This window comes from Staurois parvus, unplaced genomic scaffold (assembly GCF_062004578.1).
Source record: "Staurois parvus isolate SC_StPar_1 unplaced genomic scaffold, SC_StPar_1.0 ptg001349l, whole genome shotgun sequence".
Classification (NCBI taxonomy): domain Eukaryota; kingdom Metazoa; phylum Chordata; class Amphibia; order Anura; family Ranidae; genus Staurois; species Staurois parvus.
The window spans coordinates 4,267,614-4,339,702 of record NW_028319145.1 but is presented as its reverse complement, the minus strand read 5'-3'; the positions used below and the strand labels follow the sequence as shown (position 1 = coordinate 4,339,702).

Genomic DNA, 72,089 nt, shown 5'->3' with positions numbered 1-72,089 from the left:
TCCCCCAGTACTGTGCCCTCCCGACTCCCCCTGTACTGTGCCCTCCCGACTCCTCCAGTACTGTGCCCTCCCGACTCCCCCAGTACTGTGCCCTCCCGACTCCCCCAGTACTGTGCCCTCCCGACTCCTCCAGTACTGTGCCCTCCCGACTCCTCCAGTACTGTGCCCTCCCGACTTCCCCTGTACTGTGCCCTCCCGACTCCCCCTTTACTGTGCCCTCCCGACTCCCCCTTTACTGTGCCCTCCCGACTCCCCCTTTACTGTGCCCTCCCGACTCCCCCAGTACTGTGCCCTCCCGACTCCCCCAGTACTGTGCCCTCCCGACTCCCCCAGTACTGTGCCCTCCCGACTCCCCCCGTTCTGTGCCCTCCCGACTCCCCCCCGTTGTGTGCCCTCCCGACTTCCCCAGTACTGTGCCCTCCCGACTCCCCCTGTACTGTGCCCTCCCGACTCCCCCTGTACTGTGCCCTCCCGACTCCCCCTGTACTGTGCCCTCCCGACTCCCCCAGTACTGGGCGCTCCTAACTCCCCCAGTACTGTGCCCTCCTGACTCCCCCAGTACTGTGCCCTCCTGACTCCCCCAGTACTGTGCCCTCCTGACTCCCCCAGTACTGTGCCCTCCTGACTCCCCCAGTACTGTGCCCTCCTGACTCCCCCAGTACTGTGCCCTCCTGAATCCCCCAGTACTGTGCCCTCCCGACTCCCCCAGTACTGGGCCCTCCCAACTCCCCCAGTACTGTGCCCTCCTAAATCCCCCAGTACTGTGCCCTCCTAAATCCCCCAGTACTGTGCCCTCCTGACTCCCCCAGTACTGGGCCCTCCCAACTCCCCCAGTACTGTGCCCTCCTAAATCCCCCAGTACTGTGCCCTCCTGACTCCCCCAGTACTGTGCCCTCCTGAATCCCCCTGTACTGTGCCCTCCTGACTCCCCCTGTACTGTGCCCTCCTGACTCCCCCTGTAAATTTTTTTACTGACAATGACTGCCACTTATGCATTTTTTTGTTTACTGACTATGACCTCTACAAATTTTTTTTTTTGTACTGATGACCTCTGCTTTTTTTTCTTTAAGGAATGATGATCTTCTCTTATGCATTTTTTTTTACTGACAATGTCCTTCGCTTATTTTGTTTTTTTTTTTTACTATTGATAACCTCTGCTTATGTATTCTTTTTTTTTTTTTTACCGATGAAGACTTCCACTTAAGCATTTTTAAACGTTTTAATTTCATCGACGATGGTGATTTTTTTTTCATCCTACGCTCCATTGTCTGGGTTTGTGACAGGCGCATTTAAGGGAAGAGTACAGGAACGCCAAAGCTTCCAAGTGCCAGGTATTTTGTTCTAAATCTTCTCAAAACGCTCCCTGTGTACGTGTCTGGAGTCACCCTTTAAGTCCCTACCAACTTTCCTTTTTTTTATCGACAATGGTGATTTTTTTTCATCCTACGCTCCATTGTCTGGGTTTGTGACAGGCGCATTTAAGGGAAGCGTACAGGAACGCCAACGCTTCCAAGCGCCAGGTATTTTGTTTCAAATCTTCTCAAAACTCTCCCTTTGTAACCGTCTGGAGTCACCCTTTAAGCCCCTACCAACCTTCCTTTTTTTTTTTTATCGACGATGGTGATTTTTTTTCATCCTACGCTCCATTGTCTGGGTTTGTGACAGGCGCATTTAAGGGAAGCCTACAGGAACGCCAAAGCTTCCAAGCGCCAGGTATTTTGTTTCAAATCTTCTCAAAACTCTCCCTGTGTACACGTCTGGAGTCACCCTTTAAGTCCCTACCAACCTCCATTGTCTGGGTTTGTGACAGGCGCATTTAAGGGAAGCCTACAGGAACGCCAAAGCTTCCAAGCGCCAGGTATTTTGTTTCAAATCTTCTCAAAACTCTCCCTGTGTACGCATCTGGAGTCACCCTTTAAGTCCCTACCAAGTGAGCGAAAGCTTTAACCCTTCCGCTGCCAGGCCACTCTGCTTTCTCCCCCACTCCTCCACCCCCCTCTTCCCTCCCGGCTTTGAATTTTTTATTTTTTTTTCTTTTCTGGCGTCCGCTGTATTTTCCTTTAACTTCAGATGGCGGGTGGCAAGGAAAGTAATTTTTTATTTAAAACAAATTTGGGTCTCTGGCTCTCCGAGGAGATGCTGTGTACGCATCTGGAGTCACCCTTTAAGTCCCTACCAACCTTCCTTTTTTTTTATTGATGATGGTGATTTTTTTTCATCCTACGCTCCATTGTCTGGGTTTGTGACAGGCGCATTTAAGGGAAGAGTACAGGAACGCCAACGCTTCCAAGCGCCAGGTATTTTGTTTCAAATCTTCTCAAAACTCTCCCTTTGTAACCGTCTGGAGTCACCCTTTAAGCCCCTACCAACCTTCCTTTTTTTTTTATCGATGAGAGTGATTTTTTTTCATCCTACGCTCCATTGTCTGGGTTTGTGACAGGCGCATTTAAGGGAAGCCTACAGGAACGCCAAAGCTTCCAAGCGCCAGGTATTTTGTTTCAGATCTTCTCAAAACTCTCCCTGTGTACACGTCTGGAGTCACCCTTTAAGTCCCTACCAACCTCCATTGTCTGGGTTTGTGAGAGGCGCATTTAAGGGAAGCCTACAGGAACGCCAAAGCTTCCAAGCGCCAGGTATTTTGTTTCAAATCTTCTCAAAACTCTCCCTGTGTACGCATCTGGAGTCACCCTTTAAGTCCCTACCAAGTGAGCGAAAGCTTTAACCCTTCCGCTGCCAGGCCACTCTGCTCTCTCCCCCACTCCTCCACCCCCCTCTTCCCTCCCGGCTTTGAATTTTTTCTTTTTTTTTCTTTTCTGGCGTCCGCTGTATTTTCCTTTAACTTCAGATGGCGGGTGGCAAGGAAAGTAATTTTTTATTTAAAACAAATTTGGGTCTCTGGCTCTCCGAGGAGATGCTGTGTACGCATCTGGAGTCACCCTTTAAGTCCCTACCAACCTTCCTTTTTTTTTTATCGATGATGGTGATTTTTTTTCATCCTACGCTCCATTGTCTGGGTTTGTGACAGGCGCATTTAAGGGAAGAGTACAGGAACGCCAAAGCTTCCAAACGCCAGGTATTTTGTTTCAAATCTTCTCAAAACACTCCCTGTGTAACCGTCTGGAGTCACCCTTTAATAAGCCCCTACCAAGTGAGCGAAAGCTTTAACCCTTCCGCTGCCAGGCCACTCTGCTCTCTCCCCCACTCCTCCACCCCCCTCTTCCCTCCCGGCTTTGAATTTTTTTTTTTTTTTTTCTTTTCTGGCGTCCGCTGTATTTTCCTTTAACTTCAGATGGCGGGTGGCAAGGAAAGTAATTTTTTATTTAAAACAAATTTGGGTCTCTGGCTCTCCGAGGAGCTTCTAATCAGCGCAAAGTGCCCGAGGCACGCCGGTGATTGACAGGGCAACTTTGCTGCTTGTGAAAAGCAAATTGGCTATTGACAGAACGGAGCACAAAAGGAAAAAATGCTAAGCGCGTATTATTTAGAAGCTATTAGTGAAACGCTGTGAGCATCTGTTATACACATGTGCCAGAACACCTGTCATTTCGCTCCACATCACACAGCGTCGGCTCCCCCTCGGCCCGGCTCCCCTCCCCCTCCCTGTTCTTTCAAGCCCGGGCTTTGTTAAAAAGTTATTAAAAATTGAATGTCATCTTAAAACAAACTTTGCAGATCACTGCGGCCCCCCCGCCTCCCAAACCGCGTTTCATCTCCCTCTTCAAATGTTTTTTTTTTTTGTGTGCTCTCTCTTTTTTAATTTTTTTTATTTTTGTGGCAAGTGAAGGGTTAAGTCAGCCCTATCCTGACAGCTTTTTCAGCACGGCCGCCAGCATCTTAAACAACATCGCGTCGCCGGCGTCTTTTTAAATTTGCGCTCGTCATTCTCAATGCCGCCGAGGCGCTCTTACGGTTTCAAATGATTTTAAAGCGGTTAAAGGAACAGTTCACTTTATGCAAAAAAAAAAAATCAATGCGCCCCGTTATTAAAATAAAATACGGGCATTTATTAAATGTATGCGTTTAGGCCTGCAGAGCGTCGCAACCGCAATCAGCGTGCCGCAAATCCTGTGTGGTTTAAGGTCTCCAGGTCTGTACGGAGGCCGGGACAAGGGGTGGGCAGGGGCACTGTGGGATCATGTGAGGTGAGGGAGCACGGCAAGGAGATTGGGGGAGGGGATTTGTGTTGGGAGGGGGAATATGGAAAGCGGCAGGGAGTAAGAACTGTTCTAGGAGGAGAAGTTTAGGGGGGGTGCTAGGAGTGGTGATTTGGGGGGGATTTGTGTTGGAAGGGGGGATAAGGGAAGAGGATTTGTGCTAGGAGAGGGGATTTGTGTTGGGAGGGGGGATGGGAGGAAGAGGATTTGTGCTAGGAGGGGGAATTTGGGGGGGGGGATTGTGTTGGGAGCAGGGGCGGACTGACCATTTGAGCACTCGGGCACCGCCCGAGGGCCCGGGGTCAGTAGGGGGCCCCATGAGTTGCCCCTGGTACCTTTTTATAGTTTTTTTTTGGGTGTGGGCAAGGACACAGGGGCCCCATGATCCCCTATTGCCCGGGGGGCCCCATGAGTTGTCAGTCCACCCCTAGTTGGGAGGGGGGATGGGGGAAGAGGATTTGTGCTAGGAGGGAGGATTTGTGTTGGGAGGGGGGATGGGGGAAGAGGATTTTTGCTAGGAGGGGGGATTTGTGTTTGGAGGGGGGATGGGGGAAAGAGGATTTGTACTAGGAGGGGGGATTTGGGGGGAGGATTTATGTTGGGAGGGGGGATGGGGGAAGAGGATTTGTGCTAGGAGGGGGGATTTGGGGGGATTTGTGTTGGGAGGGGGGATGGGGGAAGAGCAATTGTGCTAGGAGGGGGGATTTGGGGGAGGGGATTTGTGTTGAGAGGGGGCGTGGGGGAAGAGGATTTGTGCTAGTAGTGGTGGGGGATTGTGCTAGTAGAGGTGATATGGTGGGGGGGGGGAGTTATGTTAGGAGAGGAAAGTTTTGTTTTCGGGGAGGGATTTATGTAGGGAAGATTGGGGGGGTTTGTGCTGGGAGGGGGAATTTGGAGTGGAGGAGAGGATGTACACTCAGAGGATTTGAGCTAGGAGGGGTGATTTTTTTTTTGGGGGGGGGGGGGGGAGTCATTAGTGCTGGGGGGGTTTAGGAAGAAGATTTGTGTTGGGAGGGGGGAGTTTGGGGGGGGGGAGTATGCTAGAAGAGGTGATATGGTGGGGGGGGGGAATTATGTTAGGAGAGGAAATTTTTGTTTGGTGGAGGGATATATCTATAGAAAATTGGGAGGGGGGATTTGGAGTGGATGTGCACTCAGAGGATTTGTGCTAGGAGGGGTGATTTTTTTTTTTGGAGGGGGGTCATTTGTGCTGGGGGGGGGATTTAGGGGAAAAGATTTGTGTTGGGGAGGGGAGATTTCAGCAGGGGGGTGAATGTGAACTAGGAGGAGGGGGAATTTATACTTAGGGGGTAAGCATGCAGATTAGTGCTCAATTTTTTTTGGAGGGGGGCAGGGGCAGACTCATGGGGCCCCCTACTGATCCCGTGCCTGAGTTTCCAAATGGTCAGTCTGCCCCAGGAGGGGGGGGATTTTCGCTGGCACATAGTGATCATATATCTTGGTGGGGAGGGGGTGCAGTTTGGCATGTTCTCCATGGGCTTTAGATGACCTTGCATAGACCTACCGCTATGGGTGTAGTTATGTCACCATCCTGCTGCCGAAGCGATCGGTAAATCACTCTGCCGCAGTGGCTGATGGGACTTGTAGTTTTCTTATTCCTGTGGAAGGATGATGAAGTTGGGTGGGCGGAGCCATGCACAACCAAGCAAAAAATAAAAATGATAATTGGTGCAAGAAAAAAAAAGGAGAATTGACACGATAAAAAAAAACAAACGTATTGATGCAAGAAATAAAAACAAAGAATAACTGGCACAAGAAAACAACAAGGATTGATGCAAGAAAAAAAAATATTTGAGACAACAAAAAAATGATTGACGCAAGAAATTTAAAAAAATGATTGACGCAAAAAACAAAAATGATAATTGGTGCAAGAGAAAAAAAAGAATAATTGAAGCAAGAAAAAAAAAATTGATGCAAGAAAAAAAAAAATTGACACAAGAAAGAAATTACCGATGCAAGATTTTTTTAAAATAAAAACAAAGAATAATTGACACAAAAAAAAACCCCAAAAACAATTGATGCAAAAAAAAAAAAAAAAGAATGACGCAAGAAAAAAAAAAAGATTGGCACAAGAAAAAAATGATTGATACAAGAAATTTTAAAAAATTATTAACGCAAGAAAAAAATGATAATTGGTGCAAGTAAAAAAAAAAATTTGACCCAAGAAATTAAAAAAAAATTTTGATACAAAATAAAAAAAGATACTCGGAGCAAGAAAAAAAAAATTTGATGCAAGAAATAAAAATAAATGATGACTGATGGAAGAAAAAAAAAGATTTGCGCAAGAGAAAAAAAAAAAAGATGATTGACATAAGACCACGTAAAAAAAGAATACTTTTGTCACCCATGGCTATAATTATTATTTTAAGGATTTTGAGTGTCTCATGTTAATCTCCAAGATTGGCGCAGTAATACGGACCTCCAGACCGCGCTTGCTGTTCATGCAGCTTCGTCTGGTATATAAATCAGCCCAAAAACTCCCCACCAATGGAGAGCCCCCCATTAGCTCCATTTTTTTTTTACAAACGACCCCTGTGTTTGGTGCCGCGTCTGTAAAATACATAAACATCGATCGTCTCCTGTGATCACCGAACTAATAACCCATTTCTAGATCAAGTCACCGGCATGTTTAACCACGTAGCCGCTAATTAGGCCGGGGGAGGGGCAGCTTGTTAGTCCCCGAAACGAGTCGTAGTCGTTGGCTGCTCACTTGGGTCATTAGAGCCGATCATTAACGCGTTCGGAATGCAAACTAGCAGTTAGCGAAACAACCGGCGAGGGGACGATTTAAAGGCAACGCCGTTCTGCGACGGTAGGAGAGTCACGCCGCGTGGACTCGGATTTCTGGCGCAGATAATTTGGTGCCGTGTCAAAGCGATGGCTTTTTCGCTATTAGCGATAAATTGGATAAATACGAAGGCGGTCGTCGCTGACATCTCCTTTAAAAATGCTGGTTTCCTGGCTGCCAGGGCTCATTCACACGAGCAGCACCCTCTGAAGAGTGATCCGCAGTGCATTGATTTTTAGAAGGTATTTGGCAGTTGGCTATATGTCGCCTCCTCACCACCTGATTCAACCTATAAAGAGGGTTGGAGGATTTGTGCTAGGAGGAGGAAATTGGTTTTTTTTTTTGGGGGGGGGGTTTGTGCTGGGGGAGGCAAAGATTTGTGTTGGGAGGGGGGATGTCAGCAGGGGGGCAGATTTGTACTGGGAGGGGGATGTCAGCAGGGGGGCAGATTTGTACTGGGAGGGGGGATGTCAGCAGGGGGCAGATTTCTGCTGGGAGGGGGGATGTCAGCAGGGGGCAGATTTGTACTGGGAGGGGGGATGTCAGCAGGGGGCAGATTTCTGCTGGGAGGGGGGATGTCAGCAGGGAGGCAGATTTGTACTGGGAGGGGGGATATCAGCAGGGGGCCAGATTTCTGCTGGGAGGGGGGATCTGAGCAGGGGGGCAGATTTCTGCTGGGAGGGGGGATGTCAGCAGGGGGGAAGAATTGTGCTGGGAGGGGGGATGTCAGCAGGGGTGCAGATTTGTGCTGGGAGGGGGGGATGTCAGCAGGGGGCAGATTTGTACTGGGAGGGGGATGTCAGCAGGGGGGCAGATTTGTACTGGGAGGGGGGATATCAGCAGGGGACAGATTTGTACTGGGAGGGGGGATGTCAGCAGGGGGGCAGATTTCTGCTAGGAGGGGGATATCAGCAGAGAGGCAGATTTGTACTGGGAGGGGGATATCAGCAGGGGGGCACATTTCTGCTGGGAGGGGGGATGTCAGCAGGGGGGGCAAATTTCTGCTGGGAGGGGGGATGTCAGTAGGGGGGCAGATTTCTGCTGGGAGGGGGGATGTCAGCAGGGGGGAAGATTTGTACTGGGAGGGGGGATATCAGCAGGGGGGCAATTTCTGCTGGGAGGGGGGATGTCAGCAGGGGGGCAGATTTGTACTGGGAGGGGGGATATCAGCAGAAGGGCAGATTTCTGCTGGGAGGGGGGATGTCAACAGGGGGGCAGATTTCTGCTGGGAGGGGGGATGTCAGCATGGTGGCAGATTTGTACTGGGAGGGGGGATGTCAGCAGGGGGGGCAGATTTGTAAGGGGGGGGGAATTTATGCATCCAACGAAGTGCTTGTTTTTTGGGGGGGGATTTTTGCTGACACATAATGCTCATACATTTTGGGGGGGGGCATGTTTGCCCTTGGATCTAGACGACCTTGTCCCGGCATTGGACGGAGTTTCCGCCTATGATTGGCTGACGGCTTTGACAACTTTCCCGCAGGATAGCCCATCCCTAACGAGGACCACCTAAAACAACCGACTCAGTTTGTATCCAATCAGGCAGACCCTGCCATTGCAGAGATTGTACAATCAGATTGTATAGTGTGAGGTCAGATAGAGAACGATTGCACAGGAGATCCATCAACATGCACATTCGCCTCCACCGAGCGTACATGTCTATGCTAGGAAGAGAGGGGGTGGAGTACTAGGCACCCCCCAGCCCATCACTGAAGAAAGAGCGGTGGCTGTTCTATAAGGAGTAGTCACCATTTCAGCAGAGATCGATCGGCCAACCATGTGTGGCTGCTAGGGTCACCAAATCAGAAAGCAGATGGAGCAACCAATCACCAATTCATGTGTATGGAGACCACCCCACCAGTACAGACCAGATCCTGACCCTCCTCTGGTACTCACCGTTCAATGTTGGTGATCCTCATCCATCTCATCTGTAAACATATCCACCAAATTCCACCATCCTGCACCTGACACAGCCCGGGTCACCTGACCTCTGCCAACAGCTCACCTGTCTGGCTGCTGACAAAACCTGGACTGGAAGAATGGTGGCGGATCCGACCCAATTCCTCCATCCAACATGAATTATATCATGGATCATAGGTGAACATGAGCAGAAAAAAGTAAAAATGAATAAAAAATACAAATGAATAAAATGAAATTAAAGAAATAATAATAGTAACAGTAACATTTATAGTAATAATATTAATAATAGTAACAATAATAGTAATAGTTATAAAATAATAGTAATAGTATTTATAGTAATAATAATAATAGTAACAAAAGACAATAATAGTAATGGTCAAATTTATAGTAATAATATGAAAAATAATAATAATAGTAATGGATAAATGTATAGTAATAATAGTAATTGTCACATTTTTAGTAATAATAATAGTAACAATAACAGTCATGGTAATATTTATAATATTAATAGTAACATTTATAGTAATAATAATAATAGTAACAATAATAGTAATGGTCAAATTTATAGTAAGATTTTGAAAAATAATAATAGCAATGGATACATTTATAGTAATAATAGTAACAATAACAGTAATGGTAATATTTATAATATTAATAGTAACATTTATAGTAACAATAATAATAATAATAGTAACAATAATAGTAATGGTCAAACTTATAGTAAAAATACGAAAAATAATAATGGTCAAATGTATAGTAATAATAATGGTAATATTAGTAATAATGACAGTAATGGTCAAATTTGTAGTAATAATAATTGTAATAATAATAGTAATGGTCAAGTTTACAGTAATAATAATAACAATAATAATGGTAATATTAGTAATAATAATAATAATGATCAAATATATAATAATAATAATAGTAATGTCCAAACTTATATTAATAATATGAAAAATAATAATAATAGTAATGGATAAATTTATAGTAATAATAATGGTAATAATTAGAGATGAGCGAATTATTCAAAAATTCGATTCGGCTGATTCGGCGAATTCGTGGAATAAATTCGATTTGAGTCGAATATATTCGCTGCGAATTTAACTTATAAAAAGGGTGTTTCTAGGCTTCAGAGAGCCTTTATATTAGTGCAGAACACTGTACCTTTAATTTAAATGCCCTTGGAGTCTGCTGGGGAAGAGAAATAATACTGTCAGTCAGTATGACATGCAGATGAGTGCCGTCGATCTTAGAATCACCGCACACTTCACTCATTTGGGCAGTCACGGGGCCAAAACCAGAGTGTGGAGCCACAGTGTGGCGGTGGAGGCAGCAGCAATGGGAGGCCATACAGCACCCTATGACAAAATGGAACCCACCAGCAGTGTGAGGAGACCTGAAAGTGGCACATGGCAGAGTGTGGCGATGGAGACAGCAGCAATGGGAGGCCGTACAGGGACCCATGACACACTCTGGACCTGGCAGCAGCATGAGGAGGCGGTACAGGGGCCCATGACAGATTACGGGCCTGGCAGCAGCATGAGGAGTCGGTACGGGGGCCCATGGCAGATTACGGGCCTGGCAGCAGCAATGGGAGGCCCGTAATCTGCCAGCACCCTATGACAAAATGGAACCCACCAGCAGTGTGAGGAGACCTGAAAGTGGCACATGGCAGAGTGTGGCGATGGAGACAGCAGCAATGGGAGGCCGTACAGGGACCCATGACACACTCTGGACCTGGCAGCAGCATGAGGAGGCAGTACAGGGGCCCATGACAGATTACGGGCCTGGCAGCAGCATGAGGAGTCGGTACGGGGGCCCATGGCAGATTACGGGCCTGGCAGATGACGACGAGGCTGCCAAGTGCAATCAGCCTCATCATCATCAATTAGGGTCTCCGTCTCACTACTAGCCCCCTCGGCTGCGTGTGGGTCAGGAGACAGACCTGTCTCTAGACCGGCTACCGAGCCACTCTCCTCGCCACTACTTCTTCGCCTGGCTGCTGAAGAGGCGGATGTCTCCCCCCGTTCCTGACCGCCCTCTGTTAGCTCTTCCTCACTGTACAGTGGGGCTGAGCCCACAGCATGCGATACTTCGCTTGGTGAGGGAACACCAAAGGGCAGGGGCAGGTAGAGGACACGTGATTTCAGTGGGCTTGCTCCCGGGCCATGCCAACTAACGGTTGTGTCTGACGTACCCACCGACCGTTGGCTGTAGGTGTCAGAGGTGACCTGGGAAGAGGAAGACGACCGAGCCAACCAATCGATGACGGCAGGGTTGTCGGTGGAGACACGACCGCTGGATGACACCGGGAGCACTGGCCTCTGGCTGCGACTAGTGCTGCCTTGACCCCTTCCTCTGCTGCCACGTCTGCTCGCTCCTGAAACATTGCCTCCTCTGCCACTCCTCTGCGTGTTGTCTGACATACTCTTTAATTCAACGATTCTGTGTCCCTGAGTAACGATTCTGTGTCCCTGAGTAACGATTCTGTGTCCCTGAGTAACGATTCTGTGTCCCTCAGTAACAATTCTGTGTCCCTGAGTAACAATTCTGTGTCCCTGAGTAACAATTCTGTGTCCATGAGTAACAATTCTGTGTCCCTGAGTAACGATTCTGTGTCCCTCAGTAACGATTCTGTGTCCCTGAGTAACAATTCTGTGTCCCTGAGTAACAATTCTGTGTCTGTCCCTGAGTAACAATTCTGTGTCCCTGAGTAACAATTCTGTGTCCCTCAGTAACGATTCTGTGTCCCTCAGTAACGATTCTGTGTCCCTGAGTAACAATTCTGTGTCCCTGAGTAACAATTCTATGTCCCTGAGTAACAATTCTGTGTCCCTCAGTAACGATTCTGTGTCCCTCAGTAACGATTCTGTGTCCCTCAGTAACAATTCTGTGTCCCTGAGTAACAATTCTGTGTCCCTGAGTAACAATTCTGTGTCTGTTCCTGAGTAACAATTCTGTGTCCCTGAGTAACGATTCTGTGTCCCTGAGTAACGATTCTGTGTCCCTCAGTAACGATTCTGTGTCCCTCAGTAACAATTCTGTGTCCCTGAGTAACAATTCTGTGTCTGTCCCTGAGTAAAAATTCTGTGTCCCTGAGTAACAATTCTGTGTCCCTGAGTAACAGTTCTGTGTCCCTGAGTAACAATTCTGTGTCCCTGAGTAACAATTCTGTGTCCCTCAGTAACGATTCTGTGTCCCTCAGTGACGATTCTGTGTCCCTGAGTAACAATTCTGTGTCCCTGAGTAACGATTCTGTGTCCCTGAGTAACGATTCTGTGTCTCTGAGTAACGATTCTGTGTCCCTCAGTAACAATTCTGTGTCCCTCAGTAACAATTCTGTGTCCCTGAGTAACAATTCTGTGTCCCTGAGTAACAATTCTGTGTCCCTGAGTAACGATTCTGTGTCCCTCAGTAACAATTCTGTGTCCCTGAGTAACGATTCTGTGTCCCTGAGTAACGATTCTGTGTCCCTGAGTAACGATTCTGTGTCCCTAAGTAACGATTCTGTGTCCCTAAGTAACAATTCTGTGGCCCTAAAGTCTCTGTGGCCCTAACTCTGTCCCTAATACAGACAGGTCTGTCTCTCTTGAATGACCGGAGGCTAATGGAGAATTCTAAGATGGCCGCAATTTATAGCTCTACCATTACACAGTGCTGGCTGGCTGGCTGCTGATTGGCTAATGCGATCACATGTCATGAATGAATGCATTATGGGTCAGCGCGCCTTGTCTGCGCGCCTTCCCAGAGATCCCCGCTCCGTCGCCACACATGTCGCCGCCATTTTTGGGAAAATTCGATTCGTGCATCCGAAGTTTGCTAATTTTCGGATTCGGCGCGAATTGAATTTTTCCTGATCTTCGAAACGAATTCGACTTCGCCATGTTCGATTCGCTCATCTCTAGTAATAATAGTAATTGTCAAATTTTTAGTAATAATAATAGTAACAATAACAGTAATGGTAATATTTATAATAATAATAGTAACATTTGTAGTAATAATAATAATAATAATAGTAACAATAATAGTAATGGTCAAACTTATAGTAAAAATACGAAAAATAATAATAATAATGGTCAAATTTATAGTAATAATAATGGTAATATTAGTAATAATGACAGTAATGGTCAAATTTGTAGTAATAATAATAATAATTGTAATAATAATAGTAATGGTCAAATTTACAATAATAATAATAACAATAATAATGGTAATATTAGTAATAATAATAATGATCAAATATAATAATGATAATAGTAATGTCCAAACTTATATTAATAATATGAAAAATAATAATAATAGTAATGGATAAATTTATAGTAATAATAATGGTAATAATAGTAATTGTCAAATTTTTAGTAATAATAATAGTAACAATAACAGTAATGGTAATATTTATAATAATAATAGTAACATTTGTAGTAATAATAATAATAATAATAGTAACAATAATAGTAATGGTCAAACTTATAGTAAAAATACGAAAAATAATAATAATAATGGTCAAATTTATAGTAATAATAATGGTAATATTAGTAATAATGACAGTAATGGTCAAATTTGTAGTAATAATAATAATAATTGTAATAATAATAGTAATGGTCAAACTTATAGTAAAAATTTGAAAAATAATAATAATGGTCAAATTTATAGTAATTATAATGGTAATATTAGTAATAATGACAGTAATGGTCAAATTTGTAGTAATAATAATAATTGTAATAATAATAGTAATGGTCAAATTTACAATAATAATAATAACAATAATAATTGTAATATTAGTAATAATAATAATAATGATCAAATATATAATAATAATAGTAATGGTCAAATTTACAGTAATAATAATAATAATAATAATGGTAATTCTTTCTTAGGGCAGTGTGTTGGGCAGACTTCCTGATCATGTGTCTTCTATGATTGGCTGTCACAGTAGACACATGATCAGAAGCCCAATCCTAACTAGAGACCAGGAGCTATCGGAGTCAGCTCGGTTGCTTTTCTGGGAACACCTGTTCAGACCAGAGGTCCAGGGAAGCAACACTTAGAGAGCAGGAGCCAGCGGCATTTAAAATGGTTGGGGCAAGAATTTTAACAGTTTACTGTTCACTGCTTATTTTATTGTGCTCATTGTGTTACACTGAAAGACATCGAGGGTTCAATGTGCAGCAAGTAAATGAATAAACCTCCCAGTAATGCTATTACTAGGCTGCCGCTAGAGGGAGCTCTAATGATTTGTAGTGTGACTTCAGGAGACTAACAACCAACCAGCTCACATTAAAGTTGTTATGAGCAAGTGAGCACACGTGTTTTCTGTTCTCCTCTTGATACAGATACTGTGGGCTGCATCCTTGTCATACCTTGCACTCAGATCACTGATAATACTGTAACAAATATTGCTTTATAGCAGAACATGTCCTTGTTGCTGATTTCCTACCTTCACTGGATATGTCCTCCATCTTCTCGATTACTCAGTAGTTGCCTCCTATTCCCCCAGCCACTGGTCTTGGCACATCCCTTCTGTAGTTCTTTCTCCAGGAAGCAGTGATATCATTCAGCCCCACTTGCAGGGGTGGGCAGACTGAGACATTCAGACACATTCAACATGTACAGGCCTAGTGTACCCGCCCACATTCACTACAATTCCCTGTGGCTGATGGGAACTGTAGTTTTTTTTTGCCTATCCCGGAGTTCTCCTGTAAATAGTAGAATCTGTCCCAGTACAGGAGTACATGTTATGGTTCCGTGTTTGGGAATCTGTTTATGTTGGATCAGCTGCTGAGTGGAATCAGCAGAAACATCCTTTCATCATTCGATCCCATGCTGGGTCTGGTGGGAGGTGTCTAGTTCTATGTAAGTGTCGACTTTTCAAAAGTCAGTAATTGTATGGGAAACCTTTTGGGCTGCAATGGTGGTCAATTATGATCAGAGACCTCAGGGTGACTTCCTTAAAGCATGTCTATAGCCAGAGATGTCTGGATTTCGAGTGTAGGGTTTTTATTAGGGCTTCTGTTGTGGAGATTTCCCTTCACTTGCTGTCCTGGAGACACCACAGGAAATGAGGGGAAATCACCTTTCAGACATTTGTCACCAACACAGATTTCCCCTCACCCAATAATTTGGGATTTTCCATCACTCTCAGACAATGGGTCGATCTCCAGAGCTGGCTCAAACCCTTCCCCACTCTGTCCAATAAAGGATACTTTTTGTGTAGGGATACATTGTATTTCTTTTGTTCCCAATAAAGGATACTTTTTTGTGGGGATACATTGTATTTCTTTTGTTCCCAATAAAGGATACTTTTTTGTGGGGATACATTGTATTTCTTTTGTTCCCAATAAAGGATACTTTTTTGTGGGGATACATTGTATTTCTTTTGTTCCCAATAAAGGATACTTTTTGTGTGGGGATACATTGTATTTCTTTTGTTCCCAATAAAGGATACTTTTTGTGTAGGGATACATTGTATTTCTTTTGTTCCCAATAAAGGATACTTTTTGTAGGGATACGTTGTATTTCTTTTGTTCCCAATACATTTCTTTTGTTCCCAATAAAGGATACTTTTTATGTAGGGATACATTGTATTTATTTTGTTCCCATTAAATGATACTTTTTGTGTGGGGATACATTGTATTTCTTTTGTTCCCAATAAATGATTTATTTTGTAGGGATACATTGTATTTCTTTTGTTCCCAGTAAAGGATACTTTTTGTGTAGAGATACATTGTATTTATTTTGTTCCCAATACACTTCTTTTGTTCCCAATAAAGGATACTTATTGTGTGGGGATAAATTGTATTTATTTTTTTCCCCAATAAAGGATACTTTTTGTGTAGGGATACATTGTATTTCTTTTGTTCCCAATAAAGGATACTTTTTGTGTGGGAATACATTGTATTTATTTTTTCCCCAATAAAGGATACTTTTTGTGTAGGGATACAATGTATTTCTTTTGTTCCCAATAAAGGATACTTTTTGTGTAGAGATACAATGTATTTCTTTTGTTCCCAATAAAGGATACTTTTTGTGTAGGGATACAATGTATTTCTTTTGTTCCCAAGAAAGGATACTTTTTTTATGTAGGGATACATTGTATTTATTTCGTTCCCTTATGAAGGATACTTTTTTTTGTAGGGATACATTGTATTTATTTATTTTTTCCAATAAAGGATACATTTTGTGTAGGGATACACTGTATTTCTTTTGTTCCCATTAAATTATATTTTTTTGTAGGGATACATTGTATTTCTTTTGTTCCCAGTAAAGGATACTTTTTGTCTAGAGATACATTGTATTTCTTTTATTCCCAATAATGGGTACTTTTTGTGTGGGGATACATTGTATTTCTTTTGTTCCCAATAAAGGATACTTTTTGTGTAGAGATACATTGTATTTCTTTCGTTCCCAATACAAGTTTACTTTAAGGGGCAGCACCTCTCCTCCAGGTGGGCTTTGTCATGGAGTACCCATGCCAAACACCAGACCCTGAACCCTGAGATGATGTACTGTGGACCTTGCTATTACTTTTATTAGGCATAAAACTTTTTTTTTCCGTGTGCCTTTCAGAATCTAGTTTCACTTGATTACCAATGGTTCAAACTTCACCAATTACCAAATTTTGTAACCACAATGGCCACTGGATGAGAGGTTGGCAGGTGGACAGAGCTTAGTCCTGAAGTCCAGTAAGTTCAGAAAAGAGAGTGAAACTGGTTCCAGAGAGGTGCACAGAGCAGGGTTTCCTGGCTAAGTCTAGGTTCACACCTATGCAGGTTCATTTGAGGCATTTCTGCATTGCGTTTTGAATTGCATTTTTAATTTTTGCATTTGTGTTTTGATGCGTTTTTGCATTTTTTTTACTTTTTTAATTATTCTTGTTGCTAGGCAGATTTAAAATGCAAAACGCATCAAAAATTTGGCACAAATGCAGCAAAAATGCACTACATGCTTTTCTGCAGTGTTCCCATTGAAGTTTATAGAACCAAAAATGCAACGTTTTGCGTTCAAAAAAGTCCCTGACCCTTTCCAAAAAAAAACACTGAGTGAAAACATGGAGCATGCCCATGTGAAAAGCTTAAAACGGAAGCTGGCATAACCCGTTCTCTTCCTGTTGGTCCTGGAGGTGCTCAGTGAAGTGAAAGAGTTTTAGAGATCATCCTGAAATGAGAGCGTGGTCAACGTTTCAGAGAATGTCCTCTTCAACCACAGGCTTCTCACACAGGTGTTTTATTGCATAGCTGGTCCCTTTAAGGTGCCATGTTTTGTTCACTCTCCGTCCTTGGATGGTAAGGAATGGAAGTCACGTGACCAAAGATCTTAACGGCGATCTCTCCCCCCGCCAATGTCCCAGGCCCCTTGGGGCCCCTCCAACACAACCCCAATCATACGAGTTCCCCTGTAGGGAGAAAAACAGTCACATCCCTTTCAAATGCTAATGTGTTTGGATCAAAATAAAATACAAAAATACTAACCTGATTTTATTCGTGCCATGTTCTTTTTATCTCGCAATTTAAATAATTCAAAGACGCTTCTGTTTTTTCCCTCAACCCAGGGCGCGCATCGCTGGGGAGTCCACAGGAATGGGGTTAAGGAGTTCACACGGGGAGGGGGCACCGGAGACAGCGATGAGATGATCTGCTGGTTTGTGTTAGGCACAGAAGTTGGTTGTTGGAGGAGTGTAGTTACTGCTCACTCACCCCGGCTCTGTACACCTAATAAACTACCAGCTGAGTCCAGTGATCGAATGACTGGTGATCGAATGACTGGTGATCGAATGACTGGTGATCGTATGACTGGTGATCGAATGACTGATGGCTCTATGACCAGTTATCATATGAACATTGATTGTATGACCAGTGATTGTATGACCGGTGACTCTATGACCAGTGATTGTATGGCCGGCGAATATATGACCGGTGACTGTATGACTAGTTATCGTATGAACAGTGATTATATGACCAGTGATTGTTTAACCAGTTATTTTATAACTAGTGATTGTATGGCCAGTGATTGTATGACTGGTGGTTATACATAGGACTGGTGATTGTATGACCAGGGATCGTATGACCAATGATTGTATGGCCAGTGATTGTATAACCAGTGATCGTATGCCTGATGATTGTATAACCAGTGACTGTATGAACAGTGATTGTATGATCGGGGATCATATGATCAGCGATCATATGACCAGTGATCATATGGTCAGTGATCATATGGGCAGTAACTGTATAACCAGTGAACATATGGCCAGTGATTTTATGACAAGTGATCATATGGCCAGTGATTGTATGGCCAGTCCAGTGACTGTATGACCAATGATTGTATGGCCAGTGATTGTATAGCCAGTGACGGTATGACTAGTGATTGTATAGCCAGTGATCCTATGGCCAGTGACTGTATGACCAGTGATCATATGACCAATGATGGTATGGCTAGTGGCTGTATGACCAGTGATCATATGACCTGTGATTGTATAGCCAGTGATTGCATGGCCAGCCGACGTCGCGCTCCTCTTCCTTAAATAGACTGCGGACGCAGCATGAGCTGATGTGGATAAAAACAACTGGTGCCATTTTCCCATAGCTACATAGACAAAGGACTACAGATAATTCTTCATGCGCCATTTTACCGTGAGCCAAAAAGGAAAAGCATCTTTGTATGTCCAGCTGCAAAAGTTTTACAGTACATTTTGTACTCTAATATAGGCTACTACACTATATACTCTATTATGGGCTACTACACTATGTATTCAATTATGGGCTACTACACTGTGTACTCTATTATGGGCTACCACACTGTGTACTCTATTATGGGCTACTACACTGTGTACTTTATTATGGGCTACTACACTGTGTACTCTATTATGGGCTACCACACTATGCACTGTATTATAGGCTACTACACTGTGTACTCTATTATGGGCTACTACACTGTGTACTCTATTATGGGCTACCACACTATGCACTGTATTATAGGCTACTACACTGTGTACTCTATTTTGGGCTACTACACTGTGTACTCTATTATGGGCTACCCCACTGTGTACTCTATTATGGGCTACTACACTGTGTACTTTATTATGGGCTACTACACTGTGTACTTTATTATGGGCTACTACACTGTGTACTCTATTATGGGCTACCACACTGTGTACTCTATTATGGGCTACCACACTATGCACTGTATTATAGGCTACTACACTGTGTACTCTATTTTGGGCTACTACACTGTGTACTCTCTTATGGGCTACCAGACTGTGTACTCTATTATAGGCTACTACACTGTGTACTCTATTATGGGCTACCACACTGTGTACTCTATTATGGGCTACCACACTGTGTACTCTATTATGGGCTACTACACTGTGTACTCTATTATGGGCTACTACACTATGCACTGTATTATAGGCTACTACACTGTGTACTCTATTATGTCCTACCAGACTGTGTACTCTATTATGGGCTACCACACTATGCACTGTATTATAGGCTACTACACTGTGTACTCTATTTTGGGCTACTACACTGTGTACTCTCTTATGGGCTACCAGACTGTGTACTCTATTATAGGCTACTACACTGTGTACTCTATTATGGGCTACCACACTGTGTACTCTATTATGGGCTACCACACTGTGTACTCTATTATGGGCTACCACACTGTGCACTCTATTATGGGCTACTACACTGTGTACTCTATTATGGGCTACCAGACTGTGCACTCTATTATGGGCTACTACGCTATGCACACTATTATGGGCTCCTTGTGTTGAGCTATTTCCTCATAGGGCTTACTTCAAGCCAACGCTCCTATCCACTTGTGACGCGATCTGTGGAGGTCCTGGTTGGCAGGAGGTTTTTGTTGAGCTGCATATTCTCCATTTGTAGAGGAGTGCATGACGGTGGAGGATTTACTGAAGATTGCCATGTGTTTTGGATGCACGATAATTGTGAAACACTTATAGTGAAGAACATCTGATTTATTACCTTTGTATTTGGACTTTCTATAAACTATTATATTATTGCACTGGCACTTTTTTCACCACAGTGGTGTATTCATTTTTATTTATTGATTGATTACTGTATCTGGCGGATGATAATTTATTTGTTGCTTTGTAGGATGCAGTATTAGTGCTCTACATCATTTGTTTTAGCACTTTTTCAGTTATGTGAATTTTGTACACTGTTTGCATTTATTAATTTTGGTTGGTTTACCTTTTGGTTGGTTTGCCTTTATTTTAACCCCGGAATACTTATATCTCTCCAAGCATTCTTCTATTTATACTGTCATAAATATATATTAGTCTATCTATGTCATTTCAGTTAGCGAACTGAGAGCTGGTATCAGGGTACTTTTTGACTTAAAGTAGAATTCTTATGGGCAGGGGCGGACTGACAACTCATGGGGCCCCTGTGTCTTTGCCCAAACTCAAAAAAGCCTAAGAAAAAGGTACCAGGGGCATCTCATGGGGCCCCCTACTGACCCCGGGCCCTCGGGCAGCGCCCGAGTTTCCAAATAGTCAGTCCACTCCTGCCTACAACTATGCAGTACTTGGATCTACCTGAACCCCCAAATTATGGAGTTGCTAAAAAGACCCCGATTACTCTGGTCTGATCATTCAGTTCAACAAAAATTTTCCTCTAAGATTACATGTATATTAAATGTGTTCCATCCATGTTTTTTACCTGTACCAAATGGTCAGTCCACCCTTGCATATGGGCCTCTTGCAGACATGGCCCACGTGCCCCAAATGGCAACACTCATGTTACATCTCTGAAATGAAAGTCTTCTTTCCGGAATCAGGTGGACCAATTGTCCATTTCATCATCCCCTCATCAGAACAGCAGAGCTTTGCGCCAAACTTCAGCGGCTCCTTGGAAAGGCCACGGGCCAAAGTTGGCTTTTAATTAAAATGCATATTCTTTAATTAAAGGCAGCGTAACACATGAAGGGCACTCACTGAAATACGATATGTGACATAGTCATTACCCCGCTGTTAATTACTAATTAATGAAGCTATTTCAATTAATGGCCTTCCTGCTGTCATTGTGGGTCTGACAGGCCTCCTAGCTGTGAGTCAGAAAAGAATTTGCGGGATGTCAGGGCATCGCTGGAATGCCTCAGAATGGGCCCGCATTGAATATTCATGCTCCGAGTCTGCAGTTCTTTTCAATTAAACATAATAGAGACAACCCTTTTGTCAAACGTACAAATCAAACGCATGTCAGGAAGGGGTCCTTTGTAACGACAAGAAGAATGTAGCCCCAGGCTTTCTCTTCCAAAACTGTGAAATAGGGAGAAATGAGAGGGAGAGGTGGCGCTGACTGCAAGCTCTTTGGTCAAGACAACTTTAATCTCCCGGGGTGGTGCTGGGAAATATTAAAGCGCAACTCTAGACTACAGACTAGTCAAGGTGCTGCTCACGCCATCCAGGACCCCCTGAAGCTGCTAAACTGATCTATAAAGTATTTTTCGGTATACTTGGCATCATGCCTCGCGGTATAAAGTTTTATTAATGCTTAAGTTTAGGTATGGCAATTTTACAACTTGGACCAATGGAAGTATGGATGTGCCACACCTGATCAGCAGTCCAATGACCCATGGAGGAGGAGCACATAGCAGGCTGACAACGCTGGTAGAGATTGGAAGTTGTGGTGTAGTGTCATCATCCTGCAACAGGAAGTGCTGTTACTGGTTGGATCTCCAGCTTGGACCAAGGTAAGTACTGTATGTATGTGCCACACTTGATAAGCAGTCCAATGACCCATGGAAGAAGGGCAAATGGCAGGATGACTATGCTAGTATACATTGGAAGTTGTGATATAGTGTCTTCATCCTGCAACAGGAAGTGCTGTTACTGGTTGGATCACCAGCTTGGACCAAGGTAAGTACTGTATGTATGTGCCACACTTGATAAGAAGTCCAATGACCAATGGAAAAAGGGCATATGGCAGGCTGACAATGCTAGTACAGATTGGAAGTTGTGGCGTACCGTCGTCATCCTGCAACAAGAAGTGCTGTTACTGGCTGGATCCCCAGCTTGGACCAAAGGTAAGTACTGTATGTATGTGCCACACTTGATAAGCAGTCCAATGACCCATGGAAGAAGGGCACATGGCCGGATGACTACGCTAGTAAACATTGGAAGTTGTGGCGCAGCATTGTCATCTTGCAACAGGAAGTGCTGTTACTGGTTGGATCTCCAGCTTAGACCAAGTGTAAGTACTGTATGTATGTGCCACACTTAATACGCAGTCCAATGACCAATGGAAGAAGGGCACATAGCAGGCTGACAACGCTAGTAGAGATTGGAAGTTGTGGTGTAGCGTCATCATTCTGCAACAGGAAGTGTTGTTACTGGTTGGATCGCCAGCTTGGTCCAAGGCAAGTACTGTATGTATGTGCCACACTTGATAAGCAGTCCAATGACCAATGGAAGAAGGGCATAGGGCAGGCTGACAACGCTAGTAGAGATTGGGAGTTGTGGTGTAGCGTCATCATCCTGCAACAGGAAGTGCTATTACTGGTTGGATCACCAGCTTGGCCCAAGGTAAGTACTGTATGTATGTGCCACACTTTATACGCAGTCCAGTGACCCATGGAAGAAGGGCACATATCAGGCTGACAACACTGCTACAGCTTGGAAGCAGTGGCTTAGAGTTGTCATCCTGCAACAGGAAGTGCATTACTGGTAGGATCTCCAGCTTGGACCAATGTAGGTACAGTTGCAAGAAAAAGTATGTGAACCCCTTGGGATTACGTGGAGTTTTGCATGAATTGGGCATAAAATGTGCTCTGAACGTCATCTAAGTCACAACAATAGAAGAACACAGTCTGCTGAACATAATACTACACAAACATTAGATGTTGCCATGGCTTAATTGCACATAACATGTAAACATTCACAGTGCAGGGAGGAAAAAGTATGTGAAGCCCTTGGGATTACGTGGAGTTTTGCATGAATTGGGCATAAAATGTGCTCTGAACGTCATCTAAGTCACAACAATAGAAGAACACAGTCTGCTGAACATAATACTACACAAACATTAGATGTTGCCATGGCTTAATTGCACATAACATGTAAACATTCACAGTGCAGGGAGGAAAAAGTACGTGAGGCCCTAGCTTAATGACTTCTCCCAGAGCTAATTGGAGCCAGGAGTGAGCCAACCTTGACTCCAATCAGTGTGATGATATTGGATGTGTTGCTGACAGCTGTCCTGACCTTAAAAAACACACACCTGTTTTGGGTTTACTGGTTTCAAGAAGCACTGTCTGATGTGAACCATGCCTCGCAGAAAAGAGCTCTCAGAAGACCTACGATCAAGAATTGTTGACTTGCATGAAGCTGGAAAGGGTTACAAAAGTATCTCCAAAATCCTTGATGTTCATGTGTCCACGGTAAGACAGACTGTCTACAAATGGAGAAAGTTTAGCACTGTTGCTACTCTCCCTAGGCGAGGTCGTCCTGTAAAAATGACTGCAAGAGCACAGTGCAGAATGCTGCATGAGGTAAAGAAGAATCCCAGAGTGTCAGCTAAAGACCTACAGAAATCTCTGGCACATGCTAACATTTTTGTTGACACATCTACATTAAGGAAAACATTAAACAAGAATGGAGTACATGGGAGGACACCACGGAGGAAGCCATTGCAGTCCAAAAAGAATATTGCAGCACGTTTGAAGTTTGCAAAAGAGCACCTGGATGTTCCACAGCACTACTGGCAAAATATACTGTGGACAGATGAAACCAAGACTGAGTTGTTTGGGAAGAACACACAACACTATGTGTGGAGAAAAAAAGGCACAGCACACCAACATCAAAACCTCATCCCCACTGTAAAACATGGCGGAGGGAGCATCATGGTTTGGGGCTGCTTTGCTGCCTCAGGGCCTGGACGGATTGTTGTCATTGATGGGAAAATGAATTCCAGAGTTTATCAAGACATTTTGCAGGAAAACGTATGACCATCTGTCTGCCAACTGAAGCTCCGCAGAGGATGGGTGATGCAACAGGACAATGACCCAAAGCATACAAGTCATTCAACAAAACAATGGCTGCAACAGCACAGAATACGCCTTCTGGAGTGGCCCAGTCAGAGTCCTGACCTCAACCCGATTGAAATGCTGTGGCATGACCTTAAGAGAGCGATTCACACCAGACATCCCAAGAATATTGCTACACTGAAACAGTTTTGTGAAGAGGAGTGGTCCAAAATGACTCCAGATTGTTGTGCAGGTCTGATCTGCAACTACAGGAAACGTTTGGTTGAGGTTATTGCTGCCAAAGGAGGGTCAACAAGTTATTAAGTCCAAAGGTTCACATACTTTTTCCTCCCTGCACTGTGAATGTTTACATGTTATGTACAATTAAACCATGGCAACATCTAATGTTTGTGTAGTATTATGTTCAGCAGACTGTGTTCTTCTATTGTTGTGATTTAGATGACGTTCAGAGCACATTTTATGCCCAATTCATGCAAAACTCCACGTAATCCCAAGGGGTTCACATACTTTTTCTGCAACTGTATGTATGTGCCATACCTATGGGATCCCTGTGAAAGCTGGAAATCACTGTGGTAGGCACTGTTACGCCAGTGATCTCCAGTAGCTTCTGGGTCCCATACCAAGTGGCTGCTCTGCTGCTTTGTGAACACAGGAGGTTGGCCACTCGGCACAGGCACCATGCAGGGAACACTTTGCATGTTCTCAATAAATGCAAAGTGGGGAGGTGGGACATTGGCATCAAAATCCCCACTTTGTCCAATTAGAAAAACACATTTTGATTATTGATAAAATGCAAAGTGTTCTCTGAAGCAGGCAACCTCCTTTGTTTGCAATGCACTAGGGCAGCCGCTCGGCCCAGGACCCGGAAGCCAGCAGCAAGTACTGTAGTAGCGATGCCTACTACAGTGATTTCAAGCTTTCATGGGGATCCCACAGATATGGCATGGTATACATACATTGGTCAAACTGATCCTGCCAGTAACAGCACTTCCTGTTGCAACCTGACAACGCTAAGCCATTGCCTCCCAATTTGTATCAGCGTTGTCAGCCTGCCACATGCACACCTTCTATTGGTCGTTGGACTGCTTATCAGACTCCTTGGTAGACTTTCATATCAGGGAACACACGCTTTGTAAAAATGCCAGGTATCTGGCTGTCATGCTGATCCTCTGGCTAGCTATTAAAGACTAGCGTCAGGCAAATGTAGTTTTGGATTGAGTGGGTAAGATTTTTATTTTTATGATTTTAATAATTAATTTAGATAATGAATTCACTCTTGTGATCTTGCCACCGCTGAAGAGATATAAGCATGGGGGGGGGCACTATCACAACTTTACAGCCTTGTGACACTGCCCCGCCTCCTTTAAGTTTATTTGGACTTCCTGTCCAAATGCAAGCAGCGTAAGTACCTGAATGTGACCTGGTTTTAGCATCTTGTAGCGCTGGAGGGTGAAGAAAACATTTCAGCACAAGAAGTAAAATGATAGGAGGAAAGAGCAGAGTGACGGAGAGATGATCTTTTCACTGTGATCCTTGTCATTTCAGTGTGCAATCCCAATCCCTGGGGGCTTGTCCAGGATTACCTGGTTTAAGGGGAAGTGGGCAAAATGATGCAGGCCATCAGACTGAGGACATCTAGTGGCAGAAAAAAGTACTACAGGAGAAATCTCTGAACTGAAGGTGAATATTGCAGCAAAAAGTTTACTTTTATTTCATTTTATAATAGACAACTCATTTTACCTTGTTATTTTTACCTGGGGTTCTGCTTTAAAGATGGAGTGGCACTTAAGATGCTCCTGTTCTATTTACCATAGAAGTATTTGCATTTCAAAGTTGTGTTTCCTATATAGGATTTTTTTTTTTACAAGAAGGTACCATAATTTAGAAATATTGCCTCCCTTTCACAGCTTTTAATTGCTACCTGTGTCCCTGTTACAGATTTTCCTTTACTTGCTGTCTGGTGTCACCAGGGCAGAAAGGGAGAAAAATCCCTCTCATGGGGTTCTGGTGGAGAAACATTTTAAATATAATTTAGGTGTAAAACATCTTATATATGTTATGTGCATGCATGTGATGGTTTGGGTAAATTTTCCCTCTGACTCATACATTGCCTCACTAATCGAAAATAAATTGCAGATCCGGAGAGCGCGTAGACGCCCGAAGCTGAAAAAGACGGGAGCAGATGATGGCGGCTTCAAGGTCATGCAGCAGAATTTTCCCTGCAGAAGTAGAAGGAGTCAGGCTGAGCCCACGAATTGCACCACGTTGCAGGTGGAGGGTAAACAGCGGCCGTGATCCCCTGTAGAAACACAAGGCTTTCAGAGCCAGGCGGCTGCCGCTCAACATCTGTTCGGCGCGGCATTCCTCCTCGTTTACTCCGCAAACCACCGTCCATATTTATTGCCTTACCACCAGCCGGTCTTCTCCTCCCGGTCAGTGCCAAGCCATAGATGGGACGCAGGAGAGGACCCTACAGACGGTTCAGGGTCCAAGTGACAGGACAAGAGGGAGAGTGAAATACTTAACACCATCTGTCCATTTGGCACAGAGCACAGGCCTTTGGGAGGGAGCCATAGGCTTACATTAGCTCATCCTCAGAGCCACTGTCTCTTCAATACGGCAGGCAAGAGCACAGCCATATGGAGTCAGATCTTAGTGGTGACTGGGGGGCAGAGATGCACCTCCGTCTGTAACATGCAAGTGTCGGGGTATAGAGGAGCACAAAACATAAATCTGTGTCACATCATAGACCTCCCAGTGGGCCTGGAGGAGACAATACAGGACCAGGATGACATCAGTCCATACAGACTTAAGAGCCTAGATACCTCAGTCCATAGGGTCTCACTAAGAGAAGGTGTACCTCAGTCCATAGGGTCTTACCAAGAGCCTATATACCTCTTAGTATGGACTGAGGTATACAGGCTCTTAGTAAGATTCTATGACCTGAGGCCTAAGGTTCCTAACTATAGATTTCTGGTAAGACTGTATGGACTATATACCTCAGTCCACAGGGTCTCACTAAAAGCCCCTTTACCTTAATCCACAGGGTCTCACTAAAAGCCCCTTTACCTTAATCCACAGGGTCTCACTAAGAGCCCCTTTACCTTAATCCACAGGGTCTCACTAAGAGCCCCTTTACCTTAATCCACAGGGTCTCACTAAGAGCCCCTTTACCTTAATCCACAGGGTCTCACTAAGAGCCCCTTTACCTTAATCCACAGGGTCTCACTAAGAGCCCATATACCTCAATCCATAGGGTCTTACTAGGAGTACGTATATCTCAATCCACAGGGTGTCACTAAGAGCTCATATACCTCAGTCCATAAGGTCTAAGAGCCTGTATACCTCTTAGTATGAACTGAGGTATACAGGCTCTTAGGAACCTTAGGCCTCAGGTCATAGAATCTTACTAAGAGCCTGTATACCTCAGTCCATACGAAGAGGTATACAGGCTCTTAGTAAGACCTTATGGACTGAGGTATATGTGCTCATAGTGACACCCTGTGGATTGAGATATACGGACTCCTAGTGAGACCCTATGGATTGAGGTATATGGACTCTTAGTGAGACCTTGTGGATTGAGGTAAAGGGGCTTTTAGTGAGACCCTGGAGACTGAGGTATATAGTCCATACAGTCTTACCAGGAACCTATAGTTAGGAACCTTAGGCCTCAGGTCATAGAATCTTACTAACTATAGGTTCCTAGTAAGACTGTATGGACTATATACCTCAGTCTCCAGGGTTTCATTAAAAGCCCCTTTACCTCAATCCACAAGGTCTCACTAAGAGTTCATATACCTCAATCCATAGGGTCTCACTAGGAGTACGTATATCTCAATCCACAGGGTGTCACTAGAAGCCCGTATACCTCAGTCCATAGGGTCTCACTAAGAGTCCATATACCTCAATCCACAGGGTGTCACTAAGAGCTCATATACCTCAGTCCATACAGTCTTACTAAAAGCCTGTACTCCTCAGTCCATAGAGCTGTACTCCTCAGTCCATAGAGCTGTACTCCTCAGTCCATAGAGCTGTACTCCTCAGTCCATAGAGCTGTACTCCTCAGTCCATAGAGCTGTACTCCTCAGTCCATAGAGCTGTACTCCTCAGTCCATAGAGCTGTACTCCTCAGTCCATACAGTTGTACTAGAAGCTATTATACCATAGAATTGTACTAGAAGCTATTATACCTCAGTCCATAGAGTTTTATTACCTCAGTCCATAAAAGTCCAACAAAAAGCCTGTATTCCTCAGTCCATAACAATCTTACAAATAGTCCCTTTCTTTTTACACCTGAATAGATATCATATTATGTATTAGAGCAAGGTAACTGTGCCTTTATTTTGTCCCTGGTTTAAAGCCCCAGTCACAATGGCCCGAGCATTCATTTGTGATAGAGCTGGAAGTGTTAAAATCTCTGTCAGGTCGCGCCCCCCGGTTGTATCTCCTTTATGAGATTCGCCCTCACTTCCTGTCCAGGGGACACAACAGGAAATCTGTACAAAGTTAGGAGAACTCCCAGAGGTCACCAGAATATATTTATCATTACCTCTCTTGCTACAGACAGCGATAAAGTTTTGGTTTCCCATCACACTATTTCCTGGTGATAGTGGTCACCAAGACAAACAGAGAAGATGGAAATCTCCACATCAGTCACACAAGCAGCAAGAAAAAAAATTAAATTCAGGTGCCAACCCTTTGAAAAGCCTAAAAGGTTTTAGATATACACCAGGTTCTGCAACAGATCATATCCACAGACAGTGTATGCATAGTCAGAATAGGGGTTTTATAAAATGACCACACAATGATAGATCATTTATATTAATTTACTCACTTTCAATTTTCATGTATTATATAAAAATATTTAAAATGTATAAAAGTCAATTTTTCCCTTTTAAAAACTTTATTAAAGTTTTAATACATTTTCAATAAACTGTCAGTTGCACACGTCTGTGCTTATATCTGGCACCAAAAAAAAGACCTAATGTTAAATAAATTATAATATTTTAAAAAATGGCTCATATTTAGCTTTAGCCTTCAACAATATATTCTGGACATTTGAAAAGTCTTCCGGTTTGCACATGGAATCTTTACGACAGGTATGGGCATTGCACCATGCCTTACAAAGCTGTCGTTCTGGAATCTTCAACAGATTGGATCTTGGAGAATATATAGTATAATACTATAGAATGCTAACAGTTTCCAGCTGTAACTTAGCCCCTGGGGAAGCAATAAACCAATGGGGAGGCATCTCCAAAGGCTTCAAAACTCTAGAATGGTTGTGTCATTTGGTTGCGTTATTTTAGGCCTTCTCCGAGGTATAATTCATCTTCAGATCACAACTATAGAATTCCCTTTAAGGCAGCCTTTCTCAGCCTTTCTAACCTAAAGTAGGGGTCTCCAAACTTTCTATGCAAAGGGCCACTTTACTGTCCTTCAGGCTTGGGGGGGACGGACTGGTACCAGTGGGAAAAGAAAATGCCCTGGCATCAGTGGGCATAAACAGCGCCCCATCATTGCTTTTATTGGGAGGAAGAAGGCCCCATTGTTGGCATCAATTGGAAGATTAGTGCCCTCAATGGTTTCAGTGGAAGGAATGGTGTCCCATCATTTGTGTCCGGTGGTGGAATAGTGCCCTAACGGTCAGATAAAGGCAAGCAAAGAGCCATGTCTGGCCCCTGGGCTGCACTTTGGAGACCACTGCCCTAGAGGGACCCTTAAAATATTTTTCAGGTCTCAGGAAAACCCTGCTAAGATTGGTGGGGGTGAGTGGGAAGAATTCCACACTTACAGTGGTGGCCAGTATGTCACTCTTGTTGGCTCTGCCAAGTGGTGTTTGACCTGGAACTATGAAGGCACCATCAGATAGGAGGTCAGCTGGCCAAAGCTCAAGGAACCCCTAGTCACTGCTGGAGGAGCCAGAGGATCCACTGAACCCTGGTTGAGAAGGGTACTCTAAAGGTATCACCTGTTGTAAGGTCCAAACTTGAAACCTTCTCCGAGATTCCAAATTTTGGTCTGAGGTCTTTTTTGAAGCATTGACCATCTTCATGTCCTGATCTGAGATCCCGCATGATGCATATACAATTACTGGGTCCAGCTCAGGTCTTCTCCAAGCTGTAGTCCCTCTTTGAATCTCAATCCAAAGCATCAATCATCTTTAGGTTGCATCAGGAGACCTCTAAAGGTCCCATTCTGAAATTTCCTCAAGTGTACTGGCCACCCTTGGGTTACAGGGTTGGTTCCTCTACTTCTAGATCCTGATGGCAGGAGTAACGTTCTCGATGTCCATCCTCTCAGTTTTAGCAAACTCCAAATAAATGAGCAGACCCAACACATTTACAGCAACCAGTAGGTGAAACATGGAATCCCAAGATCCGGTGATGTCAAGGAGGTAGCCAGAGAGGTAGACCCAAAGGATTCCTAGGCCGAAGATACAACATTAGTGAAGAGTCAAAAAAAAAAAAAAAAAAGAGAAAAAAAAAAAAAAAAAAGCAGATCCAAGGAAATATATTGTGCTTGATACCCATGGCAATTAATCAGAAGTTACCTAAACTGTAAAATACAAGCTGCACTCTGATTGCCACGAGCAATACAGAAGTGTTGTTTTAGGCATTATCCCGTTCTTATTTCAGTTAGAACTTTGGTATTGCTCCCTTTTGGTCTGATTAATATAATGAAAGAGGTGTGTAAAATCTGTTGGATAAATGCAAAAAATACCTGTCGATCCTGCCAAAAAACAACGCGTTGTCAACTTCGAGTGTAGACTACAGAACACCATGTAAATGGTGATATTGAGAGGGAGAGGTGTTCTGTTAACTGCAAACACCCAGTCCTATGGTGACAACACTGCTAGTCCTTATAGACAGTTGGATGAGTGAACGTTGTCACCTTAGGACAGGAAGTGAATGCCTTGAAGGATCATGAGATCAAAATAAAAGGGAAAAAAAAAGCCTGAAAAACGAAAAAAAAAATGAATGCAGCCACCACATCCAAGTAATGGTAAACTGCGATATATCACATTGTTCTCGGGTTTAGATCTATTTAACGGAAAACGATCACTTGTCATGTCACAGTGGCCTCTTGTGGTAGACATTGATTATACAAGCAAATATATTACTGGCAAAAACTATAAAAAAACGCACTTTATAACTTACCAAATACAGAGCCGCCGGTGTTAGCCACGCCTAAAAAAAATAAATAAAAAAAGTGGAGGGGTTTATTTCTTTGAGTCATTTATAAAGTACAATCATATTACACAGACGCATGTCCATTGGTCCTGACATGGAGAAGCCAACAGTGTCCCAACCGTATGTATTTTGGGGGGGGGGGGGGAGGGGGGAAGCCCATGCCAGCACAGGAGGAACCAGGGGCGAACTGACCATTTGGAAACTTGGGCACTGCCCGAGGGCCCGGGGTCAGTAGGGGGCACCATGAGATGCCCCTGGTACCTTTTTCATAGGCTTTTTTGAGGTTGGGCAAGGACACAGGGGCCCCATGATCCCCTATTCCCCCCGGGGGCCCCATGAGTTGTCAGTCCGCCCCTGGGAGGAACATAAATAGTTCACAAAGGACTGAATGGATCCCAGAATTGCAACTCAATGAGCAAAAACGCTAAGAATTGGTCACTAAGACCCCAATGGTGTCCCAATACTGGCAGAGTATTCATATTATTTCTAGTTCTCCGATTTTCTACCTGCTGGTCCATGCAATGGTTCCAATGTTGTGCCTGCCTTCTGGTTGGTCAACTAAATTTTTGGGTGTCCTAAGAATCTGCTAGAGATCTGATTGGGTACAAGCCGATTCAGTATTATGCAGGTCATTGGCTGGTGGAATCTAAATTCACGTACTCACCGAACAGGAATCCGGAACAGGATGGAGCAAGGTCCTGAATGTTGATGGTTATACCACTAAAAAAAAAAAAAAAAAAAGGGCGGGAACTTTAGTCATTTATTGTCAATCTGATTATCCCAAAATTGCAGAATACAAAATAGAAAGAAAAATAATTGGGGTCTCCAATGGGTATGGTATCGGGGTGAAATAAATATGAGCAATGACTGTAATTATTATTTTTTATATTATAAAATTGAAGTGTTTTAGTTGATATTGGACCCGTGGCTACATGGCTATTGGTGGTTGTTATGCAGAGGTGATTTGCCCATTACTTTATATGCGTATTTAAAGATGCACATCTGGTGAGTGCGTATTTTTACTATATTACCTTGGCACGCCACTGAAGTTTGAAGTCACCATCAACTCCTGTATCAAGCACTTTACTACAAACTATCACAATATTTTATTCACTTTATTTTATTAACGAGAGTCGCTCCTAAACATCAGAGGCCCCTATACACGAGTCCCCCCATCAAATCAGAGCATCTCCATCACAGTACCCCTCAGTCACAGAGCTCCCTCTTCACATCAAAGCCCTACCTCTTGAATCTAGTAATGTAGCAGAGGGCAGAAAGTGGCAGTTGGTGTGGAAGAGGTGGACTTCCATCTTCTACTGCCATTTTTTTTTTTTTTTTAATTGTGGAATGGGGGTTTCTCTCAAAATCCATACTAGACCTGAAGGGCTTAGTATGGATGGGAGGGGGAACCCCATTGACAGCTGAAACATGAATGAATGTATCACTACTAAAATACCGCATGACTTCATATCACTCGTGTGGTATTTTAGTAACTCGAATGCGGTAAGATACCGCTCAGTAAACCGTTCGTGTTCGAAGTTCGCGGTCGAACATTCTGTAGGTTCGAATGTTCGACTGCAAACCAAATAGGGGTGTTCGGCCCATCACTACTGCAGAGATATACTGATTACACACAGACTGTGTAGCTGCTGGGGCCAGTAGAAGGCGGGCCTGTTGGTTCGTCATGCATGGGGAAAGCATGCCTTCCTTTTACCATTTTTACTTTCTTAGGTCACATTGTAAAAAAATACAGGGAATCATGTGACCTTTCACCGTCCAATGGCAGCAGTTTTCCTTACCTGTGATTGAAGGTTTGCAGGGCCACTGCCACCGAGATAAAGACCATGGCTTGGCAGAAGCTTTCAGACTGTCCTACAAGGAAGATGAAGATGCTGGAGATCCCCATTCCTATGACCTGCAGAGACAAGGGGCGCCATTAGAGGAGGAGAGAGAATACGGAGGCTTTGGTCATTTTACAGGAACACGTTATATTGGTACCTCCATGAGCTTCCGCACGAAGATGGGTTTATATCCTGGAAGAGAGAAGAGAGGGGAGTCACTGAGACATCTCTGAAGAACAATGCCATCTTCAGACATTGCAGCTTAAGCCAGCCATACATGAATCGAAATTTGACTGATTCAGCAGGGACCGGCTAACCTTCGATCCAGGAAGGGGCAGGTTGGTTGTTCTACTGATCGATTTCTGTAAAACCAGCCTGTTGGGTTTCAAAGGTCTTGAGAGAGCGCTTTTACCCATCACGAGATGTTTCTTGTGTGACACCTTGGAAATGACACCTTTTTATAGGCCATCAGTTGAGATTGAAACAAGTTGATATTAATTTGCACTGACAAGGGGCAGGATTGCTTTCTAATTTCTGATAGATTTCAGCCGTGTCTTGACTTTCCATGCCTTTTTGCGCCTCCCTTTCTTAATGTGCTCAATACTTTTTCCCGGTGTCATTCCATTTTATGACACATAACAATTTCTGAACTTATTTGTTTTGGTTTCTCTGTCTGTGTGGATTGCATGGGTTGTTACCGACGTGTAGCGACAATTTCATGTCAATAGCACCTTTAAATATATATCAGTGACGTCTTCAATACTTATTTTACCTGCTGTACAGGGGTGGACTGACAACTCATGGGGCCCCCGGGCAATAAGGGATCATGGGTCCCCTGTGTCCTTGCCCAAACTCAAAAAAGGTATGAAAAAAAAAAAAAGGTACCAGGGGCATCTCATGGGGCCCCCTACTGACCCCGGGCCCTCGGGCAGTGCCCGAGTTTCCAAATGGTCAGTCCGCCCCTGCTGCTGTATGTCCACTGATCCTTTGACTCTGTTCAGGTCTTTGCACTGTAATAATGCATGCAATTTGTTACGTGTTCATGTGCGTCTTCCTGCATCGCCATCATGAGAACATGCGTGTCAGCACGCAGCATTAAACATATAGGCATTGCCCTATGCCTACCGCACTGAGGAAGGGATTTTAAATCATTGGGTCTAATAGGTCTTCACCAGATGCCACATCGCAGCCATGCATCGGTCACCTAGCACATTGACGGCTGAGGGGTCCTCTTTAAAGCAGCGGGGGGGTCTTACCTGTTTTAATGAGGTGGTCCGTCAGGCGGCCGCTCATCAAAGCGGCTGGAATGGCGGTGAGCCAAGGCACCACGTTGAATACCAAGCCCTTGAAGAGAAAAGACAGGTTAGAAGGAGGGTCATCCCGGGTCGCAGGGCATCATCTTCGCTGGTCAGACGGAAAGAGTTCACCGATTTACTAATGGATGCATTCCAGAGGCTTTTTTCCTTTTTTATTTTTGTACACTGGGGCATTTTGATGCTTTCTGGTGCATTTTACTGCCTTCCAGCACAGTTCTGTGCAAGAAAAAAGCAACATGTTGTATTTTTTTTTTCTGGAACTGAAACTGCACAGCATTGGTGTGACCTATGTCATTGGAACCCATATAACCTACTTTCCATGCTTTTTTGATGCTGAAAAAAAACAAAAAACAAAAAAAACACCGCATTGCATGCGGGCAGCACAGTGGCTAATTGGTTAGCACTTCCCCCTGGCAGTACTAAGGTCATTGGTCCCAATCCCAACCATGGCACCACCTGCCTGGAGTTTGCATGGTCTCCCTGTGCCTGCATGGGTTTCCTCCGGGGACTCCGGTTTCCTTCTACACTCCAAAGACATGCTGCTAGGTTAATTAGCTCCTGTCTAAATTGTCCCTAGTATGTGTATGTATGAATGCGAGTTCGGGACCTTAGATTGTACCCCCCTTGAGGGTTAGGGACCTTAGATTGTATGCCCCTTGAGGGTTAGGGACCTTAGATTGTACTCCCCTTGAGGGTTAGGGGCCTTAGATTGTACGCCCCTTGAGGGTTAGGGGCCTTAGATTGTACGCCCCTTGAGGGTTAGGGGCCTTAGATGGTACCCCCCTTGAGGGTTAGGGGCCTTAGATTGTACGCCCCTTGAGGGTTAGGGGCCTTAGATTGTACGCCCCTTGAGGGTTGGGGACCTTAGATTGTACTCCCCTTGAGGGTTGGGGACCTTAGATTGTACACCCCTTGAGGGTTAGGGACCTTAGATTGTACACCCCTTGAGGGTAAGGGACCTTAGATTGTACTCCCCTTGAGGGTAAGGGACCTCAGATTGTACGCCCCTTGAGGGTTAGGGACCTTAGATTGTACACCCCTTGAGGGTTAGGGACCTTAGATTGTACACCCCTTGAGGGTTAGGGACCTTAGATTGTACACCCCTTGAGGGTAAGGGACCTTAGATTGTACTCCCCTTGAGGGTAAGGGACCTCAGATTGTACGCCCCTTGAGGGTTAGGGACCTTAGATTGTACACCCCTTGAGGGTTAGGGACCTTAGATTGTACTCCCCTTGAGGGTAAGGGACCTTAGATTGTACGCCCCTTGAGGGTTAGGGACCTTAGATTGTACCCCCCTTGAGGGTAAGGGACCTTAGATTGTACCCCCCTTGAGGGTAAGGGACTTTAGATTGTACGCCCCTTGAGGGTTAGGGACCTTAGATTGTACACACCTTGAGGGTCAGGGACTGATGTGAATGTACAATATATATGTAAAGTGCTGCAAAATGGGACGGCGATATATAAGTACCTGAAATAAATAAATGTGGTGTACTAGCCAGTATTAGGGTCATTGGCTCGAATCCCAACCACGGCACCACCTGCCTGGAGTTTGCATGTTCTCCCTGTGCCTGCGTGGGTTTCCTCCGGGTACTCCGGTTTCCTCCCACACTCCAAAAGACATGCTGGTAGGTTAACTGGCTCCTGTCTGAATTGTCCCTAGTATGTATATGTATGAATGTGAGTTAGGGACCTTAGATTGTACACCCCTTGAGGGTTAGGGACCTTAGATTGTACACCCCTTGAGGGTTAGGGACCTTAGATTGTACGCCCCTTGAGGGTTAGGGACCTTAGATTGTACACCCCTTGAGGGTTAGGGACCTTAGATTGTACGCCCCTTGAGGGTTAGAGACCTTAGATTGTACTCCCCTTGAGGGTTAGGGACCTTAGATTGTACTCCCCTTGAGGGTTAGGGACCTTAGATTGTACGCCCCTTGAGGGTTAGGGACCTTAGATTGTACGCCCCTTGAGGGTTAGGGACCTTAGATTGTACCCCCCTTGAGGGTCAGGGACCTTAGATTGTACCCCCCTTGAGGGTCAGGGACCTTAGATTGTACGCCCCTTGAGGGTTAGGGACCTTAGATTGTACGTTTCTCGGGGTTAGGGACCTTAGATTATACGCCCCTTGAGGGTTAGGGACTGATGTGAATGTACAAAATATATGTAAAGCGCTGTGTAAATTGATGGCGCTATAGAAGTACCAGAAATAAATGTGTTGTGAATGGGCCCCAAGAGATGTCAACCTGTATGAAAAGGTCACTCCATTCTGCATTACTTGCACCCTGTTGGTATAATCAAACCCTTAGTTCACGCGTAATGCATTGGTGGGGGAGGACACGGACACAGCACCCCTCCCCCACTGACAACCAATCATCCTAAAGGGCGGCACAGACAACCATCTATTCTGTGTTCCCGATTTTGGAGACCAAAAATGCAGATGGACAGCTCTAGAAAGAGCAAAACGGCTTGAGGTTATAGGTTATATGGCTAGAGGTTATAGAGCCAAGCAGCATTTCAACTATAAACTGAAATGCTTTGTCTAGGGGGGGTCCCCCTTTAAATAGTGGTGCAGTTCTAGCAACATGCCAGTAGGTGGCGCATGAGGATCACAGAATTGAACTTTTAAAGGGATATTCCATTAGTTGCGCATGGCTGGAGCTGCTCACCTTGGACTCGGGGAAGCGATTCTTGAAGAAGATTGGCACCCAGGAGAAGAGGGTGAAGGCGCTGCTGGCTACGCTGACCTGGCCGATGATCACAGCCCTGAAGGAATAACAGAGAAGAGTTTAAATACAATCAGCGATTGGTTGGGATTACACCATGAGCGTTCCATTAACTGTTAAATCTGAACTCCGGCCTTCCCTTCAATCTTGTACACTTCTACAGGCTGCTCTCCTGGGCTGAAATGGCCTTTTCTGACTTGACTGCACACTGTGAGCTTCTCGCAGTGTACATTAAAAGCTGCAGCCTGTCCTATAGAGCTCCACCTCATTTCCTGGCTGGAGAGCACCTAGCATTATCCAGCCCTTTCCTCCCCCAGCCTGACAGCCCCAGGCCCACCCCTTTCATTCATTGGATTTCAGCTCTTTTCAACGGGAGGCCTTCCTAGGATATCCACCCATCAGGGCATTTTGATCAATTTGCATACCTCCTCCCAAAAGCCAGCTAGCAGCAGGACGGAGGGCTCTTGATAGGGGTGCTGTGATGGAAGCAATGTACAGCACCCTGCCGGCCCCTTCCACCCACCCTGATCTGCCTGCATTACATAGAGAAGCACAGGGGCCCAGTCATTACATCACTGGGCCTAAAAAATTTTTTTTTTTTTTTTATTTTAGTCCAATGCACCACATAGGTGTGAACACCAGCAATTGCAGCCAATGATATAACATTCTGGTTGCATTGGGCAACACCGCTGTACGCACCCTGGCATGAGCAGGCCCTTACCTGGACCACCATGAACTATACTCTCCCATAGGAATAAAAGCATATGGAGAGGGGACCCGGTGGGCAGGTGTGCCCTGTGGAAGTGGTTTGGAGGGTACGTATTTCACCAGGCAGGATGCCCTCAGAGGGGTAGGGACAGGGGCGGACTGACCATTTGGGAACTCGGGCACTGCCCGAGGGCCCGGGGTCAGTAGGGGGCCCCATGAGATGCCCCTGGTACCTTTCATAGGCTTTTTTGGGTGTGGTTTGAGTGTAGGCGAGGACACAGGGGCCCCATGATCTCCTATTGCCCGGGGGCCCCATGAGTTGTCAGTCTGCCCCTGGGTAGGGATATTGCTTAGCAGACAAATGTACAAAAAGGTGAAGTTATCCTTTAATGTAAAGCTAAGCCACTCTACCATGCAAACCTCCACAAGCTCCAATGCATGCTTTCTATTGGTCGGCAAGGCTGCCCTTCATGATGCGTACCCTCCAAACCACTTTCATAGGGCAGACCTGCACACCGGGTCCTCTTCTCCACAGGGGCGGACTGCCCATTCGAACACTCAGGCACTGCCCAGGAGCCTGGGGTCAGTAGGGGGCCCCATGAAATGCCCCCGATACCTTTTTTATAGGCTTTTTTGAGTTTGAGCAAGGACACAGGGGCCCCATGATCCCCTATTGTCCGGGGGCCCCATGAGTTGTCAGTCCGCACCTGCTTCTCCATATGCATTTATTCCTATGGGAGAGTCTCATGGCAGTCCAGGTAAGGGCCGGCTCACACCAGGGCTGTTGTGATGCGTGCAGCGGTGTTGCCCAATGCAACCAGAATGGAACCTCATTGGTGGTGATCACACCTCTGCATTGCCTTGCATTGGACTAAAATGATGCATGCATTTTTAGGCCCAGTGATGTAATAACTGGGTCCCTGTGCTTCTCTATGCAATGCAGGCAGATCAGGGTGGGTGGAAGGGGCCAGCAGGGTGCTCTACATCGCTTCCATCACAGCACCCCTATCAAGAGGCTTTTGGGGGACGTACTCGACTTCTACAAGGAAAAGGCTCTCATTGAGTCTATACAACACATACCAGACGGGAGCCTTCTTTAAGAGGTGCCTCCAGGGCATACTGGTCTTGACCGATGTAGTGAAGCCTCTTCCCAGGTCAGAAAACAAGAACTGTTCTGTGGAAGAAAAAAAACGATTCAATTATGTGGAGCAGCAGGCTCATAAACGCACCTTTTCACCTTCATCTTCCCTTACATTGTCAAGCTCTTCATCCTGCGAAACGGTATGTTCATTAGTTTTCTGCGAACCGGGACAAAGTCGCTGCGGTAGTTCCAGCTCAGAGGCTCTCCTTTCATAAGAATAGTGCGAATCAGGAAAATACTGCATCATGGCCACTAGATGGCACGTATGAACACATGAAATGAAGTACCTGCAAGGACTGAGTGCTCCATCTAGTGGCCACAATGTGGTATTTTCCCGATTCATGCTATTCTTATGAATTAAGAACATTAAGAACGTTGGAGAGAAAATAGTCAAACAGCGTCTGGTTTTGCCAGCATTCACATCGATTTTGCAGGACGATTAGCTCTGCTCCTTTGTGTTTCATACATCTAAGTTCCAGTGGTGCCAACGTCTAAATCCTTTCTATCTAGCTGTCTGCTTCCAGGTACAGACCCAGCCACTGGTGGCTTCCATCCCACTTCTAATCAGGACCACGGGTGGACTGACAACTCATGGGGCCCCCGAGCAATAGGGGATCATGGGGCTCCGGTGCCCTCGCCCACACTCAAATCACACCCAAAAAAGCCAACCAAGCAAGATCTTGTACTACCAGGGGCGGACTGACAACTCATGGGGCCCCCGGGCAATAGGGGATCATGGGGCCCCTGTGTCCTTGCCCAAACTCAAAAAAGCCTATGAAAAAGGTTCCAGGGGCATCTCATGGGGCCCCCTACTGACCCCGGGCCCTCGGGCAGTGCCCGAGTTCCCCAATGGTCAGTCCGCCGCTGCTCCTGATCATTGCTAGAGAACGGCAGCGATCTTTGACACATGACACAGGCATAGCCCACTGTTGTCACCAGCAGAGAGACCATGTAGCCATCGCTGGAGTGCATATAGACGGGAAGTGGCTGCAAAAAGGCTACAGGTGATCAGCAGCACTGCAACATAGGATGTAAAAAAAAAATATAAATAATGCCATTTTATAAAGGGTTTACGATGCGCAGTGCTTTAGCAAGCTAAATGTTGTCAGGTTCGGGTTTATATCTACTTTGTGAATGTAGGGGCTCCATTTAGTTTAAGGGGTCTTCTAATATCAGCAGCACCCTGGGTAGCTAGGGGTAGCATTTTCTCCAGATCCTTAACATCGCTGATCGATCTGAAGCTATCCCAGGGTTACATCCAGGCATGCTGCCAGACCCATCCACCTTACTAACCACTACGTATCTGCCACCCCTCTCTGCCAATCCCTCCACTGGCCTCCACTCAGTGTCCTCCTCCCTTCTCTGCCAATCCCTCCACTGGCCTCCACTCAGTGTCCCCCACCCCTCTCTGCCAATCCCTCCACTGGCCTCCACTCAGTGTCCTCCTCCCCTCTCTGCCAATCCCTCCACTGGCCTCCACTCAGTGTCCTCCACCCCTCTCTGCCAATCCCTCCACTGGCCTCCACTCATTGTCCTCCTCCCCTCTCTGCCAATCCCTCCACTGGCTTCCATTCAGTGTCCTCCTCCCCTCTCTGCCAATCCCTCCAATGGCCTCCACTCAGTGTCCTCCTCCCCTCTCTGCCAATCCCTCCAATGGCCTCCACTCAGTGTCCTCCTCCCCTCTCTGCCAATCCCTCCTCTGGCCTCCACTCAGTGTCCTCCTCCCCTCTCTGCCAATCCCTCCACTGATCTCCACTCATTGTCCTCCTCCCCTCTCTGCCAATCCCTCCACTGGCCTCCACTCAGCGTCCTCCTCCCCTCTCTGCCATTCCCTCCACTGGCCTCCACTCATTGTCCTCCTCCCCTCTCTGCCAATCCCTCCACTGGCTTCCATTTAGTGTCCTCCACCCCTCCCTGCCAATCCCTCCACTGGCCTCCAATCAGTGTACTTCACCCCTCTCTGCCAATCCCTCCACTGGCCTCAACTCGTGTCCTCCATCCCTCTCTGTCAATCCCTCCACTGGCCTCCACTCAGTGTCCTCCATCCCTCTCTGCCAATCCCTCCACTGGCCTCCATTCAGTGTCCTCCATCCCTCTCTGCCAATCCCTCCACTGGCCTCAACTCGTGTCCTCCATCCCTCTCTGCCAATCCCTCCACTGGCCTCCATTCAGTGTCCTCCTCCCCTCTCTGCCAATCCCTCCACCGGCCTCCATTCAGTGTCCTCCATCCCTCTCTGCCAATCCCTCCACTGGCCTCCACTCAGTGTCTTCCTCCCCTCTCTGCCAATCCCTCCACTGGCCTCCACTCAGTGTCCTCCTCCCCTCTCTGCCAATCCCTCCACTGGCCTCCACTCAGTGTCCTCCTCCCCTCTCTGCCAATCCCTCCACTGGCTTCCCATTGTCCAACGAATAAAATTCAAAACATTAACAATAACATATAAAGCCATTTATAACTCTGCCCCAAATTACATCACCAATCTTGTCTCCAAATATCACCCAAACCGTACTCTCCGCTCCTCCCATGACCTTCTGCTCTCTAGCTCCCTTGTCTCCTCCTCCCATTCTCCAGAGCTTCCCCCATCCTCTGGAACTCTCTACCCCAATCTATCAGACTATCGCCTACTCTGCTCACTTTTAGGCGATCTCTGAAAACCTATCTCTTCAGGGAAGCCTATCCTGCCCTCAGCTAATAATGGAATCTTCTGTTCCTCCTATTAGTCCATCCGCCACAGTTATTACCTTTTGTACCACTAGCCCCTCCCTCTTAGATTGTAAGCTCCCAGGATCAGGGCCCTCCTATCCATCTTGTATTGAACTGTATTGTTGCTGTATTGTCTCCCACTATAATGTAAAGAGCTGAGCAAACTGTTAGCGTGATATAAATCCTGTATTATAATAATAATAATGGCCAAAAAAAAAAAAATCAATGGTCATTCAGGCTCCACGTTGTTTCATTTTCCATGCCAAGCCAGAAGGAATGATCACCCAAGATAGTGTGAAATCTGCAGCAGATATTCCCTGAGCTCTGGTTGTACCCCCCAGATGTACAGGGGGAAGACTTACTTTTCTCCTTTAGCATGTAGGTACCCAGACAGTAGCTCCAGGCCAAGGCAAGGAATCCAGCAAAATAAAAGACATAATCCCAGCCGTACCAATCCTGAATAAGAGAACCAGCTCCACCAATCAGCAGTGTCCTGAAACATTGAGAAAGAGTGTGAACACACCAATCACTGCTTAGATTTTGCCTTCCCTTATTTTAAGTACAGTGACATCATTGGGTCTCTGTGCGTCTCTACGCAATGCAGTCGAATCATGGCTGGTGAGAGGGGCCTCCAGGGTGCTGTATATAGCTTCCTGAAACATCACAGCACCCTGACTCATTCACCCAAGAGCCCCCAGTCCTGATACAAACAGACTGTCCTAGCCAACAGAAAAATATATCATTGGAAGGGTTTTGTTATAACAGACCAAATAGGAAGTAAGAGACTTACATTTTTAGGGTTTACATATAGATCCGGTTGGCTGCAACATTCAAATAAGAGGATTAGAAGGGAAAGCCCAACGCTAGAACTAGAAGGGAAAGCCCAGCGCTAGAACTGGAAGGGAAAGCCCAGCGCTAGAACTGGAAGGGAAAGCCCAGCGCTAGAACTGGAAGGGAAAGCCCAGCGCTAGAACTGGAAGGGAAAGCCCAGCGCTAGAACTGGAAGGGAAAGCCCAGCGCTAGAACTGGAAGGGAAAGCCCAGCGCTAGAACTGGAAGGGAAAGCCCAGCGCTAGAACTGGAAGGGAAAGCCCAGCGCTAGAACTGGAAGGGAAAGCCCAGCGCTAGAACTGGAAGGGAAAGCCCAGCGCTAGAACTGGAAGGGAAAGCCCAGCGCTAGAACTGGAAGGGAAAGCCCAGCGCTAGAACTGGAAGGGAAAGCCCAGCGCTAGAACTGGAAGGGAAAGCCCAGCGCTAGAACTGGAAGGGAAAGCCCAGCGCTAGAACTGGAAGGGAAAGCCCAGCACTAGAACTGGAAGGGAAAGCCCAGCACTAGAACTGGAAGGGAAAGCCCAGCACTAGAACTGGAAGGGAAAGCCCAGCACTAGAACTGGAAGGGAAAGCCCAGCACTAGAACTGGAAGGGAAAGCCCAGCACTAGAACTGGAAGGGAAAGCCCAGCACTAGAACTGGAAGGGAAAGCCCAGCACTAGAACTGGAAGGGAAAGCCCAGCACTAGAACTGGAAGGGAAAGCCCAGCACTAGAACTGGAAGGGAAAGCCCAGCACTAGAACTGGAAGGGAAAGCCCAGCACTAGAACTGGAAGGGAAAGCCCAGCAGTAGAACTGGAAGGGAAAGCCCAGCACTAGAACTGGAAGGGAAAGCCCAGCACTAGAACTGGAAGGGAAAGCCCAGAACTAGAATTGGAAGGGAAAGCCCAGCGCTAGAACTAGAAGGGAAACATCTGCACTATAAATTAGAAGAGAAAGACCAGCTCTAGTCTTCTGAGAAAACAGGGGTAAGAGAATGAGCCATGGAGACAAACCCGGGAGGGAATCATAGATGGCAGATGTAACATTGGAGAAGATGGATTTCAAAAGTCCATTTTACCCGCACTGGGAGCCACAGCCAACAAAGCTGCAGAAGAAGGCGCGTTCTTTGTCTCGGACTCGCACGGCGAACACACTGCTTAAAGCCGGGAAGTGAACTCCTAGAAGACAAATACAAAGAATTAATAGTTATTAGTAGATAAGGTTGAAAAGTAAAATGCAGGTAATACGGACCCTCAAGTTCAACCATAAATACAGTAAATTCACCTCTTATCTCTCAGGTTTTCACACCGAATGCCCTTTACTAAATGTTTTCACTAGTGCACTGCACTCATGTAGTCGTTAGGGGAATGGATCACAAGCCGCTTGAAGCTTTACACAAGTTTGACCAAGCCCTACACGACATCCCACGTTTCATCCATGTCCATGTGATTCCAAATAGCCAGCTGTGGAAAGTAGGGTGACCCTTTCATAGATGAACTAATTGGCAGGTTTGTAGAAGTCTAAGGCGATTTTTCCAACCACCGACTCCCTGCGGAAGTTGGTGATCGGAGAAATCCCCATAGACGTCTACAAACCTGCCAACTAATTCAACTATGAAGGGGTCACCCTACTTTCCACAGCAGGCTGTCTGGAATCACATAGACATGGATGAAACGTGGGATGTCGTGTAGGGCATGGTCAAACGTGTGTAAAGCTTCAAGCGGCTTGTGATCCATTCCCCTATCGACTACATGAGTGCAGTGCACTGGTGAAAACATTTAGGAAAGGGCATTCGTCATTCACTGCCCACTTGGAGCCAAGTAAAGGGTTCTGTTGTTTGACATCCCCCACCTCACCTATTAGGAGAACATGGGATTCTATTTAGGGCTCCTAGCTCTTGAGACATGGATTCAAAACAGGATTGTGGAGCAGATGTCTACCTCCATCCTGATCTGCAGCCTTGTCGATCTTTTCACTGTACAGTGCAGACAGGCTGAATGTAAACAAAGCCATGTTTACACTGAAGCAGCCCTGTGATGACAGCTCTCAAACAAAGGGAAGGAAAAGACTGGGGTAAGTGGTTATATTTGCAGCTAAAGGAGAAGCACGGCATTAGCTTCTGCTGATGGTAAATGGGTACCTGGAAAGGGCTTGTTCACACCAGAAAACAAACTCAAGTCTTTTGAAGGACAAGATGCAGGTCAGTACCCTAAAGAAGGAGCATGTGCCAGCTTTCCCCAAAGTGTAGCCTGCCAGCACATCGCAAAGGTCTACCAAATCCAATAGAGGTCCATGCCCTTGCCACTTCTAGACGTGATGAGGCATCTGGTGGGATCAAGACTGATGGGAGTTACTACAATGTAACAAAGGTCTACCAAATCCAATAGAGGTCCATGCCCTTGCCACCTCTAGACATGACGAGGCATCTGGTGGGATCAAGACTGATGGGAGTTAGTACAGTGTAACAAAGGTCTACCAAATCCAATGGAGGTCCATGCCCTTGCCACCTCTAGACGTGACATCTGGTGGGATCAAGACTAATGGGAGTTACTACAGTGTAACAAAGGTCTATCAAATCCAATAGAGGTCCATGCCCTTGCCACCTCTAGACATGACGAGGCATCTGGTGGGATCAAGACTGATGGGAGTTACTACAATGTAACAAAGGTCTACCAAATCCAACGGAGGTCCATGCTCTTGCCACCTCTAGACGTGACATCTGGTGGGATCAAGACTAATGGGAGTTACTACAGTGTAACAAAGGTCTATCAAATCCAATAGAGGTCCATGCCCTTGCCACCTCTAGACATGACGAGGCATCTGGTGGGATCAAGACTGATGGGAGTTACTACAATGTAACAAAGGTCTACCAAATCCAATGGAGGCCCATGCCCTTGCCACTTCTAGACGTGACGAGGTCTCTGGTGGGATCAAGACTGATGGGAGTTACTACAATGTAACAAAGGTCTACCAAATCCAACGGAGGTCCATGCCCTTGCCACCTCTAGACATGACGAGGCATCTGGTGGGATCAAGACTGATGGGAGTTACTACAATGTAACAAAGGTCTACCAAATCCAATGGAGGCCCATGCCCTTGCCACTTCTAGACGTGACGAGGTCTCTGGTGGGATCAAGACTGATGGGAGTTACTACAATGTAACAAAGGTCTACCAAATCCAACGGAGGTCCATGTCCTTGCCACCTCTAGACATGACGAGGCATCTGGTGGGATCAAGACTGATGGGAGTTACTACAATGTAACAAAGAATGGGAAACTTTGCTTTGTATGATACATTGACAGGACCTCTTTACCATCATCCTATGTGCTCATGTCTCACCTTGTAACAGTCCCATTAGGAAACGCAGGAAACTGACCAGATAGAGGGATGCTGTGGTTGCACGAGCGGCCAGAGGGGTGACAATCGTGATAAGCCCCCATAGCAGAGCGGACACCAGGAGGACTCTTTCCCCACCGACTCTAGAGACAGAAAACAGAATGTTATCAGCAGGAAGAGGACAGGCAAACCCCCCCCCCCCCCCCCACAACTAAGAACTGGGTGAGGTTAGCCCAGCAACCATTCAGCCTCTCCCAATCATGTGTACCAGTCAACAACAACAGAATGGAAATAGCTAACAAGAATCACGCAGGTGTCAACGTACAAAAAGTTTGGCCTAAACAATCACAGGGGCGTAACAAATGACCACTGTACTGTTTGCAATGATTATTTCCTGTGATCGTCAGCTCCATCTAGTGGCCATAATGTGGTATTTTTCTAAAAGACCTCAATCACAAAAATACTGCATTATGGTCACTAGATGGAGCTGATGATCATAGGAGAAGCCAACTGCAAGCACGATTATATCTGGCCATAAGGGTGCCCCCTAGGCTGGCTGGGCAAAGCGTAGAAAGCAGGGGCGGACTGATCATTCGAGCACTCAAGCACTGCCCGAGGGCCCGGGGTCAGTAGGGGGCCCCAAGAGATGCCCCTGATACCTTTCATAGGCTTTTTTGGGTGTGGTTTGAGTGTGGGCGAGGACACAGGGGCCCCATGATCCCCTATTGCCCGGGGGCCCCATGAGTTGTCAGTCCGCCCCTGGTAGGAAGCTGGAATCTGTTTCGGAGTTCCACCTCCAGCTACTCACTTGTCGCTCAGGTGACCTCCGGCGACTTGCGTCAGGCAGTAGCCCCAGAAGAAGCTGCTCAGAGCCAACCCGGTCTGCTTCTTGTTCCATCCAAACTGCTCGCTCATCGACACAGCGCAAATGGGCAAACTGGAGCGAGCCGAGTACAGGAAGCACGTCCCCGCCAGGAGGGTGAACATCCAGAGCCGAGTCTCCCACCTGCCAACATATGACCAACCAGATCAATATTCCAATAATCCATCCAAATACAATGTATAAACACCCATTCATTTGTATACAATCGACCCACGTTTTCCCCGCCTCCCAATCGTTAATAGAGACCTGGAGCTGTCTTGGACAGCTCAGTCACTGTGTGGGAGCGCGCAGGCAGCACAGGAACCTCTGCTGCCCATGGACCTATATGTGTGGCTTGTGGGTGTTATCTGGGCGGCCAGAGCTTAAAGCATCTACCCAGCCAATTTGTTTAGTTTTAGAAGGAGTGGGAACGATTAGAACCCCTGTCAGGTTTTTGCTGCTATCCAGGGCTCCATAAGAGCTCATTCACAGTATGGGCGCCCAAGTGCGCATGCTTTTTTCACATTCCAGAAAGCTCGCATTTTAGGGCCATATAAAATGAATGGGCTGCCCTATGTCGGGACACTTGCAAAAAAATTTTGTTTGTCAACGTGTGGCACCAAAACACATGGCACTACAGTAACATGCGTTTTGGCAGGTGTGAGTGCCACCCGCAGGCTAAACAGCATAGGGGTGCCATTAGGAATTGATGGCACCTCTGCGTGTCTGCAAAGGGTGAGTGTGTTTTTGTGCGGTGAAAAAAAATGCTCAGCCGCCTGTTTTTACCACCCCACCACAAGTGTAAATGAGGTCTTAGAGCACGGGTGTCAAACTGGCAGCCCTCCAGCTGTTGCCAAACTACAAGTCTCATGAGGCATTGCAAGATTGACAGGTACAAGCATGATGCCCAAAGGCAGAGGCATGACGGGACTTGTAGTTTCACAACAGCTGGAGGACCGCCAGTTTGACACCCCTGACTTAGAGGGAGCAGGTATCCCCATTGGATGATTTCCTCTCGCCTCTTATTCTGGTGACAACTCTAAAATGTAAGATTTGCCCACACTTTCTGTCCTGTTGATAGTGGTCACCAGTAGAAAAGGGGAACCCTCTCCAGTAGAGGCACAAGCAGCAATAAAAACCTGACAGGAGTGCCAATCCTTCCCTAATCCATCCAAAAATGGAAAAAAAATTGGCTTTACATACACTTTATTAGCACACATTGTCCAGAGAGCATTGCCTGAAGTCTCTTTATCCTGAGCTTTACCTTTAGACCAGGCTAGGCTTTAGAGCACGGGTGTCAAACTGGTGGCCCTCCAGCTGTTGCCAAACTACAAGTCCCATGAGGCATTGCAAGATTGACAGTTACAAGTATGACTCCCAAAAGGCAGAGGCATGATGGGATTTGTAGTTTCGCAACAGCTGGAGGGCCGCCAGTTTGACACCCCTGCTTTAGACAGTTATTTATTTCAGGTACTTATATAGCACCATCAACTTACGCAGCACTTTACATATATATTGTACATTCACATCAGTTCCTAACCCTCAAGGGGCGTACAATCTAAGGTCCCTAACCCTCAAGGGGCGTACAATCTAAGGTCCCTAACCCTCAAGGGGCGCACAATCTAAGGTCCCTAACCCTCAAGGGGCGTACAATCTAAGGTCCCTAACCCTCAAGGGGCGCACAATCTAAGGTCCCTAACCCTCAAGGGGCGTACAATCTAAGGTCCCTAACCCTCAAGGGGCGCACAATCTAAGGTCCCTAACCCTCAAGGGGCGTACAATCTAAGGTCCCTAACCCTCAAGGGGCGTACAATCTAAGGTCCCTAACCCTCAAGGGGCGTACAATCTAAGGTCCCTAACCCTCAAGGGGCGTACAATCTAAGGTCCCTAACCCTCAAGGGGCGTACAATCTAAGGTCCCTAACCCTCAAGGGGCGTACAATCTAAGGTCCCTAACCCTCAAGGGGCGTACAATCTAAGGTCCCTAACCCTCAAGGGGTGTACAATCTAAGGTCCCTAACCCTCAAGGGGTGTACAATCTAAGGTCCCTAACTCACATTCATACATACACATACTAGGGCCAATTTAGACAGGAGCCAATGTTACCTACCAGCATGTCTTTGGAGTGTAGGAGGAAACCAGAGTACCCGGAGGAAACCCACGCAGGCACAGGGAGAACATGCAAACTCCAGGCAGGTGGTGCCATGGTTGGGATTTGAACCAATGACCCTAGTACTGTCAGGCGGAAGTGCTGACCATTTAGCCACTGTGCTGGTCATTAAAAGAAATACCTGATTGGCCATTCCAAGCAACACAGACAGTTCTGCTTCTTCCCAGATGCATGGCAGAGCAGATCCTCATTACAAAGATAAAGAGAGCCACAGGCAGGGGTGCCAAAACACAAATCGAATCCCACAATCAGTGTCCTGCGGACAGACATGTGCCGTCCCACACCTGACGCCTAATTCTGACCCACGGAGTTTTAGCTTTCCTCTACCTTCTATGTCATAGCTCAGGGATGGGCAACTGTGGCCCTCCAGATGTTGGTGAACTACAAGTCCCATCATGCCTCTGCCTTTGGGAGTCATGCTTTTAACCAGGGGCAGACTGACCATTTGAGCACTCGGGCACTGCCCGAGGGCCCAGGGTCAGTAGGGGGCCCCATGAGATGCCCCTGGAACCTTTCATTGGCTTTTTCATAGGCTTTTTTGGGTGTGGGCGAGGACACAGGGGCCCCATGATCCCCTATTGCCCGGGGGCCCCATGTGTTCTCAGTCCACCCCTGCTTGTAACGGTCAGTTTTGCAATGCCTCATGGGACTTGTAGTTCTACAACAGCTGGAGGGTCACAGTTGCCCACCCGTCATAGCTCTTTCGTTTTCTGGCAGCATCTAATGCCAGTGCCTATGCTGGCCCAGCTCCTCTGCCCCTCCCCTCCCTATATATGGCTAGAATTGCTGGGCTAGGAGGGAAGGGGAATACTATAGAATGTGGCTTGAATGGCAGCTCCGAGTCTGCCGACATCACAACCAAGATGGCGGTGCCGCTGGGCACTGTCGGGGCTTTTAGAGGGAGAATTTTACAGATAGATAAAATCGATAAAGTCTGGATTCACACTTCTGCATTGCACTTTTCATACCGGAATGGAAGGCTGGAAATCTCTGTAGTAGTTACAGCTACTACAGCGATAGCAGCTGTCTTCCGGGTTTTTCCCCGGGCATTGCACAGAATTTTGCTCTGCCATTCACAGAACGTCTCGTATTTTTTTTTTTTTTTTTTTTTACAAGGCATTCTCTGATTGAATGAGGTGGAAATTGTGATGTCATTCCCCCACCTCTCCACCTCACCCAATCAAAGAACACCTTGTATTCATGACCACACCAAATAACGTTCGATCGAAATCCACTCTGTATACGGTCCAGTCATCCCCATATCGGACCGGCCACTGGAGGGGTACATGAGATTGTCATTGGAGGACAAAGACGGATTTCTTCCTATGGGCCTGATGACACTCTATGGCTAGTTTACACTTATGGTTAGGAGGCGGTAAAACTAAGAACCAGTTTACTGTCCTTCAGACTTTAGGGGGGCTGGATTGTGGTCAGCTGCAGTAGAAAATGTCCCAGACCCAGTGTAATTGAGAATAAACATGACCTCAGGGTTAATGGTCAGTGGGAGGAACGGAGCCCCATCGTTGGCGTCAGTGGGAGGAACGGAGCCCCATCGTTGGCGTCAGTGGGAGGAACGGAGCCCCATCGTTGGCGTCAGTGGGAGGAACGGAGCCCCATCGTTGGCGTCAGTGGGAGGAACGGAGCCCCATCGTTGGCGTCAGTGGGAGGAACGGAGCCCCATCGTTGGCGTCAGTGGGAGGAACGGAGCCCCATCGTTGGCGTCAGTGGGAGGAACGGAGCCCCATCGTTGGCGTCAGTGGGAGGAACGGAGCCCCATCGTTGGCGTCAGTGGGAGGAACGGAGCCCCATCGTTGGCGTCAGTGGGAGGAACGGAGCCCCATCGTTGGCGTCAGTGGGAGGAACGGAGCCCCATCGTTGGCGTCAGTGGGAGGAACGGAGCCCCATCGTTGGCGTCAGTGGGAGGAACGGAGCCCCATCGTTGGCGTCAGTGGGAGGAACGGAGCCCCATCGTTGGCGTCAGTGGGAGGAACGGAGCCCCATCGTTGGCGTCAGTGGGAGGAACGGAGCCCCATCGTTGGCGTCAGTGGGAGGAACGGAGCCCCATCGTTGGCGTCAGTGGGAGGAACGGAGCCCCATCGTTGGCGTCAGTGGGAGGAACGGAGCCCCATCGTTGGCGTCAGTGGGAGGAACGGAGCCCCATCGTTGGCGTCAGTGGGAGGAACGGAGCCCCATCGTTGGCGTCAGTGGGAGGAACGGAGCCCCATCGTTGGCGTCAGTGGGAGGAACGGAGCCCCATCGTTGGCGTCAGTGGGAGGAACGGAGCCCCATCGTTGGCGTCAGTGGGAGGAACGGAGCCCCATCGTTGGCGTCAGTGGGAGGAACGGAGCCCCATCGTTGGCGTCAGTGGGAGGAACGGAGCCCCATCGTTGGCGTCAGTGGGAGGAACGGAGCCCCATCGTTGGCGTCAGTGGGAGGAACGGAGCCCCATCGTTGGCGTCAGTGGGAGGAACGGAGCCCCATCGTTGGCGTCAGTGGGAGGAACGGAGCCCCATCGTTGGCGTCAGTGGGAGGAACGGAGCCCCATCGTTGGCGTCAGTGGGAGGAACGGAGCCCCATCGTTGGCGTCAGTGGGAGGAACGGAGCCCCATCGTTGGCGTCAGTGGGAGGAACGGAGCCCCATCGTTGGCGTCAGTGGGAGGAACGGAGCCCCATCGTTGGCGTCAGTGGGAGGAACGGAGCCCCATCGTTGGCGTCAGTGGGAGGAACGGAGCCCCATCGTTGGCGTCAGTGGGAGGAACGGAGCCCCATCGTTGGCGTCAGTGGGAGGAACGGAGCCCCATCGTTGGCGTCAGTGGGAGGAACGGAGCCCCATCGTTGGCGTCAGTGGGAGGAACGGAGCCCCATCGTTGGCGTCAGTGGGAGGAACGGAGCCCCATCGTTGGCGTCAGTGGGAGGAACGGAGCCCCATCGTTGGCGTCAGTGGGAGGAACGGAGCCCCATCGTTGGCGTCAGTGGGAGGAACGGAGCCCCATCGTTGGCGTCAGTGGGAGGAACGGAGCCCCATCGTTGGCGTCAGTGGGAGGAACGGAGCCCCATCGTTGGCGTCAGTGGGAGGAACGGAGCCCCATCGTTGGCGTCAGTGGGAGGAACGGAGCCCCATCGTTGGCGTCAGTGGGAGGAACGGAGCCCCATCGTTGGCGTCAGTGGGAGGAACGGAGCCCCATCGTTGGCGTCAGTGGGAGGAACGGAGCCCCATCAATGATACATACTAGTGGGAGGAAAATTACCCCAAGGGCCAGATAAAGACTAGCAAAGGGCCGCAGTTTGGAGACCACCATTTGAGAACAATCAGTTCACTTTAAACAGAACTTCACCTATCACAACATGATAAGAAACAATGTTCTCTAGGAAAGTGATCGCCATTTTGCCGAAGCCCAGAGCCCCTGAGCAGCAGTAAATCTTTAGGCTGTCAGCAGATCTCCCTTTAGATTTCAGGTGCCAAAAAATAGAGAGTAATTGAGCATGTGCAGAGCGGGGCGGGACAGTGTATTACCGGACTGTAAACAGTATAGACACTTAATGGTAATGTTTTACACAACTGTACCTGCAAAAGGGGCCAGCCTGGGATCAGCAGACTTCATTTTCTGATTATAGTTCTACTTTAAGGCAGAATCCTTTAAAATTCTCACAACGATCAAGTTGTTATTTTGAATATATAAAGAAAAAAAAACAAAAAAAACAAAAAAAACACCACACACACACACAACAAAAAACAAAAGAAAAAAAACACAAAATTTCTTATGATGAATAAAAAAAAAAAAAAAAAAAAAAAAAAAAAAAAACAAACACAACTCCTGAGTTCAGTCAGGTGACCTAAGTCCTAAGGTGACCTAAGGCACTGCATCACATGATCTCTGAGGAGCCCATTGCATTCAATCAGCAGAACTGGTTCCCTATATAAATACATAGAAACACACTATGGAAGACAAACACACAGGTGAGGTTGTCAGCTGACATGGTCATCCAATAACCAGGAATAATACAGATCCCCTTTAAGGGCCCTCCTGCAGGTTTATGGGGGTCAGCGGTCACAGCCATCCTCTGTTTATTATATAAACTGTATCAGGCTTCTCTATGAAAACAAGTGAAACTGTCACTTTGTAACACAAATCTGGATCGTTAAATCAATAAAACACAAAAACATTCAGGACAAATCCAGTCTGGTATCTCACAGTGGATCTACAGATCTAGCAGGTGATGATGGTTAAGTTGGTGCTTGGGGATTTAACACCCAAGCAACACAAGCCTCAGCAGACCCTGAGAAACATGATGGGACTTGTAGTTCCAACCCAGCAACACAGGTCCCGGCAGACCCTGAGAAACATGCTGGGACTTGTAGTTCCAGCCCAGCAGCACAGGTCCCGGCAGACCCCGGGAAACATGCTGGGACTTGCAGTTCCACCCCAGCAACACAGGTCCAGGCAGACCCTAAGATGCATGCTAGGACTTGTAGTTCCACCCCAGTAACACAAGCATCAACACACCCTGAGATACATGCTAGAACTTGTAGTTTCACCCCAGCAACACAAGTCTCAGCAGACCCTGAGAAGCATGCTGGGACTTGCAGTTCCACCCCAGCAACACAGGTCCTGGCAGACCCTAAGATGCATGCTGGGACTTCTGGTTCCACCCCAGTAACACAAGCATCAACAAACCCTGAGAAACATGCTGGGACTTGTAGTTCCACCTCAGCAGCACAGGTTCCAGCAGACCCCGAGAAACATGCTGGGACTTGCAGTTCCACCCCAGCAACACAGGTCCAGGCAGACCCTGAGATGAATGCTGGGACTTGTAGTTCCACCCCAGTAACACAAGGATCAACACACCCTGACATACATGCTGGGACTTGTAGTTTCACCCCAGCAACACAAGTCTCAGCAGACCCTGAGAAGCATTCTGGCACTTGTGATTCCACCCTAGTTTAGCAATAGTCCAAGGCACCTCATCCCCAGGTCCATCACACCCCATGTGTCCACTTACTCTGACCAGTGCTGGTCCCCACTGAGCTTCTTGGTTCGGTCTCCATGCTGGGGGCTCCTAGGAGGGCTCTGCAGCTCATCATTCTGTAACAGGAGGTCCACGTCACTCTTATGGTAGTCATTTCTGCCTCCCTTGGTGGCCATCCAGAAGGACAAGGGGGTGTCTACCCCACACTAGCCCAGAGAAGCATTTTTCCTACAACCTCCCCAGATGACCAGAGTCCTCCAACTCCTCCTGATTGACTAAAGCTGCAGCACTGAGAGTTTCCTGTAACTCCAGGCAGAGTGGGGGAGGGATTGGCTTTTACATCACAGATAAACTTTTTTATTTCCACGTGTCAGCTGTAGAAGGTTTCCTGTTCCTGGTGTACAGGCTGTGCAGGAACTAAACTGGGTCACTAAAGGTGGGGACTGCTCATGAAATGCCACTTCCACAGGCAGCAGTCACCTAACAACTGACACCCTGTCCTATTGCTCAGACCTCATTACAATGTATAGTCGCTGCTTTCATCTAAGGTCCACTTCATGCATGCTAAGACAGGATCCTAACGTCCTACAAACAGGTCTTTAGAGTGTGGGAAGACACTGGCTCATACGAACTCCATGCAGGTAGTGTCCTGGCTGGGATTCAAACCAACAATCCATAGGCTGCAAGGCAGGAGGTTTAGCCATTAGGCCACTACAAGCTTTCCTGCCAAGGGCTCATGCCTTTTGGAATCAGATCCATGCACTGTCTTGCTCCACGTCGGTTCTTGTATTTAGAAGGCCATTTGCCCCTTTTAGGACGCATCCAACTGACCAGGTTTGTCCACAACTGATCTGCAGCTGGACCCAAATTTCTGTTTTGGCTTTTTTACAAATGTTACCATGTTGGGACTAAACTCATGTCCCTCTGTTCACTACAATGTGTTCTTCTTGTGGACCCAAGCCATTCTGTCCTTACTTATAAACCCAGGTCTTTCTTTTTGGACCCAAGGCTTTTTGTCCTATCTTTGGACCCAAGTCATTCTGTGCCTCTTATGGACCCAATCATTCTGTCTTTGCTTTGGACTCAAGTCTTTCTGTCCTTCTTATGGACATGTCTTCCTGTCCTTCTTATGGACCCAATTCTTTCTGTCCTGGACAGAAGTCTTTTTGTCCTTATGGACCCAGGTCATTCTGTACCATTTATGGACTCAATCATTTTGGCCTTCCTTGGGACCTGAGTCATTCTGTCCTTCTTATGGACCCAAGCATTTCTGTTTTTCTTTTGAACCCAAGTCTTTCAGTTCTTCTTATAGACCCAAGTCTTTCTGTCCTTATGGGCCTAAGTCTGTATGTCCTTCCTTTAGGCCCAAGTCTTTCTGTTCTTCTTTTGTACCCAAGTCTTTCTGTCCACCTGATGGATCCAAGTCTTTCTGTCTTTCCTTTGAACCCAAGTCTTTCTGTCCTTCTTTTTGACCAAAGTCTTTCTGTTCTTCTTATGGACCCAGGTCTTTATATCCTTATGGACCCAGGTCTTTATATCCTTATGGACCCAAGGCTTTCTGTCCTTCCCTTGGACCCAAGGCTTTCTGTCCTTCCCTTGGACCCAAGGCTTTCTGTCCTTCCCTTGGACCCAAGGCTTTCTGTCCTTCCCTTGGACCCAAGGCTTTCTGTCCTTCCCTTGGACCCAAGGCTTTCTGTCCTTCCCTTGGACCCAAGGCTTTCTGTCCTTCCCTTGGACCCAAGGCTTTCTGTCCTTCCCTTGGACCCAAGGCTTTCTGTCCTTCCCTTGGACCCAAGGCTTTCTGTCCTTCCCTTGGAACCAAGGCTTTCTGTCCTTCCCTTGGAACCAAGGCTTTCTGTCCTTCCCTTGGAACCAAGGCTTTCTGTCCTTCTTATGAACCCAGTCCTTTCTGTTCTTCTTATGGACTCAAGTCTTGTCTGTCCTTTCTATGGGCCCAGGTCTTTCTGTCCTTCCCTTGGATCCAGGTCTTTCTGTCCTTCTTTTGGTCCTTGGTCTCTCTGACCTTACGGACCCAAGTCTTTCTGCCCTTCCTTTGGACCCTAGTCTTTCTTCCTTCATATGGACCCATGCCGTTATGTCATTCTTCCCCAATTTCTCTGTGCCTTTTTATTGACGCGGATTGCTCTGCAACTGATCCTGTTTTGTGTCCAATTTCCTGTCCTACCGCCCAAACACTCACTTTTACCATCACAACTGGCCCTCCTTTGGTCTCAAACACTTCGTTCTCTTTTTTCTCCACAACTGTGTTTCCTGTCCTCTGTCCATCTTTCCTGCACAAGTGTCCCTGTTTTGAGTCCCAAGCTGGTCCATCCTTTCCCCCACACCTGTCTCCTGTTTTGTGCACAGATTCCTATTCTTTTTTCAACCCGACTACATGTTTTTACCCCCCCCCCCAACACAAGTCTAAAAGGAACCCAAACTGGTGTATTTACTAAAGCTGGAGAGTGCAAAATCAGGCTCAGTTCTGCAAAGAAACCAATCAGCTTCCAGGTTTTATTGCCAAAACGTAATTGAACAAGCTGAGGTTAGAAGCTGATTGGTTTCTATGCATAAATGAGCCCGATTTTGCACTCTCCAACTTTAGTAAATACACCCCGAAGAGTCTCCCCAACGTTCACATACTCATCAAGATGTAGAAAGCGTAGACTCGTGAATGTTTGTTTTTTTTAATGTTACATTGTATCTTTTGCATTAAATATTGATACTATGTTTATTTTTGCTGCTCATCTGGAATGACAGAAGTCTGACAATGACCCAAACAACAAGCTTTCAGACCAATTTAATTTGGGGTTGATTTGATTTAAGACATAAATTGTGTGTCTTGGATAAAACCCCCCCAAAAAATATACAGTACATCGACTTCAATACGTTTTGTATCTTTTATTACTCTGCAAATACTGTACCTGTTGATCTGCCAGAAATACACTGATATTGTAACTTCCTGTAGTGTGCTGACAACTCTGTCGCTGCTGCATGGAAGTTTAAAGCGGTGTTGTCAGGTATAAATTCTTTCCTGTTGGACTACAGAACACCTCTTTTTTATGCAATGCTGATGAGGGGTGTTCTGTAGTCCATCAGATGCTGTCAAGATGCATAGTGCAGCTGAGAAGTTCTTTTTCAAGGTTCGCCCGCTAGGTCTGTCATCATCATCATTTCATTCCTACTTGAACAAGAAAAGCAAAGCGAGCGCTACAATAAAGCTGCTGAGACACCAAAAAGGTAACCAAAAACCTCCCAAGTCAATAATAATAATAAATGGGTGGGATATCTGGTAATAGAAAAATTGCGCACTCACCAGATGCGCAATATCATCACACATTTGAGAACACAACTGTCTCATCAGGTCAGCCAGATATGCATGCATATGTGTATGCATGCATACCCCCTATGACTATGTGCTAGAGCACGAAACGCGTCAAGGAGGAGCTACAGCGTCTTGACGTCATGCCGCCGCTGGCGGCCATCTTTGGGAACACATGGTCAGTCTGTTTTATTCTTACCTGTACACCCTGTTTTGGGAAGCAATAAACTCCTCTGTTAAGCAGTATCACACTATGTGGCATCCTTTCTTGGGCTCTTTGTGAGTCTAACCATTCGCAGAGCCTTTTAAAGAGGAAACTTGAGGTGCTGATACCAAACGGAGGACCCAAAGGGGAAGTGGAACCAGGCTGTACACACTACTAGATGATCTGGCTAACCTGATGAGACAGCTGTGTTCTCAAATGCATGATAATATTGTGCATCTGGTGAGTGCGCAATTTCTCTATTACCAGATATACCACCTATAACCTGGAAATAGGAGATTGGAATACCTATGCTGAGATCTTTTTGTGGATCCCCACAATCATTATTTGGACTTTCACTTATTTAGCACTATAGCCACCTTGAGTGGTTTTTTAGATTCCTACACACTGGATCACTTGTTGGACTTTTGTATTTGATTATACCACAAGGACGTATATCACCATATATCTCATGTTTTATCTGTGGTCACTAATAGCACTATTGGCACTTTAATATCTATAATTGATTTTGTATGATTCAATATTTGCCATTTGCATTAGCATTTTATTTTTTGATTTTAGAGCTGCACCCATTTATTATTATTATTTCATTCCTACTTATTGAGTCACTAACCTAGAACCTATAAATATGCAGCAATGGCAATAACTAGGTTAATTGGTTCCTGTCTAAATTGTCCCTAGTATGTGTATGTATGAATGTAAATTAGGGACCTTAGATTGTACGCCCCTTGAGGGTTAGGGACCTTAGATTGTACACCCCTTGGGGGTTAGGGACCTTAGATTGTATACCCTTTGAGGGTTAGGGACCTTAGATTGTACGCCCCTTGAGGGTTAGGGACCTTAGATTGTACGCCCCTCGAGGGTTAGGGACCTAAGATTGTACGCCCCTCGAGGGTTAGGGACCTTAGATTGTACACCCCTTGGGGGTTAGGGACCTTAGATTGTACACCCCTTGGGGGTTAGGGACCTTAGATTGTATACCCTTTGAGGGTTAGGGACCTTAGATTGTACTCCCCTTGAGGGTTAGGGACCTTAGATTGTACTCCCCTTGAGGGTTAGGGACCTTAGATTGTACTCCCTTTGAGGGTTAGGGACCTTAGATTGTACTCCCTTTGAGGGTTAGGGACCTTAGATTGTACGCCCCTTGAGGGTTAGGGACCTTAGATTGTACGCCCCTTGAGGGTTAGGGACCTTAGATTGTACGCCCCTTGAGGGTTAGGGACCTTAGATTGTACGCCCCTTGAGGGTTAGGGACCTTAGATTGTATGCCCCTTGAGGGTTAGGGACCTAAGATTGTACGCCCCTTGAGGGTTAGGGACCTTAGATTGTACGCCCCTTGAGGGTTAGGGACCTTAGATTGTACGCCCCTTGAGGGTTAGGGACCTTAGATTGTACGCCCCTTGAGGGTTAGGGACCTTAGATTGTACCCCCCTTGAGGGTTAGGGACCTTAGATTGTACTCCCCTTGAGGGTTAGGGACCTTAGATTGTACGCCCCTTGAGGGTTAGGGACCTTAGATTGTACGCCCCTTGAGGGTTAGGGACTGATGTGAATGTTCAATATATGTAAAGTGCTGCGTAAATTGACAGTGCTATATAAGTACCTGAAATAAATTAAATAAATAAATAACAGCTCCCATATAGAGTTCCTGACAGGTCCTGTTCATAGAGGATCTGTCACTTTGCCAGTCCAGGTCACAGTGGCATGTTCTCTTGTTAGGGCATTTCCCCCGCCCACTGATCACCAATCCATTCATCTGTCAGGACATGGGTCCCTATACACACTCCACATGTGACCGTGCTCAGGCCTGGTGATTGGGCGCTTGGCCCTGAACACTGCATGATGGGAGGAATGGGAGATGGTCACATACTTCCCTGTACCCATAAGTACTAGGTAGTTTGGAGTGCTTCCACAGCCAGAGGAGAGTGATGAATGTGTTAGTGGATAGAGCCTTAAAGTGTTACTAAACCCACAACAGTACAATCAGTCTGTATATGCAGTAAAGCATGCTTGTTATACTCACTGTGGAACCTAAGGGGTTAATCCTCTGCATTGTGTAAAAAAGGCTGTTAGATCCTGTCTTCTCTGATCCTCCCCTTCTTCCACAGTCCCCAATCCATTTGCTGATAGAACAGAGCCTTGGGGGGCAAGCTGCACATGCTCAGTTTGGTGTGTATTGCTAGAGGTTTTTTTTTCCTTGGGAGAGTGCATGTGATCAGCACAGGGCCAAACCCTCTGTCCAGACAAAAATTATGTAAATTTCATTTGGGTGCAGCATTGCATGACCGCGCAATTGTCAGTCAAAGTAACGCAAAAAAATGGCCTGGTCAGGAAGGGGGGGATCCTCTGGAGGGCGAGGGGTTAATGCAGAACATCTGCATTTATATTGTTAAAAAAAATCATTTAAAAGGACAGCGATTCCCATCGATTTTTACTAATCAACCAGCAATAATGATGTTGGGTAAAAGTGACAAACCGATATCTGAAGGCGTTTCTTTACAAATGTGGTTTGGCCAATCATATTCTATTCCCATTGCAAACACGGCTTACTGACTTGTTCAGACTGTGACCACAATTTCCTGCTGTTCATATATTTGTATAGGAGACCTTAATAATACAGACGCCTCTGTAAATACAGCAGGTTGTGTGGAAGGAATGGCCTTGGGATGGCTTTTGTTACCATAGCTGCTTTAGGATAGTCGCAGACTGTGCTAACCTCTTACCGCCCATGTAACGCACATGCGTGGCAGCACAGAGGGGGGGCTTTAATGCCCATATGCCGCACACATGCGTCCACGGACGGCTGAAGTTTCTGAACTGTGAAAAGAATCTGACAGGATGAAATATGTGGAAACTTGACACTGTACCAAGTGATACTTGTGTTTAGGACCATATGCGTTCAGGCATGTACCCCTGGGTATTCCGCCCTCTGGTTATATGCAAATTGGAAAACAAAAACAAAAAAGAGGGCGCACCGACCTAGTGCATTATTGTTTAAAAATATTGATGGAAAGAACAATGTATCATATTCAGAATGGACATAAAACACAGGCATATCACACCGAACAAGATGTTTGATCCAAACATACGATGGAACCCTGGATGACCAACTGGCTAATGCGTTTCGAGGACACAACCTCTTCCTCAGAGCTACTGGGGTTTATTTACTAAAGCTGGAGAGTCCAAAATCAGACTCCCTTCTGCATAGAAACCAATCAGCTTCCAGGTTTCATTGCCAAAGCTTCATTGAACAAGCTGAGGTTAGAAGCTGATTGGTTTCTATGCAGAAGGGAGTTTGATTTTGGACTCTCCAGCTTTAGTAAATAAACCGCACTGTGTCCCCGAAACACGTTAGCAAGTTGGTCATCCAGGGTTCCATCGTATGGACTCAGATATATTGTATATAAACTGTGTATTTTGGTAACATGCCAGGTTGGTGAGCCCTCATTGTGCTTCAAAAAAATGTATCGATGAGTCGCTTGGAGTCTCCATCTGGGGAAAATGTGAATAGGGGACTACACAGGATTGCAATTAGGAGACAGCGGTCGCCTTATAACAGCAAGTGCCTGAGCAAGGATGTTCAGAGCACAGTGGCCTAAAATATATTCTGAACTGTTCAGAAAAAAATGGACACATAACCAGAGCAAACACTTTTCTCCTGTGCTGGAAATGGACTCAGTGGAACCAATAAGAATGTTCTGGAATACACGTTTCGAGAACACAGTGGCTCTGAGGAAGAGGTTGTGTCCTCGAAACGCGTTAGCCAGTTGGTCATCCAGGGTTCCATCGTATGGACTCAGATATATTGTATATAAACTGTGTATTTTGGTAATATGCCAGGCTGGTGTGCCCTCATTGTGCTTCAAAAAAATGTATCAATGAGTCGCTTGGAGTCTCCATCTGGGGAAAATGTGAATAGGGGACTACACAGGACTGCAATTAGGAGACAGCGGTCACCTTATAACAGCAAGTGCCTGAGCAAGGATGTTCAGAGCACAGTGGCCTAAAATATATTCTGAACTGGTCAGAAAAAAATGGACACATAACCAGAGCAAAAACTTTTCTCCTGTGCTATACACCTATGATAAAAATTATAGACCCTTCATTTCTATGTAAGTGGGCAAAATCTACACGGGATCAAATAATTATTTTCCCCACTGTACTTGAAGAGTCTGTTAGATCCCCAGCAGCACACGAGCGCAGGAGATTGGGCATATAAATATATTACAATCACATTTTTTTTTTTTTTTAGCAGGCATGGTCTACCACTGCCATTATCAGGAAATTGCTGCAGAACAGTAATATGATATCCTGATGTGTGAGCAAATGCATGTAGATAGAGAATGGCTGCAAATTGGTGGAGGCAGCTGCATTAATATGCAACAAAAGTAGGAAAAATGTGAAAACAGGATTTAAAAAAAAAAAAAAAAAAAAAAAAAAAAGCTATTGTTAACCTTTTGGCGCCGGCTGAACGCAAATGTGCAGCTTCCCGACATCTGGGCCTAGACGCCGAGCGGCCGCACATTTGCGTTCTATTACAAAAACACATATGTGCTGAGAGCGCTCCCAGCACACACGTTCGGTAGTCACGGAAAGGTCTCAATCTCTTCTTTTGATCGGGACCTTTCCCGATCATGTGACAGCGAATCATGGCGGTCACATTACCCTAAAACCCAGCCCCGCCTCCCGGAACCCTTAAAGGGCCGGGAGGCACCAGCTCCAAGGGGTTCATGACACACACACGGGTTGATTTACTCCCAGTTCACATCTATGCGGCCCATGTTTTGCACGGGCATGAGAGCCCATTCATTTGAATGGACTCCCGTACCCATGACACGCAGGGAAGGAAGTCCCTGCACTTCTTTGGAAACGCATCCCGCATGGGAACTCGGTTTGCAGTACGGTTGCGTTTTCCAGTGTGGGCGGCGTACCATTAGAAGTAATGGCACCTGCCCGCGGGTCCGCAATTCTCTGTGCGGGTGGTGCCACTGCACAGATTATCATGCGGATCTGCAGCGGCACCACCCGCACAGATGTAAACCTAGGGTTACTGAAACTTCATGGTGCAAAATCTGGTGCAGCTCTGCATAGAAACCAATCAGCTTCCAGGTTTTATTGTCAAGCTGAAGTTAGAATCTGATTGGCTCCCATGCACAGCTGCACCAGATTTTGCACTCTCCAGTTTTAGTAAATCAACCCCACAGTGTTTCAGCAAAACTAAATGTCATCCAGTTAGCACTTACTTTCAACATACCCACACAGATTGTCAGGAATCAAGGAATGACCAGAAAGGTGTGGACTGACACAGGGAAACGCAGGTTTCAGGTATAGTATAATACAGGTTATTATTAGCCACCCAGATATATATATATATAAATGCACAGTGAGCAAACCAACCTTCCACTAACCTTTAGGAGGTGCAGGAACACAGGCGTAGTCAGGGCTGGAGAGGTGGAACGGTCAGGCCGGCCGTAGGGTTCTGTAATGACCGTTTGGTGGTACCTCTAGCGGTCCTCAGGGCAGGATTCCCCAGGGTGCGGAGTCTAAGCCCCAGTCTGCCTTTTCACCAGAGCCCCTGATGGTGGGGATGGACTTGGCGCAGGACTGCGACCAGGTCGCGGCCCCTGAGTACACATGCTAGTGGTAGAGGGATCCGCCAGAGGTATGTGCAGGTACGGCTGGATCCGTGCAGGATGGATGGATGGCAGAGTAGTTAGCGTGGTCAGACAAGCCGGGTCGGTAACGGTGGAGGCAGATCAGTACAGAGCAGCAGGCAAAGAGTAAACGGGTCACAAGCCAAGGTACAGCAATAGGAGGACAAACAGCATAGGAGTAGGCAGAAGAATAGTCAGGGATGAGCCAGTAGTCAGAACAGGAGACGGTCAACAGAGATCAGGATCAAGCCGGGTCAGCAACGAAGCAGGAACACAGGATACAGGTACAGAGGCTCATGGGAAAACATACACCAAGACCCAGAGCACAGGCCTGGTCATGCCTTATATACACCTTTCTGCAATCAGCCCCAGGTTTGGCTGATTGTGAGCTTCTGGCTGCCAAGAGCACCTGCTGGTCAGCTCTGGTACTGCAGCCCACACGGCAGGCGAGTCCCACCACCAGTGCTGAGTCCATTCCCGACACAGATATACCGTATTTTTCACTCCATAAGACGCACTTTTTTCCCCCCAAAAAAGGGGGGAAAATGTCAGTGCGTCTTATGGAGCGAATATAAAGCGGCCGGTCCGGTATTTTTGCGGCCACCATGTCAGAATACCGGGCCGGCCGCTTAGCTGTTGTCTCCTGCAGGGCCTTACCTGTTCCTCACTCCAGCGCTGCACAGTCTTCCCGCGCTGGCTTCTGTGACAGCCGGGTGCCCACTGCGCATGCGCTGCGCTTTGTGAATGATCCGGTGTCTTCTGGGACACATGAAAGGTCCCAGAAGGCGCCGGGCCATTCACAAAGCGCAGCGCTTCTCGCACATGCGCAGTGGGCACCCGGCTGTCACAGAAGCCGGCCCGGGAAGAAGAGGGAAGGACAACTCCGCGGAAGTGGGAGCGGGTACCTGTCAAATTCAGGTACCCGCTCCCCCTCCCTCCCCAAAGGTCAGCAGTCTCTGGTCATTCCCTTCACTATCTGCAGTCTCTGTTCATTTCCTGCACTGTCTGCAGTCTCTGGTCATTCCCTGCACTGTCCGCAGTCTCTGGTCATTCCCTGCACTGTGTCCGCAGTCTCTGGTCATTCCCTGCACTGTGTCCGCAGTCTCTGGTCATTCCCTGCACTGTCCGCAGTCTCTGGTCATTCCCTGCACTGTCTGCAGTCTCTGGTCATTCCCTGCACTGTCTGCAGTCTCTGGTCATTCCCTGCACTGTCTGCAGTCTCTGGTCATTCCCTGCACTGTCTGCAGTCTCTGGTCATTCCCTGCACTGTCCGCAGTCTCTGGTCATTCCCTGCACTGTCCGCAGTCTCTGGTCATTCCCTGCACTGTCCGCAGTCTCTGGTCATTCCCTGCACTGTCCGCAGTCTCTGGTCATTCCCTGCACTGTCCGCAGTCTCTGGTCATCCCCTGCACTGTGTCCGCAGTCTCTGGTCATCTCCTGTACTGTGTCCGCAGTCTCTGGTCATCCCCTGTACTGTGTCTGCAGTCCATTGGTTCAGAATATTTTTTTTTCTTGTTTTTCACCTCTAAAACCTAGGTGCGTCTTATGGAGCGAAAAATACGGTAGATTGAAAAGACAAACATCAACACGGTAATAAAAAAAATGCAACATGACCAGTTAACATCTTCAGAAGTTTTAATTGCAAAACATTTGACTAACCCATCCCCGATATAATGCACATCTTGAACACATCACACACATCAATCAGTCCAAAAAAAAAAACTTAGCCCGCAAGAATGTAAAACTATGTACAAAGGCATTCTGCTATATACAATGTAATGAACACGCCACCATGGGGCAGTGCATAGCACCCTGCAAACTCCCACAGGTCTATGCAAGACATCTTAGAATGTGCGGCACCAGCCATGGTCTGGCCTGTACCAAAGGAAAGACATTGGGAGGAAATCTCTTGACCTACCGGCATGGGCAGCAAATGGGAGGAAATCTCTTGACCTACCGGCATGGGCAGCAAATGGGAGGAAATCTCTTGACCTACCGGCATGGGCAGCAAATGGGATAAACCAGAATCTGCATGGTGAATGGCACAGTATTGACTTCACATGGATGGGCCTTCACCCCAACAAGGATCTATAGTTGTAATCTAAACATAATAGAACCCAAGTCCTATAAACAGAACTTTGAATATAGACAGCTTCTACATGTTGGGTCTTTAAGTTCTCCTTTGAGGGCCAAAAACTGGTTCATATATGGCAACAGAATTGTAAACAAATTGCAAAAACTGCCATAAAAAGTAGGGCTGGTGGGGGATCTTTTTGCTCTCGGCTGACTTCTTGTCCCACAGAAGAATGTCTACCGGGAATCATTCCTTCTCACTGGAATGCAGGGACCATCAAAGGGTATATCAAGCCAAAAACCTTTCAAGTTTTGGATAGAGAGGGAAGGGATTAGAACTCCCATTGGGTTTTTACTGCTATCTGGGGCAGCATTGGAAAAATTTCACTAACAACAGAAAGTGGGGAAAAAAATCTGCAACACGTCTCAAACACAAGGCCCCAGTCCCTTTCAGAACTTCTCCGTCTGATCCTGCACTTCTTATCCCTGCCAACCCCCTTCCCCCCAAGGCTCAGCAGTCGGCAGCAGAGAGAATGACAGAACTTCTCCGTCCGATCCTGCACTTCTTATCCCTGCCAACCCCCTTCCCCCCAAGGCTCAGCAATTGGCAGCAGAGAAGACAAAGCTCCTACAGATCCTACACCACAGCCACAGAACACCTTGTATCTGCATTCCCTAGCCTCCCTCTAGTCCTCCTCCAGACCCTGCACTTCTTGCTTCCCAGCTTCTTCCCAGCAGCAGCACAAGGTAAGGGGGGTGCACTGTGATGTAAGGAAGGGTGGGGGACTCTTGACCACTGATGGTGCTACAACTGGCCCTTTGAGGACAACCATAATTTTGATGTGGCCTGCAATAAAATGGAGTTAGACTTCCCTGATCTCCAAGGACACAAATAAAAACCTGATTAAAAAATAAAAATCTTTTTTGCTGTTGTCGATTTTTCCTCACTTTCTGTTGTCAGCAGGACAGGAAGGGGTTTATTTACTAAAGCTGGAGAGTCCAAAATCAGACTCCCTTCTGCATAGAAACCAATCAGCTTCTAACCTCAGCTTGTTCAATGAAGCTTTGGCAATGAAACCTGGAAGCTGATTGGTTTCTATGCAGAAGGGAGTCTGATTTTGGACTCTCCAGCTTTAGTAAATAAACCCCGAAGTGTTGGAAATCTCTCTAACGGTGCCCTGGATAGCAATAATAAAACTGGCATTGATTCCAACCCTTCCCCACACCATCCAACACTAGGAAAACATTTTTAGACTGGACATACCCTTTAATTCACCATCGTACTTCTCCATCTTGACCACGGTGAATGGGCTGGACTATAGGTTGGATGAAGCAGAGACACAGGTGGCCCAGGGCAGTCCGCACAGTACAAACCAGATCATTCCCCACATCTAAGAGATACAGGGGTCCCAAACGGTCTACTGCTGGGGTCCCAAATGGTCTACTGCTGGGGTCCAAAATGGTCTACTGCTGGGGTCCAAAATGGTCTACTGCTGGGGTCCAAAATGGTCTACTGCTGGGGTCCCAAATGGTCTACTGCTGCTGCGTCTGGGGCACTGATATTACCAAATGTCCTTTAGTAGATAGATATCTAAAAACGGTAAAGCGACTGTCACAAAAAACGTTTTGGCCTTAAAATATCTTGAATGGGCAGTTCCAGGGCTGCGGGTATCAGTAACAAATAGATCCATGGTACATAACTTGCCTATCAACAGCTTTGTTGGCTTACAGTGACTCAGTCTGAAAAATGAACACCAGAATAAAATGTATACCTACAAAGAAGAAACAAACTACCTACCTTTCCTGGTGCACCAAACACTGCTCCAGGTAACAAAGTCCTCTGAATGTTCTTCAAGGGATTCCCATGTCCCCCCTATTGCTCTCAGTGGTCCCTCCCGCCGACCTCTACATCATTACAGCACACAAGGTTGGTGGAAGGGACCATTGAGAGCAGCAGGGGGGCACGGGAGATCAACAATTTGGGTACAGGCTTCAAGAGATGTCTTTGCTAAATCAGGGGAGCAAGATCTTCTCTCTTTATTGCACGTAAACCTTTAATTCTGCCGTTTCATTTTGAGACAGAGTCGCTCTAAGATGATAGAAGAGCTAAACACCAGGGACTCATTTGTTACTGTTACCTTCAGCCCTGAAACTGCCAACCCAAGATAGTTCAAACCTATTAAAAGTATAAATAAAATAAAGCTAAAACTATTTTTTTTTCAGTCTTGGATAGAGTAGGGAAGGTTAAAATGCCTCTTATTCAGGCTTTTGTGTCCCGTGGGGGAGATTTCTGTTCACTTCCTGTCCTGGAGACACAACAGGAAATAAGCATCCTAAGTGAGAGAGACAGTTGTCACCATTGGAGGATTTCCCTTCTCCTTCTGTTGCCAGTGACAACTAAAATTTAGAATTTTTTTACTGTCTTTTGTCCTAAGACAAAGAGAGCGTGAATCTCCTCCGAAGGAACACCGACAGCAAAAAAAATGTTATGGGGTTCCATCCCTTCCACTCTCCATACAAAACAAAACATTTAGACTTTAGATGCGCTTCAAAGGCAACCCGTGGGGGAGATTTCTGTTCACTTCCTGTCCTGGAGACACAACAGGAAAAAAGCATCCTAAGTGAGACAGTTGTCACTGGCAACAGAAGGAGAAAGGAAATCCTCCATTGGTGACAACTGTCTCTCTCACTTAGGATACTTATTTCCGGTTGTGTCTCCAGGACAGGAAGTGAACATCCTAAGTGAGAGAGACAGTTGTCACTGGCAGCAGAAGAAGGGAAATCCTGCAATGGTGACAACTAAAATTTTTAATTTTTTACTGTCTTTTGTCCTAAGACAAATAGGGCGTGAATCTCCTCCGAAGGAACACCGACAGCAAAAAAAAAAAATGATATGGGGTTCCATCCCTTTCACTCTCCATACAAAACAAAACATTTTGACTTTAGATGCACTTCAAAGGCAACCCGTGGGGGAGATTTCTGTTCACTTCCTGTCCTGGAGACACAACAGGAAATAAGCATCCTAAGTGAGAGAGACAGTTGTCACTGGCAACAGAAGAAGGGAAACCCATTATTGGTGACAACTGTCTCTCCCACTTAGGATACTTATTTCCTGTTGTGTCTCCAGGACAGGAAGTGAACATCCTGAGAGAGACAGTTGTCACTGGCAAGAGAAGGAGAAGGGAAATCCTGCAATGGTGACAACTGTCTCTCTCACTTAGGATACTTATTTCCTGCTGGGTCTCCAGGACAGGAAGTGAACAGAAATCTCCCCCACGGGTTAACTTTGAAGTGCATCTAAAGTCAAAATGTTTTGTATGGAGAGTGGAAGGGATGGAACCCCATATCATTTTTTTTTTTGCCGTCGGTGTTCCTTCGGAGGAGATTCACACCCAGGGGCGGACTGACCATTTGGAAACTCGGGCACTGCCCGAGGGCCCGGGGTCAGTAGGGGGCCCCATGAGATTCCCCTGGTATCTTTTTCATAGGCTTTTGTGAGATTTGGCAAGGACACAGGGGCCCCATGATCCCCTATTGCTCAGGGGCCCCATGAGTTGTCAGTCCCCCCCTGGTCACACCCTATTTGTCTTAGGACAAAAGACAGTAAAAAATTCAACATTTTAGTTGTCATTGGCAACAGAAGAAGGGAAATCCTGCAATGGTGACAACTAAAATTTAGAATTCTTTACTGTCTTTTGTCCTAAGACAAATAGGGTGTGATCAGGGGCGGACTGACAACTCATGGGGCCCCCGGGCAATAGGGGATCATGGGGCCCCTGTGTCTTTGCCCAAACTCACAAAAGCCTATGGAAAAGGTACCAGGGGCATCTCATGGGGCCCCCTACTGACCCCGGGCCCTCGGTCAGTCCGCCCCTGGGTGTGAATCTCCTCCAAAGGAACACCGACAGCAACAAAAAAAAAAAAAAAAAAAAAAAAAAAAGATATGGAGTTCCACCCTTCCACTCTCCATACAAAACACAACATTTTGACTTTAGATGCACTTCAAAGGCAACCATAAACCAGCAGTACTGATCTACCTTTTATGTTGGGAATCAGCAGAGATGTCTGGCTGGTCTGCTTGAGCTGCCTGCCCACTAACATGCAGGACGTACACAAAAGGTAGGGTTACAAAGGGATAATTGAGGGCTGGATATGGCTACAGGTACAGGAGAGAAAAAAAAAAAAAAAAAGAACTAAAGGTCATGGCCAGTTTTCTCCACGTCAGCAATCCAAACAAAGGATACAGAATCCAGTGAAAATAAGTGAACACCCGCAGGTTGGGAGGTTCTGCGGCCTCGCACGGGAGGTTTGTGTCTTGGCGTGTCATTTATCAAACCTCGGGGAACAAGCTCATGACACAACAATGTCCCCCGTGTAGCGCACTGTAGTCCTGTACAATGGAACAATAGTTTCCCAGGGTGTGTCACGTCTGATGAAATACTCGACCTGTGTCAAGCCGAACTGCCAGAGAACTGAGTTAAAGAAAACCGGTCGCTCTTGCCTAGGCCACTGACTTGGGAGCAAGGGCTGGGGGTGGGGGTAAGGCAAGTATTTTTTCTACATATTTCTTCCTATATTTTTGGCCCTTTTCACCCGCCCATTCCAATCAGGTCCGCCTGTCAGGCAGACCTGATCCAAGGGCCCATTCACCCGCATAGACTGGCAGGTGTAAATGGACTTGTGTCCCTTTACACCGGCCTACCTCTGGGTCCACCAGCAATAGAAGGTGATCCAACCTCTTCCGTTTAGGTAGGGTGGATTGGAGGTAGCCAGGTATACACAAACAGTGGGGTTTGTTTACACCCGGCTGCCCTAATGGGGGCCATAGACGGGTCGAAAAATCGACCGATTTCCGCATCATTAGTGGGTTAATTGGTCAGCCGTTTTTGGGCTTTTTGCACATTTTTTTTTATCAGGCATGTTGGAAAATTCACGGGCGATTTTGACGATCGATCGTTTTTCCCGGCAATAATGGGCAAATCGGCCGATCATTTTACCGATAAAAAATCTGCGCCTGAGCCAAGAAGAAGAAGATGACTAAGAAAAAGAAAAAGAAGAAGAAAAAAGAAGAAGAAAAAGAAAGAGAAAAAGAAGAAGAAAAAGAAGAAGAAGAATAAGAAGGAGAAAAAGAAGACTAGGAAAAAGAAAAAGAAGAAAAAGACTAAGAAAAAGAAGAAGTAAAAGAAGGAGAAAAAGAAGGAGAAAAGGAAGACTAGGAAAAAGAAGAAGAAGAAGAAAAAGACTAAGAAAAAGAAGAAGAAAAAGAAGAAGAAGAAAAAAGAAGAAGAAAAGAAAGAGAAAAAGAAGAAGAAAAAGAAGAAGAAGAATAAGAAGGAGAAAAAGAAGACTAGGAAAAAGAAGAAAAAGACTAAGAAAAAGAAGAAGAAAAAGAAGAAGTAAAAGAAGGAGAAAAAGAAGGAGAAAAGGAAGACTAGGAAAAAGAAAAGAAGAAGACGACTAAGAAAAAGAAGAAGAAAAAGAAGTAGAAAAAGAAGGTGAAAAAGAAGGAGAAAAAAAAGACTAAGAAAAAGAAGAAGAAGCAGAAGAAAAAAAAGGAGAAAAAGAAGACTAGGAAAAAGAAAAAGAAGAAGCAGAAGAAGAAAAAGACTAAGAAAAAGAAGGAGCAGAAGAAGAAGGAGAAAAAGACTAAGAAAAAGAAGAATTCCAGTCTGCTATTATATTTTATATGAAAAGTATTGCGGTTGCAACAATGTATCTATTTGTATCCGAATAAAAACATCTGTATCTGAAATGGACACAAATAGATACATTGTTGCAACCGCAATACTTTTCATATAAAATATAATAGCGAACTGGAATTCTTCTTCTTTTATTCTTCCTCTTCTTCTTATGTATTGCTCCCGTGTGCTCCCGTCTCTACAAGGGCCAGAAGTAATTATGGGGTTAAATGCCGGCTATAGACGGGACGAAAATCAGCTGATTTTTTTACAGTTGGTGGTAATGTCGGCCGATCGAACAATTTTTTTAAAAAACGGCCGGTTTTTGACCTGTCTATGGCCTACATAAGTAAGTGGACTCTACATCTTCATGAAAAGACCATGTTTTACCTATAGGGCTTTGTTATGCCGGCCATAGACGGTTTGTTTATTGGTCGAATTTTTGGCTGAAAAAACGGTCATTCTGTTGCTACCAATGCTTACCAAAATCGTCCGTTTTTCGTAAATTTTCCAGCATGACCGATAAAAAAACGAGGAGGAACTGCGAAAATCGTCCGACGACATTGCCCCACTGACGGTGCGAATATCGGACAATTATTCTTTCGGGTGAAAATTCGGCCGATAAACGAACAGTCTATGGCCTGCATTAGTTTGTACTGTTACACAAACACACGCCCAGGAGGTACTACCGGGGCATTATTTCTAAGAAAAGGAAGGCTTAGAACCTCCATCAGGTTCCTATTGCAATCTTCATAAAGAAACCCCCCCCCCCCCTCGCTTCCTACTGTGGTGACACCATGTGCCAGCATGCAACACTGAAGCCTCTAATCCAAAGCTTCCCCAACAAGTATTTTTTATTTTTTGACCGTTAAAAAAAATCATAAAGCAGGCCATACAAGAGTCGAATTCCGAACGATTTTTTGATCGAAAATTGAAAACATTGTTCGTTCTGTAATCCGATGGTGCCACCAATGATTTGGAAAATCGATCGTTTTTCACGAATTTTCCAGCATGCCCGATAAACGAAATGGGGAGGAACCACGAAAATCGGCCAGTGCCATTGCCCCACTAACAGAGCGAAAATCGGCCGATTATTCTTAGGCCCGATTTTTGCACGAAAAATTGTCCGGAAATCGACCCGTGTATGGCCTGCCTAAGGGTTGATTTACTAGAACTGGAGAGAAATCTGGCTCAGCTTTGCATTAGAGCCAATCAGCTTCTACCATCAGCTTGTTCAATTAAGCTGTGACAATAAAACCTGGAAGCTGATTGGTTTCTATGCCGAGCTGCACCAGATTTTGTTTAGTTTCCAGGTTTTATTGTCACAGCTTAATTGAACAAGCTGATGGTAGAAGCTGATTGGCTCCCATGCAAAGCTGAGCCAGATTTCTCTCCAGTTCTAGTAAAACTTACTGCCTTAGGCCGGCCATACACGGGTCGATTTCCGAACGATTTTTGTTTCGAAAATCGGACCTAAGAATAATCGGCCAG

The 72,089-nt window shown here is 46.2% G+C and overlaps 1 protein-coding gene and 1 long non-coding RNA gene across 3 annotated transcripts; both read right to left on the bottom strand.

Moving 5' to 3' along the window:
• Nucleotides 1-28,696: 28,696 nt before the first annotated feature.
• On the bottom strand, nucleotides 28,697-63,193 carry SLC17A9 (solute carrier family 17 member 9). 2 transcript variants are annotated; one of them, XM_089661557.1, is made up of 13 exons: nucleotides 62,602-63,193; nucleotides 46,459-46,656; nucleotides 45,654-45,793; nucleotides 43,392-43,491; nucleotides 41,866-41,996; nucleotides 38,742-38,835; nucleotides 36,897-36,993; nucleotides 34,174-34,261; nucleotides 33,075-33,109; nucleotides 32,876-32,991; nucleotides 31,741-31,796; nucleotides 31,044-31,073; nucleotides 28,697-30,309 (listed from the first exon to the last, which is right to left on the bottom strand). In XM_089661557.1, the coding sequence occupies exons 2-13, from the start codon at nucleotides 46,635-46,637 to the stop codon at nucleotides 30,140-30,142; spliced, it is 1,236 nt and encodes a 411-aa protein (XP_089517683.1). In that variant the 5' UTR covers nucleotides 46,638-46,656; nucleotides 62,602-63,193; the 3' UTR covers nucleotides 28,697-30,139. The 2 variants fall into 2 exon arrangements, with proteins under 2 accessions (XP_089517683.1, XP_089517682.1); XM_089661556.1 differs by lacking the exon at nucleotides 62,602-63,193 and adding an exon at nucleotides 53,683-53,966.
• Nucleotides 63,194-64,464: 1,271 nt separating this feature from the next.
• LOC149436746 (uncharacterized) lies at nucleotides 64,465-68,171 on the bottom strand. Its single transcript, XR_016308281.1, has 2 exons — nucleotides 64,840-68,171; nucleotides 64,465-64,800 (listed from the first exon to the last, which is right to left on the bottom strand). It is a non-coding gene; the product is annotated as an uncharacterized LOC149436746 (long non-coding RNA).
• Nucleotides 68,172-72,089: the final 3,918 nt, after the last annotated feature.

Bases quoted from the DNA above. Each gene is read 5' to 3' on its own strand.
- SLC17A9 (XM_089661556.1), bottom strand. From the start codon at position 53,825: ATGGCCACCAAGGGAGGCAGAAATGACTACCATAAGAGTGACGTGGAC. The intron at 46,657-53,682 runs GTAAGTGGACAC...ATATGTTGGCAG, and splicing joins GGGGACCAGCACTGGTCAGA to GTGGGAGACTCGGCTCTGGA. The intron at 43,492-45,653 runs GTGAGACATGAG...TTTGTCTTCTAG, and splicing joins CCTAATGGGACTGTTACAAG to GAGTTCACTTCCCGGCTTTA.